The sequence below is a fragment of the Cinclus cinclus genome, chromosome 19 (assembly GCF_963662255.1).
Source record: "Cinclus cinclus chromosome 19, bCinCin1.1, whole genome shotgun sequence".
Lineage (NCBI taxonomy): Eukaryota > Metazoa > Chordata > Aves > Passeriformes > Cinclidae > Cinclus > Cinclus cinclus.
Window position 1 is genome coordinate 9,505,565 of NC_085064.1, and position 70,258 is coordinate 9,575,822.

The following is a 70,258-nucleotide window of genomic DNA, read 5'->3' on the forward strand; positions in this document are numbered from 1 at the left end:
TGTCAACAAGGGACTGCAGAGAGAGAGAGCTGGGAAAGGCAGCAGCCAGCCTGTCACACCTGGGTGGGCCCAGATCAGTGACCACACCTGGCTGTGGTCACAGGCAGCTGCTCAGCCCCAGCTCCAGTTGATTTGTACACAAGTGTGCATCTGGATCACATCTGTATACAGTGCACACCTGTGTGACAACCTGAGAATGATGCACACCTGTATTGTTGTCTGTACATATGTGCACACCTGTATTATAGCCCATATAGAACTGTACACCTGTATCAGTCTGTGTACAGTGCAGTATATTACAGTCTGTGTACAAATGTACTCGTGTGCTATAACCTGTGTATGATGCCCACCTGTATGACAGTCTCTGTACAACAGTACACCTGTATTAGTCTGTGTACAGTGCACACCTGAATTACAGCCTCTGAACACCTGCACACCTGTGCCACAGCCCATGTACAACTGCACACCTGTATGACAGTCCATACACGAGTGTACACCTGTATTACAGTCTGTGTACCAGGCACACCTGTATGACAGTCCATACACGAGTGTACACCTGTATTACAGTCTGTGTACCAGGCACACCTGTATGACAGTCCATACACGAGTGTACACCTGTATTACAGTCTGTGTACCAGGCACACCTGTATGACAGTCCATACACGAGTGTACACCTGTATTACAGTCTGTGTACCAGGCACACCTGTATGACAGTCCATACACGAGTGTACACCTGTATTACAGTCTGTGTACCAGGCACACCTGTGTCATTACCTCGTGGCTCTCTCTGCGCTCAGCAGCCAGCCCAGCTGCTCTCCAGTGCTCACCTGCGGGCACAGACTGGTGACAGGTTTATGTTCTCTGCACAGCCGGGGCAGGAGCTGCAGCCCCGTGTGCCCCCGCCCGGCTGGGCACGGTCACAGCCGGGAGCTGCCAGCCCTCGGCAGAGCCCGCTGTCCGGGGGATGTGGGGCCGGTGCCCGTGTCCCCCCGAGCCCGACGGGCTCACAGGGGCTCTGCGGGCACCGCCACCCCGGGGCCAGCCCGGCCGGATCCCCGCGAGTGCCAGGCTGGACACTGGGGCTTGGAGCAGCCTGGGATAGCGGGAGGAGTCCCTGCCACGGCAGGGGTGGCACTGGATCTTCAGGTCCCTCCCAACCCAAACCGTTCCACGACTGACTGTACGTGCCCGGCGCGGCACGGCAGCCCCGGCCGCGCTCGGGAGCGGCCATGCGGGTCGGCGCGGCTGCGGGGAGGCACAGAAGGGCTGTTCCGCTCCCGGAGGGGCGCAGCGGCGGCGCCGGGAGCACAAACTCCCGAGCCGGGCTCCCCCGGGATGCGCGGCCCCGGGTCCCCGTGGGGCTCCTCCCGCCCGCGGGCCCGGGACCCTGCATGGCGCCCGCCCGCCGCCGCCCCGGACCCTGCATGGCTCATAGCACCGGCCCGCCCGCCGCTGCCGCCGCCGCCGCGCCCGGCCGGGCCCCGGACTCTGGATGAAGCCGCGCCAGCGCCGCCCTGCCGCATGGGGCGGCCCCGGAACATGGATGGCGGCCCCGCCGCTCCCCCCTCCCGCCTCCGCCACACGCACTCGCTCCCATTGGGGGGAGCCCCGGAATCTGTATGGCACATACCACTGACTCACCGTGGAGGGGTGTAACTTATACAGAGTCCCGGGCCCCCCTACACACAATGGCAGCAGCTCCCACATTCTTCCCCTCAGAGGAGTTGGACTGAACCATGGGGCGGCGGGGGCACGGCCCCCCTCCAGGCCTCCGACAGAACCCGCCTGGCCCTGGGCGATACCACTCCACGCTCCCCCATCTTCCTTCCCCCCGCCCGGGTAGATGGACGCCGCCGCTCTCACTCACCTCGGCATCCACTGTGGCCATGGCCGGAGCCCCGGAGCGCAGCCCCGCCCCCCCGGCGGCTCCTCGCGCCTTGGCTCCGCCCCTTGCCCCTCATTCTTCTCAATGGAGACGCTCGACCGTGCACGGCGCACGCGCGCGGCAGCATGGCGGCCCCCTGGGACTCGCTGTCCGTACGGCATCATGGCAGCGCCCATAGGGAGGCGCCGTACAGCCGGAGCGGGAATGGGGATGCGGTGACACGGGGACAGGGCTGGGATGGAGACGGACCCCGCGCTCCCCGCACCGGCACCCACAAACAGCGGCTCTTCACTGATCCTACCAAGACCCCCGGGTGCCCAGCACACCCCGAGACCGCGGGAGGAAGAGCAGCCGCCGTTCCCAGCTGAGAAATAACCAGCTTCCCAAAGTCTCAGCAGCCCCCAGCAGCACAACTTGCCCACAACCCTACATAAAATCCCTGCAAAAACAATCACAGAAAGAGTCAAAAAGTCCCTCTTTCCTGCCAAAAGGTGAACCATTGAAAATCACCTCCTTTTTTGGCTTCTCCCATATTTGGGTCATTTCAGCCCAGTTCGTGCAAGTTTTTTTGGTGTCCGTGTCACCTACAGACAGGGAAGGAGCAGAGGGAGTAGTTCACCCTGGGGTCACTTCCCGCGTCTTCACTCCCTTTCCCACACCTAGAGCACCCACAACAGCTTCAACCCTCCCAAATCCCCCAGGGCCCCTCCTAATGCCCGGGCCCTAAAGCCATGATTGTAAAACAATTATCCCATTTACAGCTCTCCAGTAAAGCAGAAAATAGCACAAGCGGGGAGACAAACACCTGCAAGGGCTCCTTGGCCCCACAGTGCATCAGAAGTCAACCTGGGGAAGTCACACCTGCCCCAGGGAGACACAGGGATGGGCAGGTATTGCTACAGCAGCCTTCTAGACAGGGCAATTCGTGTTCCTTGGAGGGAAACGGGAACCTTCGAGTGCTCTGAAGTCAATTTTCACATTTATCATTTGCCCTCCGGAGGGACAGTCTCCATCCCTTGGCCTTAGGCCGCTCTCCTGCAGCCCCAGCTGACACCTCACCCCTCTGAGTGGGCAAATGGACAATTCTCTTCCAGCTCCTCCCGAGGGGCAGCTCCGGGCTCTGCTCTGGGCCAGGGACAGGAGCCAGGGAACGGCTGGAGCTGGGCCAGGGCAGGCTCAGGTTGAAGATGAGGGAAAGGTTCTTCCCTGAGCCAGAGGGTGCTGGGCACTGCCCAGGCTCCCCAGGGAATGGTCCCGGCCCCGAGGCTGCCAGAGCTCCAGGAGCGTTTGGACAGCGCTGCCAGGGATGGACGGGGGGGATTGTTGGAGCTGCACTGGGTGATCCTGGTGGGAGCCTTCCCCTGAGGGTTCCCATTTTGCTCTGCAGGGAATCTCTCACCCTGCAGCGCTCCAGGCCGGGAGGCAGCGGCCATGGGGAGCCCTGGTCAGGTGCTGGGGCACAGCCGAGCTTATCCCGGTCCTATCCCACCCCTTCAGCCCCTGGACACTCCTGGCACAGCTGTGCCAGCCCCGGGGCTGTCGCTGTCTCGATGCCCTGACTGACCCTGGGGCGTTGTGCTGCCCCCGCTGCCCGCACACACCGCGATGACCCGGGCTGTGACAGCACAGCTCTACCGGAGCATCCCCAGCGGGGCCCTCCGGAGCTGTGTGTCCCTCCCTGTCAGTCTGTCCCTCCCTGCCTGTCTCCCTGTCACCCCGGTCAGTCTGTCCCTCCCTGTCAGTCTGTCCCTCCCTGCCTGTCTCCCTGTCACCCCGGTCAGCCTGTCCCTCCCTGTCAGTCTGTCCCTCCCTGCCTGTCTCCCTGTCACCCCGGTCAGTCTGTCCCTCCCTGTCAGTCTGTCCCTCCCTGCCTGTCTCCCTGCCACCCCGGTCAGTCTGTCCCTCCCTGTCAGTCTGTCCCTCCCTGCCTGTCTCCCTGTCACCCCGGTCAGCCTGTCCCTCCCTGTCAGTCTGTCCCTCCCTGCCTGTCTCCCTGTCACCCCGGTCAGTCTGTCCCTCCCTGTCAGTCTGTCCCTCCCTGCCTGTCTCCCTGTCGCCCCGGGCCGGGCCGGTCCCCACCGGGACACCCGGACCGTGCAGACCCCGCGGGTGCGGGGGAGCGGAGACATCGGGGGCGTGTGAGGGACTTCGAGAGGCTCCCAAAGCCGCTCAGAGCCTCGGGCGAGCCCCCGGGACACCGCGAGCAGCTCCGGGCCCGCTCCGGGCGCTGCCGGCCCGGCAGGGGAAGGAGGCGGCGGCCCCGACAGCGGCGGCAGCGCCCGCCCGGCAGCGCCGCGGTCAAAATAAGAGTCCCCGGGCCTGGGGACCCGGCCCCGCCCGCTCCATCCCCTCCGAGCAGCCTCTCCCTCAGTTTGACAGCAGCAGCTAATCAATTAATTAATATACCGACCCACCCAGAGAGTCTCCTGCGCACCGGCAGGGCCGTGGCAGCGTCCCCGCGGCCCCTCCGGTGCCTCCCGCTCGGTGGGGACACAGAGGGGCCCCGGGGGTCCCAGCGCTCCCGGAGGATGAGCTGAGGCTCGGAGGAGGATGGTGGCGGGATGGGGGTCCTTCCGCTGGTATCCCTTCCCGATGTGATGACTGCCACCTCTGGAAACCTCTGCTCCAGCAAGGGCCGGTGTCAGCCTGGACATCGCCAAATCCCGCACTGGGGATGCCCAGCATCGCTCACCCCGCACTGGGGATGCCCCACTTGGGATGTTGGGAATTCCCTGCCTTCATCCCTGCTCCAACAAACGAGACCCGGCACGCCGGGGTGGCACCAGGACAGGGATGAGGGCGGTGGGTGAGGCGGGACGCGCTCGGGTTCGGGCTCTGGTGGCTCCTCTCCGGCATTTGCTGCAGCTCTGTCTTTCCCAGATGGAAGCAGGGACGCAGCGGGCAGTGGACAAACCTCCCCAAGCCATCAGGGCGGGGAGAAGCTCCCGAAAGAAGCCGGAATAACCAGGAACACACAGAACTTTTGCGGCCCATCACCACCGGCCACGGCTTTTGTCCACCTCAAACCCATCCTGAGCGAAGGGCAGCGGGGCGAGGACGGGCTGTGCTGTGCCAGAACTCCCTGTTTTCCTGGAGCAGCCGCTGGGAGCCGGGGCAGGGGCTCGGGGCTTGGCCCGGGGCAGGGCTCGGAGCTCGGCCGGGCAGCCGGAGCCGCCCCGCAGCCGCGCCGAGCTCCAGCCGGGCGGACATCGCCCTCTCCCGCCCGAGCCGGGCGAGCGGAGCCGCTGCTCCACATCCTGGGATTCCTGACCGCAGGAAGAGCTCAACCCCAGAGCCCCGGCGCTTCCTCCGGCCGCAGCCGCGTCCTTGCAGTGGCACCTGCCCACGGAGCTGTGGCGGGGGGGATTTTAGGCTGGAGATGAGGGAAAGGTTCTTCCCTGAGCCAGAGGGTGCTGGGCACTGCCCAGGCTCCCCAGGGAATGGTCCCGGCCCCGAGGCTGCCAGAGCTCCAGGAGCGTTTGGACAGCGCTGCCAGGGATGGACAGGGGGGGATTGTTAGGGGGTCTGGGCAGGGTTGGGATGGATGATCTTTATGGCTCCGTTCCACCTCAGGATATTCCATGATTCTGTGATTCACCATGGGAGTAAGCAACAGTTCCTTCAGCCCACCAGGTCTTCCCACCCCAGCCATTCCCCTGCCGAGCTGGAGGAGCTGTGGCTTTGCTTTACTCTCCTCTCTAAATGAACTTCCAAGCTCCAGCGGGGTGCCTCCACTGACAGTCCTGAACCACTTCTCACCATTAGGTCTTAGCGTCCAGACAGCTGAGGTATCATCTATGATCATCACATACCCAGAGCAAAAAACCCATGGTCTTAAAAAAGATCATATTTATTTACATTTTTCCAGTTCTTTACATTTGGGGGGTTAAAACCCAGGACAAAAATACTCCCCAGAAGCCGTGGTAAACATGGAAAACTGCGAGTTTACATTTCAAAACCCAGTTATAAATTGCACAGAAGTCTTAGGTTGTACAGAGCCATCACAAATTGTTGTATAAAACCCCAAAATCTGTAAAGAGAACCACAGGAATAAAGAATTACAGCCACAAGTAGTGGAACAAGAAAGGGCACAAGCTTCAAGAGTTTTACCCCACCAATATCTCTTGGGGAGGAGGGATGGGACATTCCTGTTGCAGACAGTTGGAAATATCTTAAAACATAGACTAAAACCCAAATGGGGCCTAGAACACCCTGTATCTCCTGTCTCATGCTGGCTCAACAGGAAAACATCCTAGTAGAAAATACTTATTTTTACAAAACTTCTGGAAGTTCAGTGGAAAGCTAAAACAGAATCATTGTCCAAAAGAAAGAAGAGCCTTTGCATCCCCTGACTCCCCTTTCTCCATCTCCTGCAGGCAGTGGGACAGCAGATGCCAAAGCAGAGTTTAGTCTAGGACACAAACACTGAAAAAGCCAAAGATACAGAGGTGGAACATGTGGAGAGCAGGACAAGAACAAAACCATGAAGGACATAAAAGCAGAAAGGAAGAAAAAAACAACAAAAAAATCTGGCATTTTTGGCATTTTCCATTGAACACTGAGTTTGGAAACAATTAACTCACAAGCTTCTCTCATGCCCCACTGCTCCTCCTCCCCATTTCAAACAAACTCAAAAACAATTGCTTCAAAAATCTAAGCCAGGAATTTGAATCAAACCCTGCATGCTGAAGTTCTTTACCCAGAGCTGCAATTGGAAAAATGGGCTTTTTTCCTCTTTATTTCAGTGTTCAGCAAGAGGAAGGAGGGATGACCAAGGACCTAATGGAGCTCCTCAAGACTTGAAGAGGTAGAAGCCAAAGAGGCTATGGACAGAGGACAGAGGGATTGATCTTCTCTGGAGAGGATGAGTAGATAAACTCAAATCCAAACTCAAATACTGGGTTTTCCCCAGTGTACCCCAAGGACCTGCTTAGAGTCCCCTCCCTGCAGGGGAGTTCAAAGAGAGCTGCTCTAACCCCTCCATCCTGCAGTACTGGCCCATTTCAAAGGGCTCCATAAAACATCAGCAAGGCTCTTTGTGTCAGGCTTCACTTCCCTGTGCAGCCTGGGGCAGGCAGAGCAGGGCAGGAGGGTTGGAAAACACTGATTGTCACTTGTTATGTCAATTCTCTCACACAAGGAGGCTGCTCAGAGACAACCCTGTGGTGATGGCTTGCTGCACCCTGGCCAGAGTCGCCTCGCAGGGTTGAGAGGGGCCCCTGCACAGCATCCAAAAGGATGAAGACCACGTTGAGGTGTAGCTCCAGCTCCTTCCTGCACCCTCCACAACAGCCGGTGGTGATGGACACTCCTCACCAGCCAAGTGTTCCCATTTGCTCCTTGCTTTGCAAAGGGGATTCTGTGTACAGCAAGAGGTCCCAAGGACCAGTTTGTAGCAAATGTAATTTGGGAGAGCAAGCTGAGGCGTACGAGAGCACTGCAGAAACTCAGGGCGCAGCACAGGCTGGGTGAGGGCTCCCTCCTCCACAACCTCCACCATGGGTGGGACATTCCCAAAACAAAGGTGGAACAAGGACAGATGGAGTCTGGAAAAACAGCCCAGTGGCTCTGGCCACAGCAACCAAAGAGCAATCCCATTTTCCAGCCAAGGAACATGGGCTGGACACACCATCAGCAGCTCAGCCCCAGGGATGGAGAAGGAGCTGGGAGACAGTCCTGGTCCCAGCCCTGTCTGCCTCTCCTAGAGCCTGGCTGGGTCAGGAGCCTTCAGCCCAACCCAGCAGTTCCAGAAGCACTGGCACCTCACAGGGATTTTTCCAGAAGTGTGGAAGGGATTTGGGTTCAAGGATATGTACAGCCAACAGCAGAGAAGGTCATGGGAGCTGCAGAGTGAGCCAGGCAAGACAGGTGCAGCCAGGTGGGAAGAGGAAGGTTCAAAAGGTTTGAACCATTGTGGATGAAGAATGCTGCTCATGACAGGCCAGACCACCTGGCAAAGGAGAGTCTGGATCATGGAAGCTGGGCAGAAGGATAAGCTGAGAAGAGAATGAAGAAGGATCTTTGTGTCCAAGACACAGATCACACCCCAGGCTAGCTGCAGTGACAACATTTAGGAAACACCTGCATGCTTCAGACATGGGGATCACCAAAGTGGGAGAGTGAGGAAGAGCCTTCTTCCACTTTTAATAAGTTTATTCCAAATGGCTCTTTGCCAGACCTTGCCTCTGCCATCTCCATCCTCCTAAAGGCAGAGTCTGCTCTCCCCTTCTTCCCCACCTGCCCACCCCTGCCAGCAGTGAGCACTGCCCAGGACTCCTGGACCACTTGGATAAATCCTGGCTTCAGGACACAGGGCCTGGGAAGCAGCAGTGCAGCGGCTGCTCTCTCCAGAGCCAAGCCCATGTGCTGCCAAATTCCCTCCAGCCATGTGGAATTATGAGCCTGGCACTGTGGTCAGGCCACACCGTGTTTGTTTTCCCCGAGCTGCCTTGGCAGAGTTCACCACCCTTCCTGGTGAGAGCAAAAAAACCTCACTTCATTTTGTAAGAAATCAGCAAGGTGCATTCCTGAATTTGGCATTAACAGGCACATGGATCAGCATCAGAAATGGATGAAAAAGCACAGCATTTCTCATAGAATAATTTATTAAATACAGCATTAAAATTTGTATTTCTGATTTCAATCATTAAAAACAACTTCATCTCATATATATATATATATATATATACTTATATATACTCAGGGACAATGACAATCACTCTTATCAGCATCAGTGCATGTTGTGCCAGCACTGCTCAGAACGGCACCTTCGCTACGCTACCCTTAAAGCAGTTCAATGCTTAAAAAAATAATAAAAAGCATTTGCAAAGAAAGAGTGCAAAGCAGGGCCTGTCCCAGCTGCCTGAGGGTTGTGCAGAGGTGGCTGAGCAAGGAGGCAGCAGCTGGAAATGCTCCTAATGGTCTGTCAGGTATTGCCTGCCCAACCTGGGGCCACGTGGGGACCAGCTCTGAGGTGCCAAAGGTCTGGAGGCCACAACTCCAGCCTGGCTGGGCACCTGTGGCTCTGAGGGATGCGGCTTGTGGTTTCCTCAGCTTGGGCAGTCAATGCTAAACAAGCAAAACAAGGTGTGTGAGGGGAAAAAAGCACAAAAGAAAAATTGCAAGAAAACTGTTTCCCTGACCGCCAGGTGCAGCAGAGACTGTGGACGAGCACAGCAGCTCCCACATGGTTTGTATCCATTGTCACATTCTGCTCAGGCTCAGGGGACACACAACAAACCAGTGGCACAGCAGGCCCTGGCCCAGCACCCTTGAGGGCTGCCTGGGCAGGGACTGCCACTCCCAGGGAGAGCCCCACAGAGGGTGGGCCCAGAGGGAAGGGATCCCACGGGCAGGGCCCCTGGGCAGACTCAGAGGTAGCATCAGACAGACTTTTGTGATTGATGGTCACGCAACTCCAGCCTGGGAGGAGAGGGCACCCTGCAGGGGCAGGAGATGGGACATGGAGTGTGGTCCCCCCACTGGCAGAGTGACCAGTGCTGTTATCCTGTGTGCCAAGGCCCAGCAGTGAGCAAGGGTGGGCTGTGGGGAAAAGCCACCCCTGCTGGAAAAGGGCACCGCACAGGATCTTCCCCAGAGCTCACCAGGGCTTATCAGCAAGTGTCCCCACAAGCCCCACCCTGTGCCCATGGCCACTCACACTGCCAGTCACTCCCCCCACAGCTCAGGTACAGCGAGGGCTTGTGCTTTTGGCTTTTTAAAAGTCCTTCCAAACCTGCTTACTCCAAGAAACCTCCTGCTACCCTCAGGACCTCTGAGGACAAGGAGGAAGGGCTGTCAAAACCATTTGTGGAAAGCACACAGCCCCTAAAAGAGGAGAAAAAGTCCACACAGCCCAGCCTTCCCCTAGAGTGGAGGCGTGCCAAGACAGGAGTGTTTCAGATAAGGCATCACAGGTGCTTTGATAGTAAAGCAGTTAGTGTTGACTACAGTACTGAAAAGGCTGCTGCCCAGGGCATCCCAGGGGCACATCCAGCTCTCCAGCACTTGGTGCAGCAGCAGGAGACAGCTCAGTTTCCCAGACCTCTCCTACAGGCATGCAGGCTGCTCTGGCTGCCCTTTTTGGTTTTTTACCCCCTCCCCAGAAAGAGAGTTAAAAAGCCCACACTGGGATGTGGCAGTTCCCCTGCTCCCCCAAAGCAGCCTGAGAGACAAGAGATGCCTTGTGCTGTACCAGACTTTGCCACAGGAGAGTGCCCCGTGGTGCCAGGGTGGGCAGCGCCAGCGGGCTCGGAGCAGGGGAGGGCTAATTGCCATTGCTGATGCTGGAGTTGGCACTGCTGCAGCTCTGCTCATAGGATGGAGGCGCCTCTGTGGGGGAAAGGAAGAATGAGAGAGGTTATGGTGGGCGTTTGGGAGGTTCTCTTCACCCCAGTCTGTGTAACTCAGTGCAGACTGAATCAACCCACCAACACACACTGTCTGCCAGGGCCCCACAGCCTGCCCAGGAGGTACATGGCATTTGTAGGATTTGAACCAGCCAGTCCCGTCCCTGCCCTGATGCCCATGGACATTTACATCACCACCTCACAATCCTGTTCTGTTCCTCCTTTCTTTCCCAAGCATCTTCCTGTCCTCCAGCACCTCCAGATCACCCATGTTCTGTGTGCCCCAATCCAGGGCTGCAGTAACACATGGAGTATTCTGTTACCCCAGTGCAAAGAGAGGGATTAATTTGGGTAGGACTGTGCTAAAACACACTGCTGGCCCTGCCCTAACCCTGACCCAGCACAGCTCCAGGAATCCAGGACAGACTGCTGGCCCTGCCACCCCAGCACAGCTCCAGGAATCCAGCACGCTGGGATTTCCCCGAGCTGTTCCACCCCGGACGCTTTCTCAGCTCCCACCCCCACAGCTTCAGACCAGCTGCAGGCCCACTCCAAATCAGACAGAAGATTTCAGTGACATCATTTTCCTGGCTTTGCTCCACCAGCCTCACCACAAGCCAAGAAGTTTTTCTATCAGTGGGAAGCTGAAAGCTTATATAACAACAGGGAGATCCTCTCACGATGAGCCCAGGGCAGGCATGGGTGTGGATGTGGGAAGGACAGCTGGCTTTTAAAGCTGGAAGAGGGTACTCCTCCAGAGGTTAAAGCAGCAGAGAGAGAGATGTCACAATCCCCTCTGACAGCAGCCTGCAGCAGACTGACTGAATCCCCAGATTCCCAACAGTTCACAGCTAGCAGAGACTGCTGGTAGGAGCCGTTTCTCCCCAGCTGCAGATCCCAGGAGCGCTGCTCACCGTAGGGGTATCCCCACGTGCTGTACTCTGGGGGCAGGATGAGTGAGCTGGCTGTGGGGACAGGCACCACATTCCCCTCAGCGTAGTAGGGGACAGTGGCTCCCGTGGACAGGCAGAGTGTGGGGTGGTTTGGGGAGCCTGTCTGCTCCGAGTCCGCACGGATCTCCTGGAAGCTCAGTCCTGGGGCGTAGCTAAAGGGCTGCTGCTGAGAATGGCTTTTGGTGGGGATGGAGACATTGTCCATGGGGTGATAGCCACTGGCAGCCTCCTCTTCCTCTGGGGGGGCACTGGGGACCACCACAGATGGGATGTGCTGGATGGAGCGGGATGGGCTCAGTGGGACCCTGTTCACAGCAATGTTTCCAATGTAGATGGGGAGAGTGACAGAAACCTCTGGAGACTTGAGGGAAACCTGGAACAGAAGGGAAACAGTAGCATCCTCATTATACACGGCAATGGGAAGTTCACCTCGTGTCTGGAGCACCCACATCACACTGCTCAGCCTGGGAGGGGGCAAGAGCTGCAGCCCGGCCCAGGGATACTCCAGATAAACTCACCTGGATGTAGTAGTCAATGTGGATGAGGCTGCAGCCCTGCAGAATGGATTGGGGCAGTGCTGGAACCAGGATCTGCTCCTTCCATTCTGCATGTTTCCAGGCTTTCACCCCTGAGCCTTCCACCTCAGCAATGGTCCTCAGGTCGTAAATCCAGCGCTTGGATTTATAGGCCACTTTCTGCACAGACAGGAGGAAACACAGCTTGCAAAGAGGCTGCAGGTGGTCTTCTGTCTCCCACAAATGTAAGCCAGGACACAAACCCACCCAACTGCTTTGTCAAATAGGCACAAGCACAAACCTAATGGGCATGTTCCAGAGCAAGAATACCTGTTGTTGTGTAACAGACTGAGCAGGTATAAGCAAGACAAGTTCTAGGTCCTCTTTCCCCAGGAAGGTAGAGAGGAACAGAGTTGGAGATTTGGCTTTCTCACTGCCCCGGTTTCACGGAGGCCTCGATAGGGTGGAGCAGCAGCACAAGCCAGAGAATGGCCCCACTGGACACCCACCTGGAGCAGAGTGGACACCCACCTGGAGCAGAGTGGACACCCACCTGGAGCAGAGTGGACACCCACCTGGAGCAGACTGGCCACCACAGCGCCGGTGTCCCGGCCAGACTTGTTCTCTATGTCTGTGCGGAGCTGGATGGCCTGGCCCACGATGTAGCCCTTCAGATCAGATGTGGCTGTCAGGATGATGTTGCCACTTTTCACGAGCTTGTAGTTGAACTTCTTGGTGATGGACATGGTGTTGGGCTGCTGCAGGACAGCAGAGACAGAGATGTTGGCTCAAGGGAGTCAGAGAGCCTCCAGGAAAACACTCAAGAGATTCAAAACAATAAAGCAGAAATATTTGCATCCAAGAGGATGCAAAGAACCAACAAGATGGCAATGCCACAGACAGCAGGTCTCACTTCTGCAGCCCCCACAGTTCTACTGTTCTATTAATTGCTTTCCCCTCCAAAGCAAGTTCCCCAAACCCAAGTGTCTCTAAGCACCTGAAGCTGATGGCTAACGTGTCTCTCTGCATGCTGAAAATCCAGATAAATCTTCCAAAGCAACACACACAAAAGTCAGAAATCACCTGGAGCAGGTAGTGACAGCAAGGCAGGAGAGATTAGGAGTCCTTGTCCTGCTCTTGCATAGTCACAGCACACAGTCAGCATTGTCCAGCCACTCAGTGACTCCTCAGACAGCAGGATAAGGACAAGTGCTGAAGTGTTGGCATTTCCCAGCCATGCCCCTCCCTGTTCTTACCTCGATGTCAGGGATGTCATTCAAGTTGAGAGGACAGAGAACGTAGAAGATCTTGTTGCATTTGTAGTCCTTGGAGAAGCGAGGCGTGTCTATCACGGCTTTCACCTGATGCAGGACCTTGCCAAAAGGGCCTTCAAATGATGTAGGAGCAGAAGCTGGATTTGAGAGAGAAAGAAGAGATCATAAGGCTGAGTCAGGCCAGTTTTTGAGCTGGAAGTATAAGCAAAAGCCAAGGCTTACGGGAAGGGCCTTCAGCCACTTTTCTGCATCTTACCTGGCAGCAGGAACTGGAAGGGAAAGTTGTGCTCTCCAGCTGTCAGGACCCCTGTGGAAACAAGAGTGAAGTACATGGGACAGGCTGAGAGGCTGTTACCTTGGAGTGTGTGATCTGGGAGAGAGAGGCCACCAGGGAATCACACACCATCTGTTGTGCTGCCTACAGCCACTGGACAGCTCCAGATCCGATGGGCATTGCTTGAGCCAACAGGAGCACTTGCTGCCACCCACCCCTCCTTGGGACAGGAGAGGTTCTGCATTAAGATATCCTGTAAATAAGGTCATTTGGGACAGGCTCTAAGGGATCCCAGTGCCACAGCAAGTGGCTATCCCAGGCTATCAACACAGGGCACGGAGCAGGGCTGTGTGGGTTTATTTTTCCTCAAGTCCCACCCCTGTCAGGCAGTCAGGGGGAATGTGAGAGATCACAGGCACTGTCTGAGGGTGGTAGGGAGTTCTGGTGGGCATCAAGCCATTCCACCCTCAGCCACATACCAAGCCCTTCACAGACTGCACAGGGCTCAGGAGCTGGAACCAGAGGTTCACCCACCCCTGGACCCAAGAAGGGACCTGCAATACCTCAGCCTAGCTTCTGAGACAACAGGAGCTCAGAAAAATATTGCCACAACATTAAAACCTCGGCACTAATTTTCTTCAGCCACTGCTCTGCAAGAGCCTCGAGGGCAGAGCCAAGATCCAGTGCATGGCTGAAAACAGAGATTCCAGCTCCCCAATTCCATCCACCCTCCAGCACTCCCAGATTCCCTCCAGGGCAGCGTGGCAGCTGAACTGAACGCACAGTGTGATCCAGCAGCTCCTAAAGCTGCCTTCAATAAGAAAACCACTGAGGTTTATCCATATTTGTTAAATCCATGTATACACGAGAGGTTTTGTTTTGGAAGAGGCAGAGCTGAGAGGAGACCTGGATGCCCAGTAAATCGAGCTGTGTTTGTTCTGCTTTGTAGGATCATTGCTGGAGGTACCAAAAGCCCAGATCTGGCTGGTGCTTTTGTTGTTGCAAGACAGGAGGAGGCAGCTTGCCCGTTAGCAACACTGGCTCTGCAGAGCTGACAGAAATCAAGTCCTGTCGTCAGGGGATTAAGTGGATTACATGGATGGGGGAGGTGGAGAAGAGTAAACCTCCCCCCTACCACTGACACAGCAGCCCAGGCAGGACTTGGGGCAACATTCATGCCATGAAAAGCTAGATCCCTGGCTCTCTGCTTGCTCAGCCACCCCATGGGGACAAGGACACCCGCCTGCAGTGCACAACAGCAGGATAAATAATCCAACACACACCTTATCAAGGATCCCTGCAAAGGGAGAATATCTTCCTGCAACTGGGAGAACATCAGAGATGTCTACTTATACACTTTGGCCTCACGGAGAGGAGCAAGATTTGCTCACTACCATCACCTCCCTGCTGATTCCCCTCCCGTCCCCCAAACAAACCCGAATTATGTAGGCTAAAATGCAGCACCCAGCGCTGTCACCAGGTGGAGGCACCAAGCCAAGTGCTGCCCTCGCTGGCAGGCCTGAAGCTCCAGAGCTGGGCAGGCTCGGAGGTAGGTGTGGGACAGCCTCTCCCTCTTGGGCAGCCTGGCTCAGTAAAGGTGCAGGTGAGGAGCAGCAGGTGCCTTCGCTGGTTGGGTCCAGGATAAAGCCTGGTTAACACGAACGACTCGATGAACCCAGTCCTTGTTTGCTGCCCCCAGAGTTTATGTCTTTTAATGGGCACCATTCAACATTGATCTTATACCCATTATCCCTACTTTCAGAAAGCAAATGGATAACAGGAATAAATTGACCATCCTGTGCAGTTTCTGCATTGCAGTACAGGGACCCTCTCCACCTGACAAGGAGTGGGAGCAAATCCTGTTCCTGCCCTGCAGAAGGGAAGAAGGTGGGAGGTCCAGAGGGTAGTGATCACTGGGTTTCCACCAAGAGAATCCCCAGCTCTGTGAGCTGCAGAGCCCCACAAGAAGGTGCAGGCAGTAGTTCCGAGTCTCCTGCTAGGAGCATGAAACTTCACAGCCTTTCCAGGACCCTTAGGACAAACCCACAGACTCCACCAAGTAAAAGTCCCTATTCTACATTATAGGCAACACCATCCAACAAATAATTTCTGTCCAAGTCCTGCCCAACTCAGGTGCACCAACAGAAAATCGGGCTAGAAGTGAACCTGGGAGCACTTCCACAGTTTCTAACTCACACAGCAGCACTGAGCAAGGCCATGAACTCTCCCAGGAACGCGTGCGGGCAGCATCACCCACAGAGGATGTGGCTGTCATTGCCACTGTGTGACTTGCTGGCACTAAGGCAGTTTCTGCACAGTAGTCCAAGCTCTGAGCAGGTAACCACAGGGGAACTGCCCACAGGTCAGCCTAGACCAGCCTGATGGTCCTGACCTGAACAGTCTGCAACTCCCTCCTGCAGATCGAGCTGCCCATGAGGGCTGGAAAAGGCTCTTCCTGCTCTTTGCAGCCAGAGAAGAGCTCCCAGACCAGCCACCCCAGACTGAAGCTGTGACCTGTCATAGTTCACACAGACCAAGGGCATCACAGCGGCGCCTGGCTCATGGCACAGAGCCCTGACCCCAGTCTTGAGCTGGGCAGGGAGCCAGGGAAGCCCAGTGAGCCTTGTTCTTCACTTCATGGTGCAGGGAGATGCTACAGGTGACTAAGAACAACTCTTGTTTTCAGACCTGCTCTTTCCAGCCCACTCTCTCTTTCCCCCCAAGAGAGAGAAGCATCTTAGGGCATCCATGGTATCCCAGAGCGAGCATTCCAAGGCACCTACTGGTGCAGAAAGGAGTTCAGTGCCAGGGCTATTTCACAGATAAGGGTTAACAAAATTAAGATGAAAAGCCAATGGTCCTGACTGAGACAGGAGACTCCTGTGAAAGCACAGGCATGATCGAGAGTGCCTGGCAGACTGACAAGGTGCAGAGCCCACAGGTGAGCTCGGGTCCTGCCTGTCTCCCACGGCACCAGGAGGAAAGGTGGGTATTTAGCAGTAACCTGGACTCCTTCTTGCTTCTCCCAGCAGAGGCTCCTCCATGCGGACACAGCAAAGACTCCATCTGCAACTTGGAATTACAAAACCTTTTCTGTCTTCTGCCTGTTGTCTGCTGGAAAGCTGGAAAATCCTAAGCCAAGCACCTTTACAGTGGAAAGGGAGGTGGAAACTGCTTCTAAACTCTCCAGCTGGCAATTTTGCTCCAAAAGGCTGAGCTTCAATTTCCAAATGCTGACTAATCTTGCTATAATAGGGAAAATCTGCAATTTCCCTTGTCCCAGCCTCCTTATGAGCATGGGCAGGGCATAGACTGACCTGGAGCCAACACCCAGGTCAGTCAGGTTTCTGCCATGGAAAACAGGAGCACACACCCACTTCAGCTCCCTGCAAGGGACACTAGCAGTGTCAGTCCAGCACAGCCACTGTGCTGGTGACACAGGGCAATGTATGTCTCACCAGGCTTTGCTGAGCCTTGAACAGATCCCCAGATCACAGCAGGGGAGATGCTGCATCAGGCAGTGTCCAGAGCCATCCCACAGTTGCATCCGCTGTGCAATTCCAGCATCCCAGCAGCAAAGGGAACACACAGCCCATAGGAAGCCACTCACTGCCCCTGTCCCTCCAGCCCAGAGAGCTTCAAGTGACAATCCAGGACATTTAATGTGCTAATTTCATTTCCAAGTGGATTTTGCAACAGAGACCATTGTTAGCAGCAGGCAGAGGTGAGCTGGCTTCCAGCCATGGTGGGGGCCCATGCCCATCCCAACACCTGGGAAGAGCAGCCCTTTCCATGCTCCTCCAGAACCAGAGGCTTTGCCAAAGCACTCCCCAGCCTGGGCAGGGCACAGCAGGGCAGCAGGAGTTCAGCACTGCTCCAGGGGGGCATTGAGACCCCTCAAAAAAGGGCTCCTGGGCAGCTTACAGACCACTGTGAGGGGACAGGGCTGTGCCAGCCACCGCAACCACACTGAGCTAGCACGTCCCCATTCCCAGAAACCAGAACAAAGGCCACAGTGTCCTCAGCTGCAAAAAAGCTTTTCCTGAAGTTTTTATGCAGCTAAAAATACCTTGAGAAAGTCATCAGGCAGCAGGCTTAGCAGGGTTCTGCTGTGGGGCCATACCTGCAGCAGCCTTTCCCCTGATAGGAGTCAAGCCAGCAGAGACTGGCCACCCCCACACAGCCTTGGGAAACTTCCTCCCAAAAAATTCCTGGTGGGAAAGAAGCTGCTACCCCAGACAGCCTGGAAAAAGCTCAAGTCCAGACAGCAGGAGCAGCCACAACACTAATAGTGCAGAAGAACCTTGGAGATATCCCTGGCTCCAGTAGAGATATGTCTGGTCTTTCTCATTCATGGCTCAGCTGCTCCCCTCTGTTCCACACTGGGGTTGTTCACTTGTACCTGAATATTTCAGTCACAGAAAAGAAACTACTTGATCCAGAGTGCTGATGCCAAGTCTTCTGTATATCCCCTGATGACATGGAGTTGCCATCCAGAGAGACCTTGCCAGGCTGAAGGGGCTGGGCCTGTGAGAACCTTGGGAAGTTTGACAAGGCCAAGTGCAAGGTCCTGCCCCTGGGTCAGAGCAATCCCAAGCAGAAACACAGACTGGGAAGAGAAAGGATGGAGAAAAGCCCTGAGAAAGGCTTGGGAATGTTGGTGGGTGAGAAGCTCAGTATGCTGGCCCCAGAAAACCCCCCATGCCCTGGGCAGCAGGGAAGGGGAGGATTCAGCCCCTCTGCCCCTGTGCTCAGGTGAGACCACACCTGCAGAGCTTCCCCAGCCCTGGGCCCAGCACAGGAAGGAGCTGGAGCTGCTGGAGAGTCCAGAGGAGGCCACAGCAATGCTCCAAGGGCTGGAGCCCCTCTGCTCTGGAGCCAGGCTGGGAGAGCTAGGGGTGCTCACCTGGAGAAGAGACAGCTCCAGGGAGGGCTCAGAGTCCCTGCCAGGGCCTAAAGGGGCTCCAGGAGAGCTGGAGAAGGACTGGGGACAAGGGATGGAGGGACAGGACACAGGAAATGGCTTTCCACTGCCAGAGGGCAGGGATGGATGGGATATTGGGCAGGAATTGTCCCCTGGGAGGGTGGGCAGGCCCTGGCACAGGGTGCCCAGAGCAGCTGTGGCTGCCCTGGATCCCTGGAAGTGTCCAAGGCCAGGCTGGACATTGGGGCTTGGAGCAACCTGGGATAGTGAGAGGGGTCCCTGCCCTTGTTCTAAACAAGGTGATCTTTAAGGTCCCTTACCAGCCAACAAAGGCTTCCCTGCACTCACTACAAACCAGCACACTGCTGCACCACTGCATGGGAAAACTGCCCCCTGGGGTACCCACTGGGGGTGAAATGACTACATGTCTGTATTTACACTGTTAAGCAAAAGATCCAAGTCGAGTTTACTCCACCACAGCTGCTGAACGTGCCTGGGCTCTGGTCCGAGCAGTGCAGCCTCTCTGGCTGGTGCTGCCAGGCCGCTGCCCAGGCAGAGCTGGCAGCCAGAGAAGTCACCAGCCCTTCAAAGCCATCATCCCTCCAGACCAGGAAGCTCCCTGCCCACACCCTGCCCTACCTGCAGCTGGGCAAGGGCTGGGAAATGTCCTCCAGCAGCCTCTGCTCAGCACAAGAGCAGGGCTGGGCCGGGGATCAGGAGGAACCAACCCCACAGGGACACAGCCCTACCTGCTGTGTTCCACTCACCTTCCCAGGGCTGTCTGGCAGCTTCCCGTGCAAACAGTCTTGTCTGACAGCACTAGTAGAGCCAGACCTGCCCGGGCTGCACGTTCCAACCAGTGCCACTGCGGGGACACTTGCCAAATCTTTCTCCCAGGCTGGCTGCCCCTGCCCCAGCGTCTCTGTCTAGAAATCACAGGCGGTCACATCCATCTCTCCACAAGGGTCACAGACACCATGACAAAACCAGGACCCTCAGGATAGCAGAAGGGAGTTGGGAGGTGCCTTGGTCACACAGCAGACTCAGCTGAGGCTTATTCCTCTCCTGTGAAGGCTCACACTGTAGTGTGCTGGGACAGCCAGCCCAGATGTGTGACACAGAGAGGCCAGGAACAACGGCATGTGGCACAGCACACACCTCTGCCTCACCAGGCTTCACCCACAGCTACACACAGCTAAAGAGGTGAATAATTCTGTGTGTCACTCCTTCCAGCCCCCAAAAAGAAGGAGGGTATCAGCTCTGTAGCCACCACTAGGAGCCTGGAAAGTGTCCCCACACCCCAGGCACAGGAGACAGGGAGTGGTTGAAACAGGGGTCCCAACACAACCCCCGTCCCTCCTCACCAGTCCCGGCCAGGCTCTGCTCCCTTCTGGATGCTAGAATGGGAACAGGCTGCACCTTTGGAGCACACAGAATTTTTGGTTCTTCTAGTAGAGGAGCAGCAGGCCAGACCATATGGCAATTTCTCCATGGCTACTTAACGAGTGATGCATTAACTGTGTTGGCCAATTCAAGTAGTACAGAAAGGTACGTAGTGCCTGCTGGTGCCTGTGCCATCACTTGTAGCAATACATCTCTGGTCCTGCTGCCTAAAATCAGCCCTGGGGAAGGCAAGCTCCTCCAAAGGTGCTGAGTTAGACTGATCCTGGTGTTGCTGATGCATAGCTTGAGTAGACTACTCTCAAGGCTCTCCAGGAAGAGAGCACGAAAGCAGGTGGTTTGTGTTTTCCACTTGGGGGTGGAGAAATGAGCAGTCCTAGCTCTGCATTGTGGCACAGGACCCCAAATCCCCAGCTACAGGCAGAGATGTCACTCTCACTGCAGTCCCAGCAGCCAGCACCCTGCTCACCCCTGTCCTGCCCTCTCTCCTCATCCACGTTTGCAGCCAGAAAATGGAATATTAGATATAAGCAAGGGGCCAGATCTCCTTAGTTCTCAGGAGACTCTACCAGAGCTGTCAGAAGGGAAGCATTAAGTCTGTGCCAGGGCACTTGAGGTGACACTGAGCTATTAGAGCTTTAGCACAGGACTCAACTCAGCCTCTGGTGAAGTTAATACAGGGGATTCCAAACTGCAGCAAAGGAGGGGAAATGCACACATTTGCTCGTGCCATCAGCAGCACAGGTGCCACGGAGGGAGCAGCCAAGAGCCAGAAGACCTTGCAACATTCCAGCAAGCACAAGGCAAAGCTGCCAGGAAAGCCTCGGTGTTCAGCTCCAAGGAGAGCTCTCCTGCTTTGTGTAGCAGCGATGGAGCACAGCCCCAGCAGGCTCCACGCTCCCTGTCAAGGCAGCAACTTGCTCTCTCCAGCTCTGCAAACACACAAACACACAGCAGGAACAACCTCCAGCACTCCACATGGGTAACGCTGTTGAGATAAACCTTTCTGTAACACAGGAGGTGCAGCAGAGCGCCCAGCACTGAGACAAGGGCTCCACTGCTCATAAACCTCTGTGTCAGCAGTTTCCAGAGACATTCTCAATGAATTAGCAGGATCTGTCTGTATGGCAATGCTGCAAAAAAACCCGGAAGATTAACTGGTCTACTGAGGCAAGAAATTGGGAAGTGCTGAGAAAGCGGCTTTGACCCAAGGCAACTGCAAATCCCTCAGTGTGCTTTTCCTGGGCTGAACGTGCAGCTACTGCTCCTGAGCCCAGCAGCACAGTGTAGCCAGGAGCTGTCACCAGCACATACTTAGTGGCTCACCACTGTCCATGGACACCCTGCTGCTCTCACCTGGGCAGGTGCTGCCCAGGAGCAACACCTGCTGCTCTGAGACCTCCTGCACACACAGAACAAGCTGCACAAGGCTTACAGTTCTGCTTAGTCAGGTCACCAAGACTTTTAAATTCAGCTGGGAGCCAGGATTGTTACCCTGTGCCAACTGCTGGCCATGAAGGCGTTGTGCCAGGCCGGCAGAGCAGCACCCCAGGGAAGAGGTGACACACAGCTGCCCCTTTTTAGCACTTTGTGCAAGAAATCTGCCAGCAGAGGAAGCATGTGGATCTGCCAGGAAATCACTGCAGTGCCTTCAAGCTAACTTAACAAGCTGCCAAAAGAAAGGTCAGCTGGAAATTACAGACAGCTCCCTGCACCAGTTCAACTCAGGTACAGGGAGGGAATGAAAAAAAACAGAAGTCTACCTTTGCATGCACAACTCTTCCACAGGGCAAGAGCTGTGTGTGCAGCTGGAGATGCAGGGAAAGGACAGCCCCATGGGGGTACAGAACATGATGGACCTGCTCCCCTCCAGCTGAACAAGGGCAGAGCCACAGCAGGGAGGGGGAGAGGAGCAGGAGGCTCTGCAGAGCTGAATCACTCCATTATATTGGATCAAGAGAAGCAGCTCTGTGTCCCAGAGCAGCGGGTACAAGTGGTGCCATTCTGTGTTCACTGCCACTTGATCCCCTGCACTGCTGACACCCACAGAAACCCAGCAGCCCCCACCCCTCTTGCATTTCTTTGCAAAAGGAAAAACCAACACCAGCGAGCAATCAAAGTCCAAGTGGGAAAAGTAAATACCCTCTTAGCCTTCCCTCCAGGAGGCAAGTAGTGACCCCCCTGAGAGGCCTCGGTGGGCTGAGTGACCTCTGCAGCACAGCAGCCTCTCCAGCAAACAGCACAGCCAGAGGCTCTGGAGCAGCTGGCACACTCCACACTTCCCAGCAGCTTTTGTGTAAAGAGGCCGAGTTCATTAAACTGCTGGCCTGTGCGTGATTGCCAAGGCTACAGCACAATCCTCTGCTCCTCAGGGCTGCCTGCTGCCTCCAGCTCCTGCCCAGCTCTACCAGAGGCTTTCCCAGAGCCCTGCCTGAGTGGGGGGACAAGCCCTGAGGGGAGCAGGCTCCTCCACAGCAGCACTCATCACCAACCTGCTCCAGTGGCACAGCCGGTTCCTCCACACCCTGTTCCAAGGTGGGCAGAGCAAGGAAAGTGCCTTAAGTAAGTGCCAAAGTGGGCATCTGGGTTATTTCAGGGCCTGCTTCCTTTTTCATGCAGCGTACAGCCTTAAGAAAAAAAAAATCTCCAAGTAGTGTGCAATACTGATGCCACAGAGGAGAGCTGCCCCCTCACATTAATTCAATGCAAAGGTGTGTGGGAGAAGTGTGGAGTCACTCTTAGAGGCTTAAAGAGCAATCTGAGCCTCGACACTTTTGCAAACCTCTCCCCTTCCCCCCACATGTCCTCAAAAAGCATAGATTGGTGTTTTTTGAAGTTACTGCTCAGGATGTGGGAAGGCACAGAGAGAGGCATGCTGATTTTCAGGCTGAACCTGCCTCCCTGCACCACCTCCACAGGTGCCAGCACAGTGGTGACACCACTGGAGCTGAGCCACTCACCAGGGATGGGCAAGAGCCCCATTTTCTGTGTGGCCTTAAGGACACCTGGGATCCTTTCTCAATCCAAGCCAGTGCCATCAGACTGGATGAGCCCCCTTCAAGAGAGCTGGGGATGGTGTCAGAGGTCAGCCTGGCTGCCAGTTATCCTCCACTAAGGATATGCTGCTCCTCCTTACCTTTTTGATTTTTTTCAATGCTCTTGTTTAAACAGAAGAGGTTACAGCATTGCTGTAGTGCGGGGAAGGCAGGAACAGAAGTCCTCTGAGGCAGAAGCAAATTCCTCCCCTTCCTCAGCTCATTTTCAGGCAGTGAAATCCCCTGTGTGGATAAGGCCTCCGGGGCCATGGCAAGAAGGCAGCTCCTCCACCTGACACCAAGCCCCCCACAGCCCTGCCCTCCCTTTTGCTGTTTGCTTTTTGGTGGGAGAAGGTGAGGTGGGCACACCCTCACCTGGAATAACCAGCACAGATTCACCCTGGGGGGGGTTTTGCATGGTTTTTATTCATCTGCAGGACCATACCAGATGCCACCACAGTAACCTTTGCTTGTGGTGCTCTGTCATGGGTGGTTGCTGGTGCTGGCCAGGGAAGGAGCTGTGTGCTGGCAGTGTGGGCCAGCAGCTGGGCTGGCCTCATGCTGTTTTAGGAGTCCTTGCTTCAAAATGCTTCCAGCTCCCCTAACTGACCCTCACCCTGGGTTCCTGCCATCACCATCAGTGACCTCACCACCCCATGCCACAAGAGCCAGCAGTCCAGCCTGCCTTAGTTTCCCCTCCCAGCCAGGTCAGCCCTGCAGAAAGGCACCCAGGGAACACCCACATGGGACACTGTCTGGCTGGAGCTCCTTCATGCTCTCTTCAGGAAAGGCCAGGACAGCTGAGAGCTATTCCTGGAAAGCCTAAAAACACCATGGCTGAGTCAGCGCCGAGGCTCTGCCTGCACAAGGCCATTGCAGGGCTCCTCCAGCACAGCCCTGCCACAGCCTCACTGCAGGGCTGAGCTGTGCCAGGACTCTGTGCTGCCAGCAGCTCCTCAGAGGACACAGACAGACAGACAGGCACAGAGGCAGGGATGTGGAGGAGCAGCCCAGCTCCCTCTGCTCTGCAGCCCAGACACGCATCAATGTCACAGGGAGGGCTGTGACAGCAGACAGCTCTCTCTGTCCCTGTGCTGCAGGCTGGAGCGGTGCCAGCCCCCAGAGCTTTTGTTCCACATCCCTGCAAGCCAGCACAGCAAATGCAAGGGTCAGCTTCAAAGCCATCTCTGCTGTTGGACTCGAGTCCAGAGGCAGCACTGACACTGTCCCTTCCATCTCCATCCCACTGCTCCCCTCTCCATCCTCCTAGGGGCCCAGTTGTCCTGTCTAATGCAGACATGGGACAAACCTGCAAGTTCAGGGCAATAATTCCATATCCCCTTTGGCTGCAATCCCACACACACAGGGAGTGCCCATTCTCTCCCCCTCTGCTTCCCTGCAGCTGGGAATCAGACTGAGAGCTCCCAGCAGCTGGGTCCACACAACTTTGAGGACACAAAAAGCTGAAGAGCAGAGATCAGTGACTGTACCAGCACGCTGTTCCAGACCAACTGCTGATACCTGGGCTGGGTATTCCTCATAATCTCACTGAAGGTCTGCAAGGCAGGACAGGAACAACACCACAGCACACCTCAGTTTCTGATCACACAACTCCACTGGGACAGATTTTCCCTTCAATTCCCTACACCTAAGGTAAGTCATGCACTGCTGCTCCTTGCCTCACCTGCCTGCAGCTGTGGCAGCTCTGAGAGACATTAGCTGGCCCATTCAGTCCCACTCACAGCTCAGGCTCATGGCCCTGTGACCAGCTCCAGAGTAGAGCCAGCAGCCCAGGAACAGCCTTGCTGCCAGCCCCAGGAACTCTCTCAAGGCTGGCAGAGCCTGTGATACCAGTGGGTGACAGCAGCACTGCACTGGGAGGTATGCAGGAGTCTGGGGCCCAGAAAACCAACATCCACAGCTGGGCTGTCTGTGTTCAGCACATCCAGAATCGGGCAGGAATGTTTCCCATTGCCCTCCCAGGCGGTTTATCTCTGACTGCAGCCCCCAGGCCCTGAGCCAAGAGCCAGGCAGTCAACGGTCTCCCTTGGCAAGGACCTGAGAGCAAGCAGCACTCTCACCAAGCTGCTGTGAGGATGAGCTCAGTCACCCTTCGATGCTGAAAGCTCTGCTTGGAAAGTTGCTGAGCTAGCAGAAACTGCCATTTCAGTTTTACCCATTTCCTGTTATTAGATAAAACAGTATCAGAGGGGTGAGCTCCTGCTACCCTGGGCTTTTGCCATGTTCCTCTTACATCCAGTGCCTTCAGCAGGTGAATACTGGCACATCTTGATTTCAACAGGAGCCAGGGCACAGCATGAATTATTTGTGGTAACGCTGACCTATTTAACAGCAGAAAGACAGCATTCATTCAGGCCCAGATCCCCCAGAGGCTGCTGGTGTCACTTTACCCACAGGACAATGCAACCCCATGGCTATCTCTGTCCACCTCACTGGGAGCAGGGGTAACTGTCACAACTGATCCTGCCATGCTCCTAGCACTTCTCCTGGAGCAGAAGTGACACCTCCACATCCATTTCAGAGCAAACCACTGGCTTTGCTGCGCAGCTTTGATCAGTGTTTTGTGATCACCATAAACATACACAGGAAGCAGGGTGAATCCACAGAGCCTTGAAACAGGGAGCAGTCCCTGTGACAGGTCTGCTTCAGGTAGGCCAGGACCAGAGGCAATAATTGCAGGATGGCTGCCAAGTTCTGCTCAGGATCCTTCCCTGCACAGCTCCTGCTAAGCTCTTGTAGTCTCTACAAGACTGTATGGCTCCCATCTTCTGTGCCCAGGCCAAGGCAGCCTGTGAGGGGTATTTCACATTGAGGGGATGCTGAAGTCTTGGTGATACATTTCTATAAAGCTTCTCCAAACCACAGATCTGCACCAGGCCTTTGTGGACTGTACCTTTGTCTGCCAGGGACAGCGTGCTGTTGAAGTACTGCTCCTCCACAGTCCATGCTGTGTCATTGATCTTGTTGGACACCCCACAGGATCCAATGCAGCTCACCTTGATGGCTGTGGAGAGACAGGACACATGTCAGCACTGGGAGAAAGCAAAACCTCAGGTTCAGACTTGCTTCAGGTACTGTACTGTGCAGGAGAAACACAAGGGGTGTGAAAACAGAGCAGAGGAATCAGGTCATGCTTTCATTCCAAAAGTATGTTTTCCAGCACTCCTAGCACAACTGAGCACTCCCTGCTACCCCAGCACTATTCCCAGATATTATCAGCTTTGAAATCCTCAAGGTGGTTTCCTTGCACTGTGGAAGCCCTTACCAGCAGTGATGGCAGCTCCCTGACAGGTAAACCTCTCTCCCAAATTAAGCAGCATTCCCTCCCAAATATGCACCAGCCTTGGCACTCTGCCTTAGAGCAGACGCCTTGGGTGTCACTGTCCAGACAGGGATGAGCAGCCAAGGACTCTGCTGCCTCCCACTCCACAGGGAGACAGGCATCCCCACCAAGCCACCAAGTGTCCCACCGTCCCTGGGAAGACAGACACGTTTGGCACAAGCTCATTAAACAGCTGAACAAGGAGTTCAAACAGCCTTGTCTGAAGCTACAGTAAAGAGCTGGACCTCCCCAATGCAGGCTGGACAAGCTATCTGCTGCTTCAATTCACAGCCCTGTCACCCTCAGAGGACATTCCCAGCCCCTGGGAGCCTGCCCCCAGCTCCTGGGGTCAGTCTCAGCTTCAATGGCTTGCAGCAAAAGCACTTTGCCCATTAACACTTGTCCTGCATCAGGACCACCAAAATGTCCATATACACACCACTTCCCAGCCAGACACCAGTTCTGAGGGAGTGGCTTCATCCCCTGCTGGAGACACAGGGCTCAGCAAAGCCACAGTGGAAGGTCTGAAAGCATCAGATGCCATCTGACCCTCCCAAAAGCAAGGACAGTAATTTGAGCTATGTATGTACCTTGCCTGGAGAAAGTCACCCCAAGAGCTCAGCCTGCAGCGTGGCTCAGGAGAGCTACATGGCTCTCAGAGGAGCTCCCCACAGACGTTTTCAGCTAGTCTTGGCTAACACTCAGCAGGTTGAAATTAGATTCTGATGTCGACACTGGACCACAGAGACAGACAAACGTGACAGACTGGCCTTGCGGCACAGCAAGAGATGATCTGCATTGCTACCCCCACGCAGGGAGGACACAAGCAGACCTATCGTGGCACAAACAGAGCCTTCAGGGCTGTCCAAACCTGAACATCTCCCACCTAAATCCCATCAGGTTTTGCAACAGCTTAACTGGAGCCCACAGAACTCCCTTGCCCCATTCGCCAGGTGAACAGTTCCGCTAGCAAAGGTGACAGGATCCATCAGACTGCCTGTTTGACCCATCTGCTCCCCCACATTCCAGCTGCATCCACAGGAAAAATCTCCCTGGGAAGTAGATGGCCAGTTTGCCTTGGTTTAAGAGCTCTCCCCCTCCCCTCCACAAGTGTTCTCAGGCCTGTTGATATCAACACCTCCACCCACCTTCCCAAACACTGAGAACTGCAAGATACTGCTGCTTGCAACCACCTCAAACAGCTCTCCAGAGCACCTGCCTGGCCAACTTGACCTTGGTCCCCACGCTGACTCAAGGCAGGGTGAAAAGAACCCCGAATCCAGACCTCTCTGCAGGGGCAACACATTGCTCTTACCCCAGTCACAGCGAGGGGGGTCATGCAGCCAGGTGGAATGAGCTCCTCAGGGCTTAAAGCCTGAAATCCCACAAGGAAGAATAGCCTCCCCCATCATATCTCCTGCCATACCCTCACAGCTGATCATGACCATGAGATGAAGAGCCCCTTGCAGTCCAAGTGTTGCTCGACATTCAAGGACAGAGGATAAGCAGCTCCAGATGCCAACTCTCATTAACCAAACCTCAGTAGAGCAGCGAGGCTGACACATTCCTGGCTTGTGTCTGTGATGTGCTCCAGCATTTTCCAAGGCAGGGAAAGAACAGGATAGCATGGCCTGGGATGGGAACTCCCCCACCACAGCACAGAGCACACCTGAGCAGAAACAGGTGCCCTCCCAAGGTGAACCATCACAGTGAACCCTCCACACACCCCCAGGTGACATCCAATACTCTCTTTTGCCAGACAGCAGAGCCAAAGCCACGGAGGGGCCTCGGCATCAAGAGCAGGAAAGGTTTTAGCAGGGTGGTGCCCTGTGTATCTACACATTGGTGCCATGCTCCCACCGCGGACATACTGCCACATCTCCGGGCTCACAACAAGCCTGTCCCACTCTGAATTAGCCCACGTAACACAGATGGATCCAGTCAAATCAAGCCTAGACTCACTCACTATTCTCACAGGAGATGAGAGCAAGAAAAGCCCAAACAAACCCTGGAGAACATTCACATGCTTCAGAAGCACCAGCCCCTGAGCAGGCTCCCCCTCAGTCTCCCTTCACTACAGGAGTATATAGATCACCACCATCTGTTCAACACCCAGATAAGGGGCTGACAGACTCTGATTCCAGCCCGATGCTGCACTGCAGGGAGGCTCTCCTGTTCCAGGGAGGCAGGTGGGTGGGAATGCTCAGGAACACACGCTGTGGCCCAGCTCCCTTCCCACAGCAGACAGGCTCAGCAAGCAAAGGCAGTGGGTTTGCAGTCTGACACTCAGAGCCAGCCCGTGGCTGGGGCCCTGCTGCCATGGTCAAGCACTAAGGCTAAACTCAGAACCTGCCCAAAAATCCCTCTACAGCTTGCTAAGGAGTTTTCCAGCACAGGAGCTGTCAGCTCCAAGGTTTCCCAATTAACCACTGACATCCCAAACTGGCATTGGTTACAGCCAGCCTGTGCCTAGAGAGGAGGGACAGTCCCTGGAAGGATTGCTCTGGGGCTCCAAGGGATTCCAGTCCTTCACCCCCACCAAGCCCTCTCCAGACATATCCCTTGACCATTACACACCCTGGGGTTGCCATTCCAGTCCCAAACAACAGAAAGCAGCATTTCAAGCTGAAAAGTTTGAAGGAATTTCCCTCTCCCCTTCCCTCTATGCTCCCCAAAGTTCCCAGCGTACCCTCACCAGACACACCAAGTCACCACACTTAGGGCAAGCCTTGGAGCAGTTCAGGGGGCAGAGATTTGTTACAGAGCATCTTCTCCAACCTGCTCCAGACACATGAGCTCCCCCCACCTCATTGGGGAAAAATGGGGTGGACAATAGCTCTGAGCTATTGCCCCACAACTGACAGTGTGGCTGGACACAGGGACCACATATCCCACCTCACAGGCTACTGGAGGAGCCAGATGACCCCCAGGCCCCTGCAGAGTGGGTGATGCTGGGGGCAGCAGGCCCAGGACAGTCAGAGAGCCCCAAAATTTCAACCCCAGAGCAAGGAAGACTGGCAGCTACAGGGCCAAGTTATTTGGGAGGTTTCAGAGGTGCCTGGTTCAACAGATCAAACCATTCACTCCTAACCAGGTTTTGGAGCAGTGAACCATAAAATCAGACTCTCCGTGAGCATCCCATGGGCAGAGAGAGATACTGGAGACTTGCTTGGCTCTCTCTTGTACAGGCTCCTGCCCACAAGCAGGAGGAGGAACAGGGATGTGTAACAGGCACAGCTCAGGCACGTGGCTCTGGGGGCAGCTAGAACCTAAAAATGGCATTGTCAGGACAGACCGGGCAAAACCAGCACCATCACAGCTCCTGCAACGGAGCCACCTGAGCACAGAGCTTGTCAGCCTGCCTGTCAGGAAGCAAAATGCACAGTCTGAGCCTTTCCAAGGAAATCTTGGAACTGCTAAGCTGTAGACAGAGGAAATAAGAATAGTTTCTGCATCAGAATAGGCCAGTTCCAGTTATTAGAAACCCATAAAATGCCTCTGGAATCCAGTGCTACCAGTGTCCCCAGTCACCTCCCTCCTGCTCCTTGTTTACCCAGGCTGATTTGAACAAATACAGGAAAAAAACAAAGTCCAAAAACTGTAAGGGGAGTGGAAGGGGAAGGCGAAGAGAAGAAATGAATGATGAAGCCATGCAGAAGGCAAAAGCCCTTGACCCCTGCAGTCCCTCAGGGACTCAGGGAAGCGGGCAGCTCCGCATCCAGCCAGACACATCTTTAGCAACGTGCTGCAGCACGTGCCAAATGCTGGAAATAAAAGGAGACAGCTCAGCCATATCCATCTCTGCACAAAGTAAAAATAGAGATGCCAGGAGCTGGGCACGTCTGACTTCTTCCAAGGTGATTTAAGGAGAGCGGCCATAGATTTCAAACTGTTTTTTCTCCTGACCCAGTGAGTTGCCCTCCTCAGAGGAGCTGGTGTGGTGCCTCGGGCACGAGGAAAGCACAGCACACGCATCCCCTCCTCTGCCAGGGGCAGGTTGTGTGTGCACATCCCTGCTTCCAAAATCCAGCCACATGCTGAGCAAGGAGAGGCTCAACGGTCACCCTGCACTCAGCCCCAGTCCCAAGTGAATGACTCTGACTTCAAGTCCCACCTATGCCACACACCTGCCACAACAGGTATGGACAGAAGGGGAGGGAAGAGGCTGCTGCATCTTGGTCAGTTTGGGTTTTCTAGGCTGGGCAGAAGCAGCAGAACAAGTTCACAGAATCACTGAATACCCTGGGCTGGAAGGGACCCACCAGGATCACCCAGTGCAGCCCCAGTCCCTGCCCAGACCCCCCAACAATCCCCCCCTGTCCATCCCTGGCAGCGCTGTCCAAACGCTCCTGGAGCTCTGGCAGCCTCGGGGCCGGGACCATTCCCTGGGGAGCCTGGGCAGTGCCCAGCACCCTCTGGCTCAGGGAAGAACCTTTCCCTGATCTCCAGCCTGAGCCTGCCCCTGGCACAACCTGACACAGTTGGGGGTGGTGGCTGTTGCAGTTGGCAGCAGCTTAGGCAGGACAAACAGACTCTCCGGTCATTCCCTTTCCTCTGCAAGGACGGATGAAGAGCTGGCAACCAAGCTCTGACATGGCACTTACAAACAGCCCTGGGATGCTGCCAGGTGAAGCTTACCCGGGTCACCACGTGGCCTCAGCCACGTCTGCTGAACCCAGAGGCTCCAGCCATCCCTGCTGCAGGGAAGGAGGGGCCCAGCCCTGCACACGTGGGGTGAGATGGATGGCAGAGCCACCGTGTGCCTGCAGTGACCCCACACAGCACAAGAGACCAGGCCATGCATTAGTGATGGAATCAGAGGGCACCCAGGGACTGAGATACCCTTTGGAAAACTTGTGCATGCCCGGATGCATCTAACAAGGGAGCAAAGGAGGAGAAGTTGTGAGAGTCAAGCGAGTTTGCATCAGACAAGTCTTCATTTCATGGAAACAAGCCACGGGAAGCCAGAGCCCCCTTCCCTCATCCCTCTCCATCAGAGCCATGGCAGACAGTGATCACCACATTTTAACTGATTCTCTCAAGGTGCCAGGGACTCTCCGGAGCTCCAGGGACTCAGAAGATCCATGAGATGGGAATGAGCGATTTTCCACGCCAGGGGACAGAAGCAGCCTTGGGAGAAGGGGGTGAAGAATCCCCCTGAACCCCAACCCCTCCCCAAAGCATGGTAGTAGGGACCTGTTTTTGACAGAAGGATGGGCTGTCACAGGATGGGCAGCAGGAGGTCACATCAACACAGCTCCACCTTGGAGCGACACCTCTGGGTTCAGCAAAAATCCCAAGTATGGGTACATCCTGAGATCCTCCAGACTTGCATCCATGTGAAGATGAAGGGCTTGAGGTTCCCCACACTGCCAGCAAAGCAGGACCAGAAAGCACCGGGAAAATGGCAAGCCTGGGAGAGAGGAAGACCCACAGGCAGAGCAAGTTACTCTCATTTTGTGGAGACTGGGTAATTCCTAGAAAAGTTCCACGAAAAGCAGACACCAAGAGGGGCAGATGAGGTTTTTCTACTGATGGCCTTTACACAGAAACACACCCATACAGCTTCAGACAGAAAGGGCAGAGCAGGAAGGCTGGAAACTCACGAGATACACAACTCCCTCGTGTGTGAATATATTGAGACACTACTAATTAAACCAACAGCTCCTAATTAAATCTCAGTTGTCCCCATCCTTCTGGCTCCATCCTGTCAGTTCTTGAGACACAAATAGTCTTGAGCATTTCACAAGCCAATGAGGCAAGAGCAGAGCTTACAAGTGCTGGAGGCAGCAGTGAGTTTGGCACAAGGTTAAGGATTGTCTGGAGAGGCTTTTATCTTCTTCTTTCACAAGAGCCCAGCACAGGGGCAGAAAAGAGATCTGGCCTCTAACATGGAAGGAGAGAAGCTGCCTAAAAGAGTCGTCTGTGCTTTCCATCTCAACTCAAATCCAAGCCTGTAGCCAGGCTCCAGGAGAGGAACTGACTTGTCTGGAACTGATGCACAGGGAGCAGCATCTCTCACAGCACCAGCAGCCTCCAGCTCCTGGAGGCTGCTGCTCCCTGTGACCTAGGGGGACATCCCACCTCCCACAGCCTGCCAGCCATCACAAGCTCATTGCCAGCACAGCTCTGTGCTCGGAGGCTCAGACAGGCTCCCAGTGAAGTTCTGAGTGGTTGCTATGTCTGAGGCCTCCCTGTCCTCATGCTGCTGCCCATGGCAATGCTCCTGCCACACATAAGCTCAGCTGCAGCCCCTCTGCAGTGGCACAAACTTTAGCATCATTTAGCCCCCAGGAGAAAAAGCAAGCTCTGTTGCTCAGCCATTCCTTCCCCAGGCTGGCACTTGCCCTCAGCACCTTGCAAGGGGTTGGACCAGCCAAACCCCTCACAGTGATGCAAGGGACAGTCCCTCCCTCCCCGACCTTTCAGTGTGCTGATTTCCAGGGCAGCAGAGCCAGCCCTACAGATCCAAGCTCAGCAAATGCCATCCTAAGAGCCAGCAGTGCCTGTTGCCCTGGCTGTGGCAAAAGGGCTGTACTTGTCCACTGCCAAGCTGAGGCAGAAGGACCCACCTGGATGTCCCACCCAACCTGCAGGAAGTCCAGACCCTCCAAAAGCAGCCCCACACTGTAGGAAGGCTGAAGCAGCTCCACAAGACAGCCTGGAAAAACTCCACCTGTAGCAACCCCAGGAGAGTGACAGCTTTGCCACTGGGGCAAAGTGACCCACAGTCATTATTCTGGCTATGCATGAATTATTTTAGCCAGAGGAGGGGCAGGTAGTATGGACACATAAGGATGTCCTCATTCCAGCAATGCAGAAGCCTCCAAAGGGAGGCTGGGCAGGTGAGTACCTGCAGAAAATCAGGAGAACAAATCTTGTCTAAGTCCTTTCCCAGGCAGATCAATCCTTCCCCCAGTTGCAAGTAATTTTTTTCAATCAGGCTGAGAACAACAGGGAAACCTACATTTTCCAGCTCCTCCCCAAAACCAAGGGTCAGCATAAATCCTGAGACAAGAAAGCCAACTCTTGGGTTCCTGTTCAAACCAAAGGCTTTTCTCCCTTGTGGAGCTGACAGGTTTATTTATAGCATCACAGTGTTTTATCAGCATGCTGGCTGCCCTCGGAGGAAGGGGGTCATCTCCAACATCTGGAATTAAATCCTCAGCTGTGTACACTTAACAAGCCTGGCTCTGCACATGTCGGGCTGTAGGGGCAAAACTCACCAGTGAACAAGGCCACACAGGCTGCAGGAGGGGGTTGAAGATGTGCCACACAGTCTGTGCCTTAGATCTGCCAGAGGCAGCTCCTTAGTAACAGGCATGAAACACCACAGCTCCTGCACTCAGGGCCTGACTCAGGGGCTTCACCCCATCCAGCCCCTCACCCTGATCCCATCATGCTACTTCTCCTACAACCACCTCACTGCTCCCCAACCATGCTCCAGAAGGGGATGCTGTGGTAATCCTTCCTATAAAACTGCCTCTTGCAGAACCAGGACAAGTTTGGGACATTTTTTTTAAGCTTCAGACTGATGTAGACCCCAGTGCTGAGCCACACAGACTGGGAAGAGATGTGGAGAAGTAGGCTTGCTCTGCTCGAAAGCCCACAATGGCAGAGGTAGTTGTACCAAGGCAGAGCAGAGTCAGGACATATCCTGGCAGTGTCTCAGACCAGTTTTGGGAGCCCAAATTTTCATCCCATCCTAAACAGATGGCACAGTCCAGCAGAGCTGCTCCACACAGTGCCTGCTGCTACACACAGGGCAGAGGTCAGCAATGCCAATGTCATTCCTTGGGTACTCCTGCAAGGAGAGCAACTGTGCCCCACCCCAGCATGCTGAGGGACCATCCTCTTCCTCCCAGGCCAGGCTGGCAAACACAGGCACCCCTGCATGCTGGGAACAGTCAGATCAAACAGCAGCGAGAAACTACTTGGCAGAGAGAGGCAGATCTCAAAGCTCCCCAGGAGTATCTCCATGCCAGCCACCCACCTGAGCCACACTGCCAGCACTCACAGCCTCCTTCTCTCCCAGCATCCATCCCTCCAAGTATTGGAGGGGAAAAGCAGAGAGGTTGCAGAGGAGCAGAAGGCTGAAGGAGAGATGGAGGCAACACTTCTGTGGAGCTTCAACTGCTCCAGGGCAGGAAGTCAACTTTAATCTCAAGAAATTTCTTTCCTTTCTGCTACTCTGAACTAAAAGTCAGAGTGATAAACTGTGACCTGTTTGGAGACTGCAGTGCCTGCCCTCCTCCTAGAACTGCATTTGAGGCTCACTTCTGTTCATGCCATCCATGAGGAAGAAGCCTCTGTTGCTCTCAGGTGGGATAGACTGGGATGGGACTAAGCTCCAAGCAGGGCCTGCAGCCACCAGCCTGGTATAGGAACAGCTCATATTTAGGATCTCAGCAGGGTCCAGAAAAGTTTTACTCATGATCCCCTGCACAAGACAGATTTATTTTAATAAATTTAATGTAGATTTAATTTACTCCATCCTTCTCAGGGGACCTGGATAGTAAGCTGGATTGTGTGAGCCCTGAATTTAAGTAAGCTATGCTCTTCAAAGCAAAACAAGGCTGTACATACATAAGCAGTCAGGGCATCTTAATCTTCAGCACCTGGCCTCTAGAGCAGCCCTGTGAGAAGGGAATGCAAGTCCCAGATGCCCAACATGCAGCCAGACAAGTGGAACAGAATCAGCAGCTCACCCTGGCTCACAGGAATGCTGATGGATGCCAGGACCTGCCAGCACTCAGCACTTCAGCCAGCCAGGGACCACCGCCACCCTTCCTCAGGCTGAGCAGTGCTAAAACAGAAGTGAGGAATCTCTTTTTTTTATAGCTTGCCCAAAGTCAAATAGGTTTCCACCCAGCACTTAACTCTACTTTAGGCCAGAGGAGTTAAGATATTCTGGTACAATTGACTTGGCTGTCTAAAAAAAGGAAGAACTGAGCAAGAAACTCCACCACAACCTACCACAGAGCACTGCAGATCCCAGAGGGGATGTGCTGGATACTAGTGTAAGAAAACGCCCCTTTAAACTCATTAACAAATTCAACTGTTCTTTCCCAGCAAGTGCAAAGCCTGGCTCCTTTTCCCACCTTGCTGGCAGAACAAGCTTCAAGTCCTGTGGAAAAGGGAGGCTGAGCTCTCTGATGTCCTGGGAACATACCTTTGTCCTGGGAACACCCCTCTGTGTGCGACCACCGTCAGCCCTGCTCCACTCTTCCCACACCCTGGAGCAGGTTTGGCAAGCTCTTTCCCCAGACAGCCCCTCTGCCCCTGCTGCAGGAGCATCGCCCTCCAAAAGCCACTGCAGAAGATAAGCAGCCAACTGATCAGGTTTCCCTACTCACCACAAAGAGGTTGATTCACCAGAGTCTACTCCCTTTTCAGACTCTTTCTAAATAAATGTTTTAAAGACTTCTGGAAATTCATGCTTAACAGGCTTACTGTAATACCAGAGCACCAGGGCTCCTGTGGGGCAGGCTCTGTTGTGGGACTGAGTCATGCTCATTTTCTTCTGAGACTCTCAGATACCTTTTCTAAGAGGTTAGGCTACAAGCCCTGTTGGCTGGTGCTCAGCTTGAGAGACCCTCACTGCCACCCACGTCACAGCCAGACACAGCTTTCCTGGCCTCAGCAACAGACAGCCCTGCAGATGCAAAGTTCAGGAGAGATGACACTTCTCCATCCACTCCTGGGGCTCAAGGGATGCTCCTGGGCACAAATTCTCCAGCCCCCACTCTCCAGACAAGGAGCACATGCAAAGCCAGCCCAGCAGCTGGTGGGACAGGAGGTCTGTCACAGGCTGGACACCCTTGGGGCTGCAAGGATTCAGCAAAGACCACATTGTCACAACCTGGCATCCTGAGTGAGCCCTAGCCTCCACAGCAGGAGAAGGACTAAAGCAGCACACTCAGGGCTGCTCAGCCATCCTGGGGACAGGAGTTTTGGTGTGAGGGGTTGGAGCCCACTTATAGGGAGAGGAGGCAGGAACAAGGACTCAGGCAACCACATGGAACCACATCAGGGTCTGTCCTGCTGCTCTAGGCATTGAACTTGCAACTCAGCACACAGAACTGCTGAGACACCTGCAAATGATTTAGTGCTGCTGCAGTTCCCAAGCACAAGCCTGGAGCCAGCTCCCTTCCTCCTAGAAGGGGAGGTTTCAAGGGCTTTTTCCTGAAGAGCCTTACTTGCAAGCAGTAAAGCAAGTCTGCATTTAGTGCCTCCTCATCCTGGCTGGGTACCAACACAGGCAGGTTCTTGTTGGGAGGCAGGAAGGCACAGCCTGGGATGAGAGATCCCAGCCTCAGCTGCTCCCTGCTAGAAATCCCAGAATGGGATGGGAGATCCCATCTTCACCTGCTCCCTGCTAGAGATCACAGTTTGGGATGGGAGATCTCATCCTCACCTGCTCCCTGCTGAAAATCCCAGCATGGGATGAGATATTCCAGTCTCAGCTGCTCCCTGCTGAAGACTCCTCGTATCACATTGAGCTCTCTCGTGTACTGCTTTCTCACGTCTCAGTTGTCATAAAAATCTCCCAACCCCAGTCATCTTCAGAGAAAACAGCCAGAATCCACTTCGCTAAGCATAAGAGCTGTTCCTATGATTTCCTTTGATGCCATTCAACACAAGCAGCTGGATTCTCTATTTATAGCAAGATCATCAGTTTGGAAAGATGACTTATGTTCTTGTTATCACCAGAACACCAGATACATAACAAATCCTCACTGTGCTGGGAGTGCTACAAGTTGGTAAGACAGTCCTCATGGTCAGGCTGGGCTCCTCAGAGATCCAAGCATACAGAAAGGAACATCTGGGACCTGAGCTGAAGCTCTGGCCCTGACATTCAGACCTCTGCTGAACTTCCCATCAAATAGGCTCCAATTTCCACCCATACAATGAGCATTCCTCCCTAAAGCTGTTGCCTTCCAAGCCAGTTTTATCCCACTCTTATTGCCAGGAATATTTGGAATTCAGGAGGGTGTGTTTGGGAGGGATGAGCAGTGAATTGCTGCAGCATTGTTACCTCTGGTCTGAGCTGCCTGAGCCAGAAGGACAGTCAGAGAGCACAGTGTCGTCAGCAAGAACAAAGGAGTGGAAGTCATAAACATTAGTGCTCCAGAAATGATTCATGCTTCTTGGAAACAGCTTTTGCTACAGATATCTGACTAACTCCAGCTTTTAATGAAGACTAAGGTGCTCAGAGATCGGGGTGTTTTTAAACTAGCTCTCTAAATAATTCCAGGTTGGCACTAGCTTGCCACTCTCACCTTGTCGAGAGGTTCAAAAGCAGCTCAATACTTACCTTAGGACACACTATATCCTCTCCATTGCCATCACCCAGCATCTCAAGATCCCAATACACCTGCAAGAATTTACTCAAGGCATACAATTCAAACTCATGGCACTGGCCACCCCTCTGCACAGAGCAATACCCAGCCATAGGTACCCACATTGCGATAAAAGGCCTCTACCCACAAACTTAGGGACAGCAAAACACCTCACTCCCAGCTGACCTGTGCACCCCACCATCTACTTGTAATTTGCCATCTGAGAGAGTAGGGAATGTAGATTTGCTCTTCAAAAGCCATCACAAGCAAACAGAAGCCTGAACAACTTTGTAGTGCAGATCCATTTCACCTCTGTTTCAGACCCTGAACACAGCCCAGGGACTCTGAGCACATGCAGGCACAACCGTGCACAATGCAAAAAATATGCTGACTGGAAACAGTCTGGTCTTTTGCTCATTTTCTCCTCTCCTAAGCACTTTGCATTTCTCCACAAGACATTTGAAGAGTGACAGATTTTAAGAACATCACAGAGAGGCTATTAACTTCCACAGCAATTTCTGTTGCTAGACTCCAGAGGTCACAGCAGTAGCCTAAAGGCTGTACCTTGGCTATCTCAGCAATCAGCCCTCAAGAAAAGAGGCACCAAACCAAAGCCCAGCCCCTGACATGTTTGCCAGGCCATTTCAGGAGTAGCTGTCCCGAGCAGGAGAAGGAAAATACCTTCCCCAACACCTAGAGCACCTTTCTCTATGCTTTGACACAGGTCAGGTGTACAGCAGCCCTGCAGCACAACCCAACCACCCCACTCCCTTCTTCTCTTGGAAGGGCCTGAGCATCCCCTCTCTGGAGCGCAGAGCATGATCCACATATCCATCCTCCTCTTACTGGCCATGAGAGCCTCTAGCAAAACTTCAACAAGTCAAACGACAGCTCTGTGTCTTCTACACACCTACTTCTTCCCTGGGGATGACTTACAGCACTAAGTATTCTGCAACATGTTCAGAGTGGAGCACGCCCATCCATGCACCACCCTGGCTGTTCCTCCTCTCCCAACACAGCCAGGGATAGGAAGCTGCCTCAAGACGAGAGAGATGGAAACCCACAGGCTTCTTCCTCCTAGCCAGGGAGCCTCCCTGCCGCCTACCTGACTCCAGCCCTGAAAGACAAGCTCCATCTCTGACGGCTCTGCCCTGCTCCAGGGAAGGGATAAGCACTCACACCCGGTTTATCACACTTGGAAGCAAATCAGACAGACAGAACTCCACTCCACTTGTCCTCCCATTTTGTTAAACAAGGGATGGGAGGCCATGGCATGTCTCCTTGCCAAGGAAAGCAGCAAACAGTTTTTCAGCTGAGCACAAGTGGTGTGAGGGCGGGGGGAGCGGCAGAGAATGGTTCACTGCAGCAACTAGAGACACAAATCCATCTCGTGATTAGTTATTGACTCCAGAGGAGTTGGAGCTCTAGCAGCAAGCCAGCCAGGAGAGCAAAAAATCCCTCTTTTGTTCCCCAGCCTCAGACAGACTTGGCCACACAGCTTCCTGCTGTCTCTCTTCACACAATGAGAAAAGAAAGTTAATCCAGCTCCCCTCCAGCAGGAGCCATCCAGCCTGGGGGAGTGATGCTGCAGAGCCATCTGTGAGCATTCCTGTGCAGCAGTGCCAGCCTGGCCTCATCCTGGCACCCACCATTGCTGGTGGATACCAGACAGCTAGAGGAGCTCATGGGACATTGCCAGGATCACCAAGGACAGCGATGGTGCTGCTCCTGCCCTCCAAATCTCCAGGCCTTGCTCAGCTCTGAAGGCACAAAGCTCCCTCCCCACACTGCACCCCAAGGCAGGGACCAGCCATGGGGTCCCTGCTGCCCCAATGGTGAGCAGGTGACCAATGCTGCCAGTACAGGGATTTCCTATCCTCTTTTACAGGCAAACTTCTGACTCAGGAGAGAGCCATACCACTACGCAGGGACTGAATCCACCTTTCCCCCAGCACTTTCCCAAGCCACGGCCTACCTGCAGGAACAATGTTTTCCACTGTACCAGAGGTTGAGTGGTAGGAGAATCGTGGCCAACAGAGTCCTTTGGTGTCACCCCTTCTCCTCAGGAAGGGCACAGGTTACACACATGTCAGAACCACCAAACCCAAACTTCCCCCTACTGCCCTTCCAGGGAACAGAAATTACCTTTTAGTTTGGACACATGACTCAGGATTTCAGAGCCATGCTCTTCATCCCCCTTCACCACCAGCTTTCTCTGTTCTCCATATGAGAAGTGAGAATATTTACTACATTTAAGATCAGAGAAGAAAATTATGATTCATCAGCTTTCTGCTGTGCAGAAACAGGAATTATATATCTGTATTTCTAGAGCATGAACAAACCTGGGTACTTGTGTTTGGAGCTTCGTAGTTCAAGGGAGTGATTTTAAAGTCAAGTCATCCCTGCATAAACCTGGACAGCCAAATAAGAGTGGAGAATAATAGCAAAGTGGTGAAATCTGTTCTGGAAAGCACTTGCTGTTTCTTTACTCTTGGTGACCTGGCAGAGAGGGCTGTTATTTTAACATTACACTTGTTCAGTGAAGCCTCACTGAACGGCAGGCGGGACCAAAATAATCCACATGGCCCCTGGAAGCCACAGAGTTGAGAGGAAAGTGCTCCAGCATCTCCAGGCAGCACAAAGCCTTTGTTCCCACATGCTCCTGCTGGCAACCAGGACTGCCTGCCCTGCTTTGAATGAAGTGGCTTCCCTCCTCCTTCCCCACAAATTAACTCCATCTCCAGCTGTCCCTGCACAAGCTTCCTGTAAGATTAATTATTCTTTGTACACACACGTTTGATGATTTACCCAGCAAACCAGGCACAATGATTAGGAATTCTCCTTTTCCATCAGCACTCTCCCCTGAGGCTCAGAAGTTTTCTGGGCAGGTCCTTCACCCTGGCACAGGCACAGGCAGAAGTGTGGCTCCTCAGTAGGCCACCAAGGAGCAGTCAGTATTTGTGATGCTGCTGCAAGGTCAGCTGAAGTTGATGCACTCCTGAACAACCCTCATTGCCAGTCAGCACTGACGCCAGTCTAAATGGGAACATTTATGATCCCAAAAGGTGTGTCCCCAGCCACGCTGCCCCATGACCCAAGATTTCTCCTGTGTTTAGCAAGGCACAACGAGCTCTGTTTGTTTGCACTGTCACCTTTCAGAAGGTGTAATTTTCAAGAGCCAGAAGTTACTGTGTGAAGAATCACTACAGGCTGGTTCCGGCTGTGACCTCACACACCACAGCACCGAGAAGTCACCACTACCGACTCGCCTGGCTCAGGAAATGGAAAGTACCAAATCATGGTGCTGTGGGCCAGACCTGCCAGGGGTAAGGACTTTCTGTCTTCTCCTGGAAACAGTTTATTAGCCTGGAAAGACACAGTTCGCCACAGAAGCTGTGTAAGAGGTCTATATAAGATGAGTTGATGCCACCCAGCTCTCCCCACAGTCCAGCAGGAAGCCAGAGCATGTCAGGCTCTCTGATCTCTCCAGTGCTGAGCCCACAGAGCCCAACAAGGCTCACAACATCTCTTTCAGCAGGTAGTCACCTGCTGTTAGACCAAAAAGATGTTTCAGCAGCTACATGAGCCTCTTCCTCTGAGAGTGAGACATTTCCTTCATCCAGAAAGAAGGAGAGGGTGCCCAAGAGATCAAGTGCAGAAGGTTTAAGCACCAGAGATCATAAGATACACAGCAGGAGGGAGCACGCACAGCAAAGAGTCACCTTATGCTTGGTAGAAGTTGGTTTCACATCCAAATGTGACTTAACTGGGTGAGCTCTGACTCAAGTAATGGAAAGCTTCTACCCTAGATCACAAAGCCATTGTACAGGAAATTCAGCCTAAAAGAGCTGCTCAGGTGACCTCAGCAGAAGCATCAACCACATGGACCCACCCCAGATTTTGGCTCGATGCTTCTGCCAGCTTTCCTAGTACTCAGCTGACCCAGCTCTTTCCAAAATCCCTGCACTAGCCCCAAACACCACAAATCCCACAGCAAAACCCCTCCTGAGTCCAGGACCTGTATATAACACCACAGGCTGATGCTTCTCAGAATCAAAACAATAGGGAAGCAGAAAGAAGAGATAAAACAAAGAGACACCTTCCTCCTCCCCTACAACACCAGGAAGCAAAGGAGAGCTGGTGTGGAGCAGAATGTGGCAGGTCCTCTCCAAATGGGAGTTGTAGAGGCAGCAGCAAGGTGTAACTTTGGCAGCACAAGAGGCCAGCACACCAAACCCTCAAAGGCCAAACTCTTGCCCCTTCCAAGAAGCACCTTCAGGAAAGGATGGAAGTCAAAGGGATGGGCCGAGGAGGGGAGTCAGCCAGACTTCATTAAGAGCATCTTTGCTGGAAGAAGTGCATCTAGGAGTACTCTCCGAGGAGATAAACGCTGGATCTGTTTCGCTTTGACAGGAGTTAAACAGGCTACAAGTTTACACTTGTCCTGGGTACTTTTCTCCACAAGAAGCTTCCAAAAGCTATTGCAAGCAAATGGAAGAGATGCTTGCTAAAGCAAGGCACAGGTAAGCATAGGCACCATCATCCAGGCTGACAGCTCTTGAAGACGAGACTTCACATTTTACATTACTTGGTCCTTTTTTCCCCCTCCAATAACTTATTACAAAGGCAGCAGCATGCACACACGAGAAGCAAGCAAGACCTCAGGGAAAACAGCAAATCGGTTCACATTTCCACAGCACTGAGCACAAAGCTGACTCGCAAATGCGAATGACTTCTCTAAGGCGGGGGAGGAAGCTCCCAGTTTGGATGATCCAGCAGCTCATTTCACTGCAGTCCAGCCCCATCCCTCTGCCCTGATGGACTGCATCAGCCACGGGCATGGCCCGAGCCTCACGTGGAGCAACAACCACCCCGCAGCCAACACCTCCTGCTCCAGACCAGTGCTGCCCAGCGGGCACTCTCTGCCCTGGCACCCGCAGGACCTCCTACACACCCCGGACATCTCCCACACTAGCAGAGCTACAACTCAAAAGCACGAGTTCATTGGAGATGTTATAACACGGCTGCTCGCTGCGGACAGTGGGTGGGCACGGCTCCTGCCAGGACACAGCATCGCCCATTTCCTCCGTCCTGTCGAGGCAGGGCTGCTGCCCACCGGGACACGGCATCGCCCACCTCCTCCCATCGCCCTGCCCTAACACATTCGGGCTCCGTCCGACCCAAGACACCAGGTTCGGGGGCTGTGCCAGGGCGATGCCGGCAGCCCTGGGAAGCCGCAGGACTCCGGGAAAACAGAACGAGGCAGACGAGCTCCTCCACCACCTCCCGCTGCCACCCTGGGCCCCCGCCAGCTCCGGAGGCTGCTGTGGCACAGCCCAGCGCGGGGTTGTTTTGGGAAGGGGGTTGGGAGGATGCTTGCTTATTTATGGGATGGGAGCAAAAAGTAAGAGGAGGAGGAGGGAATAATCCAGCAGGTTGCTCCCGTCAGTCCCTCCCGGCCGCCGCATGGCAGCGGGGGCAGCAGCGATGGGGCAGCCCCGGAGCCGGGGAAGGGAACCCGGCCGCTCCCCGGCACCATCCCCAGGGCAGCCAGGGCAGCCCGTGAACCCCTCCCCGGGATCTCCGCCCTGCCGTGCGGCCCCGGGCACGGCAGGCCGCGGGCTCACCTCGGTACTGCAGCGAGCCCGAGAGCCGCACGGTGACGGTGCCAGCCAGCGGCTCGCCGGGGCTGTAGACGACGCGGCTGTCGCCCAGGCGGATCTCGAAGAGCTGCACCTTCCCCATGGCCGCGCCGGCCCGGCCGCTCTCCCCCGCTCCGCTCGCCGGCTCCGCTCGTACCTGCGGCCCGGCCCGCGCTGTGCCTGCCCCGGGGGGCGGGACCCGCCCCGCGCCCGCCCCGCCCCGCCCGCGCTGAGGGAGCGGGGCGGGCCTGAGGCGCGGGGCAGCGGCGGGGGCCGGGCCGTGGGTAGGGGGCTGCTGGTGGGCCCTCGAGTGCCGAGAGAAGGGGCCGGTTGTGCGGCCAGGCTGAGGGAAAGGAGCGGAGTGTGGGGCTGGGCTGTGAGGGAAGGGGTAACTGGTGGATTCCACACTGCTATAGGGTCAGGCTATGAAGCGAGGGGAAGCTGATGTACCCCTGACTACTGTAAGGGAAGGAGTTGTTTGTAGGACTGGGCTGTGAAGGAGAGGACAGCTCCAGAGGCTAGGTTGTGCTGAGAGGGAAGGAGCAGGTTGTACGGTCGGGCTGTGAGGGAAGGAGCTGACTGCCCAGCATGGGGCCATCTCGCCTCCTGGTGATCCTTGCTCCGTCTAATCTCATTTCCTCCCTGTAATTCTCCAGGCCCAGCTGCCACCTCTCCCTGCCCCTGTTTCTATAACCGCAGTCACTTTAAGGGCCCACCAAGAGGCAAATACAAGGGACCCGACAGCCACCTGGGACTGGGGCTGAGGAATCAGTGATGACCCCACGCTGGCGGTGGATCAGCGAGTGAAGATCAGGGTGTCCCAGGAAGCCAGGGATGACCTGCACACTTCATACCTTTGCCATGTTCCCCGCCCCTTCATCTCTGCCTGATTGAATAAAAACCATCTGTAAAACCCACACCAAAGGCAGCACCGGGAAAAGGCACCTCCCGGCCGCTGGAGAGCAGGCTGTGTACACAGGCAGAATGAATAAGTGTAAAAGGAGCTGTTTATCTGCAGAGCCTGGACCTGGCTGGACAGACAGCCGTCCTTCCCACGGCCCTGCAGTGACACCAGCCTGGGCAGGTGGGGCTATGGGACCCTCCTGACGGTGGCTGTGGCAACCTGAAACTCCTCACAGGGCACTAAAGGAGTTCGTGTGCTATGGGTTCCTGCTGGGAAGCCTTTCCAGGCTCTCCCTTCTCCGGTGCTTGAGAGCTACCTCTTGTTTCCAGGCTGCGTGTAGTCACAGGCTACAGACATTCAACAGTCTTGTGCCAAGGCTTTCTGCAGCTCATCTGCTCCCGCAGGGCGTACCCTGCGATCTGTCCGCACACCGCTCTCCTTGTGCTGCCCTTAGCTTTTGTTTTCCCAGGCTAGGCACTCCAATTTGCTCCAGCCTTTTTATTTTGTAAGACGAGCCTGAAGCCCCTATTTAGCGCTGCCAGCAAAGCCAAACAAATCAGGAGAAGGGGACAGGTGAAAACATCCTGAGCTACAGCAGATTTTACTGAACCCGCTCTTCCCTTATGGAAAGTGGCCAGAGGCTCATGGTTTGAGGCACAACTGGGGTCACCTTATCCCTGGGGCAGCACTGGTACCCTTGCCCCAGAGGGACACCACACATGTGACAACTGAAGGTGGAAAAACCCTTCACCAAACCTGAGTCCCTCATGCTATGCGGCAACTTCTCCCGACATGGAGATTTATGTGCCTTGTTTGCAGAGAAGTTAATTTTAAGCACGGCAAAGTTGCTCGTCCAAGGTCACGATGTGATTTAAAAGGATTCCTGCACCAGAAGCTGAACAAAAGCACCCAGGCACACAGCTACAGTACTGCAAGGATTTGTGCTAAGATACAGAGTCCCTTGTCATGTCATGGCCAGCAGCACTGATCCATCCCCTGGATCGCAGCTACAGTGTGTACAGCAGTCTGTAAAATGTAACTGGATGGATATAATTGGAGCATGGAGAAGAGAAGGCTTCAGGGAGACCCCCTTACAGCCTTCCAGTAGTGTAAGGAATCTTTAAAATTGGAAGGAAAAGGACTTTTTCTATGGGTAGATAGTGACAAGACAAAGGGTAGTGGTTTTAAACTGACACACAGCAGGGTTAGTTTGGATGTTAGGAATAAAAATATTTACTAAGAGGGTGCTGAGGCCCTGGCACAGGGTGCCCAGAGCAGCTGTGGCTGCCCCTGGATCCCTGGCAGTGTCCAAGGCCAGGCTGGACAGGGCTTGGAGCAGCCTGGGACAGTGGAAGGTGTCCCTGCCCTTGGCAGGGGATGCAATGAGATGATCTCTAAGTTCCCAAACCAGCCTGCGATTCTGTAATTCAACGTATTCAATACCTGCAGTGCCAGGGCACCCATCATTCCCCTGGTGATGCCAGATTCAGGAGGGTTTTACTCATTGCAGTCAAAACATGTATTTACATTCCTGCCTCCCTGTTCACCTACCCGTGCACCAGAGTCATTCTTCTTATCTACTTGTGTGAGGAGTTGTTGGAGTTAAAACTCAGAGTAGTTAAAAAAAAAAAGGAAGCTAAAGATATTTGGTAAACTGCCACAATTTGCTTTCTGATATTTTTGACTACTGTTTTGCTTTTAAAAAATTGCTTTGAAGAGTTTTGTTATTGTGGTGGGAAATCTCACTTCATCTGCAACCTGTGTACTCTCCCTTCCTTATTTTCTCCTTATTTAAAGGAAAATTTAAAGAGAGAAGAAAAACAAATGTCAAGACAAGCTTTAGAATAAAATTTTCCTTTCAGATGTCACCACATTCCCCTAACTCCCCTAAGGAGCATGAAATTTTCTGACAAAGAACATAGTAGTTATTACAAGGAAAAAGAATATCCCACCTCAGCAGCACCTGAACCATGCTTTGCCAGCAGCACAGAGGAGCTTCAAGCACAGGTGCTGGGAGAGCAGCTGAGAGTGGTGTCACAGGTGGGCAAAATGTGCCCACAGAGGGCTCATCTGTGGCTGCAAGTGAGAGACACACAAGACTCCACCATTAAGTCACAGACATTGCTTGTGACTTGAATTTGTTCCCCTCTTGTCTTTCCAGGAGTTTCCAGCTGTGCACGCTGACCCGGAGAAGGCACAGCCCCATCCGACCGTGCCTCAGTTTCCCCTGCGCTGGGGCTGAGCGGAGCCAGGGAGCTGGGACTGCTCAGGAGAGGCAGCGCGGAAATGCCTGGGCATACGTGGGCCGTGACTGAAGCCGGGTTAACGAGGGAGCGCGGCTGGGTGAGGCACAGCACGTTACCCCTGGGGCAGTTTGCACCTCGCGAGCTCATTTCCACCTCCGGCCCTCCGGGGTTCGCGGCTGCAGGGGAGAGGGACGAGCCTGACAGGTGCTGCCCGGCACCGTGGGGACACCCAGCGCCTCTCCTGCCCTCTCGTTACGAGATGAGTCTATCTCTCTACTCCCAAATTCTCTGGCTTTTGCGTTTCCAGCCTCTCCCCTCTCCTTCTGGGGTTGGCGAGGGTGTGACTTGCATGGGCCCACCACACCCCGCAAGGGCAGGCACCGGAGCGGCTGTGATGGAGAGGGAAGTAAAGCAGCAGAGCTTTGTGGAAGCTGGCCTTTAGGTTTCTTAAGTTCCCCTTCAACTAAAATACACAGATGTGAACTGCCGTGGAGGGCTCCCTGTGCTACCTACACCACTGACGGCCGTTCTGTATTCCTGTGTACATAAAATCCATTACCCTCATATATTTATATTACACTTAGGTTTATTGCCTTTCTAAATAATTTCCCTGCTTCACTCAGTGCCTCACCGCTTCTCAGCTGATTTGCTGGCAGGTAAATTATGTCATCTGATACCAACAACAACAACAATTATTTGTTTCAGGCTGGCACCTTCCAGCAGTTCAGGCAGAGGTGGTACCATTCAGCCACACCATTTCTCTCCTTGGAGGGGGCCACAGCCAAAGTCCCCAGTCCTCCTGTGGTTTCATCTGTGAGGCAGCTCCCAGGCAGCTTCCCGAAGGGTGGTGTTGGAACTGGATGTCCCACCAGTGGTATACAAATCTCTGGGTATACAAATTTCTGTAGTAGAATTATAGACTGGTTTGGGTTGGGAGGGACCTTAAAGACCATCTCATTCCTCCCCCTGCCATGTGCAGAGACACCTCCCTCTAGACCAGGTTGCTCCAAGCCCCCTTCAACCTGGCCTTGGACACTTGCAGGGATGGACCAAGCCACAGCTTCTCTGGGCAACTCTGGCACAATATCCAGGGACTCCGCAGCAGCTCCCCACTGCTCCTGGATCTCCATCTGTCTATTGGTCCTACCAAGCCTCCAGACACAAGGGCCACCAGCCCCACCACAGCCCAACCCCTGAGAGGATGAGAGGAGAACACGAAGCGATCAGAAACCACCCACAGTGCAGAGCCAGGAGGTACCACTGCTCAGGGGCTCTGCAGGGAGGCCAGGCAGATGCTTTGGGCTCCATCCCACAGAGGCTTCACCAACCTGTACCCTGAGACCATGCCCCAGGCCTCACTCAAAGAATAAGAAAGAGACTGAAATGTGAGGGGCTCTAACAGCATAACAGGTAACCTTGGCTTACCCTCACATTGAGTGCCTGGTTATGGGGTAACTCGTCTTAGACACCACCAGAGGGACTGCCCTTCACCAGGCAAGAAAAACCCTGCCATGCCCCCGGCAGTTTGTTTCCACTGCTCATCCCCTTTGTGCCAGCATGCACCCCTGCTCTTCACACCAGCTTTGGCAGCTTCAGCCCTTGCTTCTTGTTCTGCTGTTCTCTGATATTAAACAATCATTTGGTGCCACATCCTTTCTCCTTGTGATGGTGTTTACACATCAGAATAAAGACACCTCTCAGTGTCTGTGGTAAACAGCAATCTGAGCTCTTCAAGCCTCTCTCTGTAAAGCGTTTTCTCCAGCCCCCATGTTATTCTGCTGGCTTGTGTCTGTGCAAGCCCACAGACTGGCATTTGTGTGTTGACTGAAACGTGTTGCAGGAGCAGCCTCTCACATACAGACACATGCACAGACAGGAGTCGATGCACTAGTGCTCATTTATGCCCTTGCACACAGACCCTACAGCTCACATCACTGGGTCCAGATGAGCACCCCTGGGTAACACACAGGGTGTTCCTGACCTGGTCTTCTCCCTCATCCATTAACTCTCATCCCTAGTATTCTTAAAGTAACTCCTCCTAATGTTCCCAACCAAACCATGGAGAAAGATGAGGGCAGCGAAAGCAAGTTCCAGCTGAGGCACTGAGGTCCCATGGCCCAGCTGGCACCCATCCCCTTCACGTGAGAGCTGTGGCTTTGACCAGTTAATGCCCAGCCAGCACCTGGCAAGCCTCGCTAGAAAATCCTTAGAGAGAGGCAAGGCATTAATTACTATTATTATAATTCTAATTGCACTGCCTGGATTTCTGCTCTCCTTTGCTGGAAGAGTTCCTGCTGCTCAGCGTGGGCCTGGGGAGAAGGATTGGATGGTTGGATGCTTGTCCTCCCTTCCCTGTGGAGTTCAGCATCTGCAGGGATGATAGTGCATTTGCACAACTTACAGGGTGTGGGACTAGGAGAATTCACTCAACCTCGGTGATCCCAGTGGGACCTTGCCTGAGAAAAAAGTGAAACCACAGGCAGGACTCTCATACTCCAGCATCACTCAGGATTTTGCATTTCTCCCTCACTGAAAAATGATATTTCATAGACTCATGGAATATCCTGAATTGGAAGGGACCCACAAGGACTATCAAAGTCCAACTCCTGGCCCTGCACAGGATCACACCAAGTTCATTGGGGCCACAGAAAGGCAGCAGTTGCTTTTCCACACGTAGGAGCAGGCTGAGGTCAAAGGGTCATGGGGTTTCCTCCAGGGAAACACTATGCTGTGAGAGCAGGGCAGCCCCATCCCCAGTTTTCCACCATCCCAAGAAATGTCCTGGGCAGGCAGAGGGAGATCTTTGATCTCAGCAGTACAAGATCACTGACACCACTTGAAGTGCAAGACGTTTGGATCCTGTATTTGACCTGGTTCTCATGCCTTCCTCTCCTTCACCGTCCAGTTTTCCTACTTCCCTTTTCTCCTGTAACAATAACTCAGCATGGCTGCCCTGGACAGTGATGCACTACAGGCCCAGCCAACAGCTCTTCCCACACTCCTAACGTTTGATCCCATCCCTTCCAGTGAGATTACCACAGACTCAATCAGGGAAGAGATACCTCAACAGCCCCTCACAGTCAAGGTCCATAATCACACCTCCTGCAGCAGTTTCACCTAAATCCACTAAATTATTCCCAGAAATGGCCAAGGAACACTCTCACATGGTTGGCTGTAGGGGAGACAGCCTATGACAGAGAACCAGTGACGACAGTGGTGACATGAGACCAGCAACACTGCCAGCCAGAGGATTGGATCTCTGTGTGGCTGAGCAGCCCCCTTCTAGGATTAATTCGCTCAAGTAGCCCAGATGTCCCAATTCTAGCTGATAAAAAGCTGTGAAAGGGCCCCTGAGTCCATGCCAAGGACAAAAGTCACCAAGAAATCCCTCAACTCTCCATGCGACCCAGGAGAAGGTGCACCAAGGGTCACATCAGTGACACAGCTGGAGACCTCTGGGGTGCAGGGTCCCCACAAACACGCCTCCTCCTCTCCAACACCTGGTAGCTTGTGACAGCTCATAGACAATCCCACTCCCTGTCTCAGCTCACATCTCCTCACCCCACTGCTGACAAAAACACTACTTTAATTTTCCTGCTCGTTACCAGTCACTCCATGTGTCCAGAACAAAATACAGCAATCCCCAGCATGGAGAAACATGTTCCAGCAGCTGCTTCTGCAGGAATGCAGAGAGCAGCCCTCATGTCACGTCCTGGAGCAGGATGTCAGAGCCAAACCATGGCTTGGTGCAGGAGCAGATGTACCCAGAGGAACAAGGCTCAGGGTGACACTGACCCCCCTCCACCTGCTGATGCGAGTGGCTCCAGTGGAGCGAACAACCCAACCAGCACCTGGTGACACAGCCAAGGGTCCCATTCCAAACAAAACCACCCCTTCGTGGTGTAAAGCTACATGCAGAGCCCTTCCCATCACCCAGGGCCTGGGTAAGGGACAGGATGACACCCCAGCAAGTGCTGACAGAAAGACCCAAAAACCACGCTGAGTCAGGCATGCAGAGGAAGGAGTTAATGCCTTAGCCCAAGCTGCTGCTGAAATAGCACTCTGGCTCTGCCCGAGGGCACCATCAGCCACGGCACATTTCTCATTGTGAAGTAATGCTTTCCAAAGGAGTTTGCTGGCTGGCTGCATCAGAGGGGGATGCTGGGGGAAAAAGCTGGGAGAGCAGAAATGTCCTACATCACCTCACCTTGCTGCTCCTATCTCTGTTCATCGCGGCTGCCCAGGGATTGTCCCTCATCAGGTGTTTCCCTTTGCCAAGTCATTATTTGGGTTTCCACGAGCTAATCCACCAGACTCAAAGGTCACGCTCCCAGACCAGCCGGAGCTATCACGCGGCAGGTGAGTCACGCCTGACAAACCTGCCCTGGCCAGAGCAGGAGGCAGCACTAAAACATCCTCCACTGCCAGAACAGGAGCAATGCCTTCCCCATCCACATTCCAGCACAGTGCTGCTTACCTGAAGGTGAGTCCCTGCCCATGCCAGACCCCCCAGCCTCTTCCACCACCAGTTGAGCTGGTGACAAGTACAGCAGCTGAGGAGAGGTCTACAGTGTGTCCTCACCCAGTGACCAGACAGCAATGACACCTATGCAGCCACTTGCTTTGTGGCCCTTGTACTGGTCCAATTGCCGAAAATCAAACCCACTGTCCCCAGAGGATGGAGCAGCTTGGGACAGGTTCTAGCAGCAGCAGCCCCTGGAACACTGCTCCGGCCAGCAACCCCCAACTCTGTGCATCGAGGAAAACTGCTCATCCCACCTTCACAGCTCCATTGAGGGTACAGGGTGGTGACAACTGAAATACAGGTGATTTTGGTGTGGACCTGGGGGAAAAACTGCCCTGAGGAGGCAGCCAGCATTTGTCACCATGGGGACAGTGATGGAAAGAGCTATCAGAACATCCTCAGTACCCTGCCAGCTCCCACAGTGCTGGGAGCAGAGCAAGATAAGCCTCTACACATCCCTGTCCACTCTCCCCACACTGCCTCTCTGGGGAAACCTGACAAGCTACCACCATCCAGTTTTCCCACTGGGACAGTGGGAGCTGAAGTTACTGTTCTGCCCTGGGACCTGCCCTGACACAAAATCCCAGAGGATATGAGTCAAGCAGCACATCAGGGGCAACAGTGAGAGCCTCCAACAACCAGGGGAGCTATGAGGGTGCAGCCTGGCAGAAGGAGGCAGAGAAACACCCAGTAGATGCAGCCAGGAGGGCAGAGCCTTGGAGACCACATACAGGCAACCGGGAAGTTCATCCATTAAATTGAAAGCCAAGAGCAGGTCAGCTTGTTCCAACAGCATGAGTCAGAAAGCAAAGGAGGACAGAGCAGCAGGGAGGGATGTACAAGACCCAAACAGCCTTTCCCTTCCCCAGATTTTGTGGCAGTGAGAAAACACATGCTGAGCACTAAAGAGCTAGTTAATAAACCTTGGGACCTTGGTCTGATGACAAGGAGGGGAAAGAACTTTGCATGCCTGAATTAATACAGCCAGGATAGTTGTTAATAGCATGCTTCAGCTCGCTGAGAACATGTGGGCGAGGTGAAAACATCCCAGGCACAGTGTGGCTCCATCTCCATGGAGCTCACTCCAGGACAAGACAATCACCCCAGCTACATCTCCCTGGACTGATTTTATCCCTCAGGGCTGGAGTTTCCTTATAGATAAGCTGCTGCCAAATCTGCCAAACTTACTTTCCCTGAACTACAATATCACAGCTGTATTTCCCTGTCCCCCTCCCCCCTTTATGCTGGGAGCTGAAAACAGTTTAGAATTAAACCAGTTCTTTTACTAGCAGCTGTTTCCCATCAGCACCCACCACCTTTGCACACTCCTGCCATAGACAAATATCACAATCTCAGCCCTATTACAGCTATTTTAACAGAGTCCTTTTAAAATCTGCCTTGCATTGATGTTTCAGGTGAAAACACCTGCCCTGATGGGAGTAAAGGCCAATAAATGCATTCAATTTGTGTTATTACAGTTACTATGCTAAAGCAGCACCAGAAGAAATAGCTTCATCTATAAATACCAGGAGAAAGAGCTTCATTTATGTTTGGATTATCTCTCCACTGGACACCTGCCCGGCTGCAGTTACAGCCCAGCCTCTCCCTCCTTCTCTTGGGCAGCTCTGCTGATATAATTTTACTGCTGGCCTTCCTTGCTGCAACCCAAGCACCTGCAGAAACTGCAAAGAGCTTAAAGGAAAAAGAGAAGGGCATTATTGCAATTGCATCTCATCATCCTCTGCACATCCCATCACTGGCATTGCTCCTCAGCAGCTGCAGGAGGTAAGGATTGAGGAAGAAATTGAATTCCTCACACCAAACACTTGATTTTCTCCTGCAGGCCTTTGTACAACCGCCTCTCCCACCCATCAGGGCACAGCAAGGGCCAGGTACTCCCAGAGGTCCAGGAAACCAGAAGAGACCCCTCAGCTACAGGGCAGAGTCTCACCAGCAAAGGTCTCTCCCTCTGTTCCCAAGGAACCCATCCAGGGAGGGTAGAAGTGTTCATCCAGGAGTCCAGACCATCAGGAAACTTCCCTACAATAAGGCAGGTCTGAAACCAAGCCAGAAGAATCAACCTGCAGGTCAGGATGAGGCTTGGTGAGGGCAACCAGAGTAAGACACAGCCTGGGGATCTTCTGGCAGCTCTGCAGTCCATGAGTTAAGGTCTGGGTGACTAGCCCAGGAGAGCCCCCCCCCCCCCCACTCTTCAGTAAAACTCCAACAGGTAGTGATAGTTCTGGCAGAGCTTAAATAAACATCTCATAGCCCATGGGCTGGGATCCAGGTGAGGTTGGTTATGGTCATTAATGCCTATTGGTGGCCTGACACCCATGCAGCTCTCAGCCTACAGCTGGTGGGTGCTTGTGTTGGCTTTCCTGGCCCTGTTCCCCCATCAGTAGGACTGAGGGCTTAGGAGGGAGCTGCTGCAGATCATTAAGGACTCCTTTGATGAGGCTGTTCTAGGAACATCTGGGGCAGATAGGTTCTTTGCAGAACTCTCTCATGCCAATGACCAAGTGCTGCTGAGACCTCACAGGGACACTGCCCATCCCAGTGTGACTGAGACAAGTGGGGACAGGGGCTGGTCTGCTCTGCACTGTCACAGTCTCTGCCACTTTGTCTTCCAGGAGCAGGAGGACAGGCCTGGTGGCTCCTCTTACATCCAGGTACAAGCCCCCAGCTTTTAACCCAGACTGCTCACCCTGAGGCCATTTGTGCCATACAAACATCCCCCAGACAGTGAGTGCTGCCCCAGGGCACTGCAGTGCTCAGGATTGCTCACCTTTGCACAATCTAGGTTTAATTATTTTGCAGCACCAGCAGCAGCCAGGCCCTGCCATGGTGACAGGCTTTCCTGGAAAGTCTGATTGCTGCATCTCCCCAGCAGTGAGGGAGCAGCAGCTCGCATGCAGCCTGACCCCTTCCCCAGAGCCCCTGGGACCAAGTGCCAGCTCACTTGTGGAGAGGGATCTAGCAGAAGCAATAAAAGAAAAGCCATTGTGCATTGCCCGGTCACTGCTGCATCTCTGCAAGACCTGGGGTGTCCCTGAGGGCTCCCCAAACAACCCACCTGAGTCTCACCTTTCATCCCACGTTTTTCGGACAAAACCAAGCTGAGAGCAGCTGGCTGCAAACCCAGCACCAGCCTGGTGGCCACCCATCTGCCAGCCTGGGGGCCAGGACAGCCACACAGGGCTGGTAGGGTCTGGTGACAAGGACCCCCCAGCCAAACCTCTCCCTGACTCTGTCTCCGTGGTGTTCAGCCCCCTCCACTCACATTTTAACAGCAACAAATTGGTAATGTGCCGTGTCTCTCTGTGAGCTGAGATCAAAGATGCTCTTACACAAAACCAAAATATCATCAGTGGCCTTTAAAGGCCAGACTAAGCTTCTGAGGGGAAAAAAATACAATTTTCTGTAGATCTAATTTGAAACCATTTTAATGCTCATTAAGATAGAGGGACCCAGGCAGATTGTGTGGGCTGGAAGACAGGGAGGGAGAAAAAAAAGGGATTATTGACATTTTGATTTAGGTCTTTATTCTATGCAGCGCTCCCCACTTTTAGGCAGCAGCTTTAAGTAATGCTATTGTTAGCACTGGAACTGTAATTCCAATGTCCTTTTTATAACTGGCTTGGAAAAAAAATCCTGAAGGCTTTGACTAAATTCAAAGTAATGGAATTCATAGTGGTAAAAGGGACTTGAAAAGGGAGGAACATGCAAACCCCTGTGCTGTTGCTCCCTGTCATGGGGTGGCCATGGTGTTCGCCCACCCTGGGCAGCCTCTGCAGCTCCTTCCTGGCGTGCTTCGTGAAGGAAGGGGATGCCTGGATGAGGAGATGAGGATGTGTCCCATCTTAGTCACCCACTGGAGCCACATCTTGGAGTCTCTTATCCATCTGCTGGGTCACAGCCCTGGGGACAGCCCTTCCTGAGGGGTAACGTGTCCTTCAGCAGCACCCAGCTCTGTTCCTCCAGTCCAGGGCTGGGATGGGGGATGGATACAGCCCCACAGGATTTTTATTTGCCACTATCTGTGAGTGCTTGTGTGGAAATAGAAGATTTGTATCTGCCCCGTGGGTGAGGGTGGTCCTGGGGGCAGGTGGACATGGTCAGAGCCTAAGCCAGGTACTTGATGTTTTGGTTTGCTCTGGTGCTTTTCTCCCTGAAAGTATTGCTGACAGGTCTGGTTGATGCAGGCAAAGGTTCTGTTGCCATCTCCTCCCATCAAACTTGAATTTTCCTTTATAGCAGCACAAAATTATTTGGAGTGCATTAAGCAAATTTATTTTCCTTCACCTCCTAGTGTTTCACTGTACTTCTGTAAGGCTGCAAGAAAGCCAAATCAAATCTGGGAACAGACTGACTGTTATAGTCACTTCTCTTGGCATTATGGCAGCTACTGGATTTCTGGCTATCAAATATCTTTATTAGAGTGAAAAAACGTGAGGCAGGAATCCAGGTTTTATACAGCGCCTTCTACAGCCACCTGAAAGGAGGAGGGAGCCACGGAGGGTCGGGCTCTTCTCCCAGATAACAAGGATGAGGGGAAGCAGCCTCAAGTTGCACCAGGGATGGTTTAGGTTGAGTATTAAGGAAAATTCCCTCACCAAAAGGATTGCCCAGCCCTGCCCAGGACAGCAGGGGAGTCACGGTCCCGGAGGGTTTTAAAAGCCGTGTGGATGCGGGGACATGGGGACCAGGGATATGGGTTAGTGGTGGCCTTGGCCGTGCTGGGGGACAGCGGGACCCGACGATCCAAGCGGGTTTTCCCAGCACAAACCGGGCGCTGCTCCCTACGATCCCTGTCCGCGCCTGCAGAGGGCACCAGCCCCCCAAATGTCCCTGTCACCCCAGGGAGGTGACACCGCCGGGACACGAGGGATGCTCCTGGGAATGCTCTGGATAACACTGACCCATGCACTCAGGACATTCCTTCAGGAAAGCTGTGCATAACAGTGACCCAGCCTCAGCAGCCCCATTCCAGCTGGGATCCCAGCACTGCCTCCACCCGTTGCAGTCCAGCACGAAGCATCAGGTGATGCTGGCTGCATCTCTTCCCAGCATCGTCCAACACTTAGATCAGAATGGGGACACTGTAACTCCTGCCACAGCCTCAAGTCTCAGCCCGATGGCTGACTCCATATCCCCAGCACCTCGCTGAACCCATAAATCAACCTCCAACACTGGCAAACACAGCGAAACTATTGGAAAAGCACCTGTGGGAATGTCATTGTCCTTATTTCCCCTGTGCTGCGAGCCCTGTGGGTGGGAATCTCTTCTACTTTAGGAATAAAAACAAAACCCTGACCTGTGTTTTCCGGCCCAGTTTGACCTCAAAAAGTACCAGTGAGAAGATCTGTGTTTTGGCAGAGGACAGCATGAATGCCTGCAAGCACACAGTGGCTCCTGGCACGAAGGGACATGACTGAAACCCCTGAAGTGGCTTTGGGAGAGCTCCTGGATTGCCCCTGGGCCTCACTACCCCATCCTGGAGAGAATGGTGCTTGGCTGCAGGGGAACCACAGGGTGAGACCCAGAGTGTGCCTGTCCCATGGTGCTGTGTCCAGCTGCAGGTGTTTCCGTGTTGGGCATGTGAACTTGCATGATTCCCAAATTTGACAGTGTCTATACAGCACACTGTGATGAAAGCTGAAGTACTTCAGCCACTGCTACAGCCAGGGAAGCAAACAGGAGTCACCCCACTCCAGATTTAGCTCTTTATTGATTTTCCAGCTGCATCCATCAGTCCTTGTCCCAGTGCTCAAATTACCCATTAGAGACATATCATAGAAATGAGAGGAAAACAAGACAGGCCTGTGGTTTTGATGAAAAACGTTAAACATCCCAAACAGCAACTTCTGGAAAGAATATCCTTCCTTTTTAGGGTGGGGACTGGGTTACATTTATTCTTGAACAGCTCAGAGGCACTGAGGGTTCCTGGATGCTCGTGGGCTGGGGCTTGATATCTCCCAGCTCCCATGGCCTTATTCCCTGAGCCCCTGGGAGCCACTGCAGGAGGGACTCAGAGGCCTCCCTCCAGTCCAGCTTGTCACCTGTGCCAGATTCAAAGATAAACATAAAACCAGTTTGAAAATCCACAGGACTGCACTGGGGTGGACACGATGTCCTCTGTCTACGCTGCTGCTTCCTCTCACCCCACAGTGACTCCTGGTTGGTGACTGCAGCTGGGTCACAACCTGTAAGGTCAGTCCCCGAGGCCTGCCCTGTCCAAGATGTCCCTGGGGTTAGAGAGATGTCCTCTGTGCTTGTATCCATCACCCCACAGCTGTATGGTGGAGGAACACAAGGGTCTGGGACTGGAGCTGCTGTTAACATCCTATCTAAACAGAAATGCCCTTCCTCAGGCTTTTGCTACATTAATTTGATAGGGTGTGGGTAAATGGTTTTAAACTGAAGGAGGGTAGGTTTAGATTAGATATTTGGAAGAAATCCTTCCCTGTGAGGGTGGGGAGGCCCTGGAAAAGGGTGCCCAGAGAAGCTGTGGCTGCCCCTGGATCCCTGGCAGTGCCCAAGGCCAGGTGGAAAAGGGCTTAAAGCAGCCTGGGACAGCAGAAGGTGTCCCTGCCTTTGGCAGGGGATGGAGCTGGATGGACTTTTAGGTCCCTTCCAACCCAAACCCCTCTGTGATTCTATAAATAAATCCATGTCCTCCACCTTGTGAAGAGACTCCAACCCAAGCAGCTGCACTGTGAGTCTGTGGTTCACCAAGGCAGCAGGGGGGATGTCCCCAGGGTCCCCTCCTGCACCCAAAGGTGTCCCCAGAGGGGAGGGCTGTGCTGCTGTGCCCAGGACCAGGCTGGCTGTGCTGACTCAGCAGCACACACCCTGTGTAAATGCCTGCCAGCTGCTGCCCCGGCCGCTGTTTGCTCAGCCCGCACTGCTGTGTTTGCCTTTGGGATCACGATGGAAGGAGATGGCCTTTGGTCCAGAAAATGAGGCAAGGCAGCTCCAGGCACCTGCCTCAAGGATCCTTCAGCATCTCTGCTCCTCCAGCTCCTGCCCAGGCTGCTCAGTAGCTGCAACCCACCGGCACTGCCCAAATTAAAACCTCCACAGAGCTCTAGGAGCTAACAGAAATATACACTTGCCACAGCATAACCCAGCTGCCATGCAGCCAGGAAAATTATTTATTATCATTTCCTTGCAACAGAGATAAGGAAAAAAGGCACCCACCCTCCACAGGTGCAAACAGCAGCAGCTGCAACATCCACGTTGGGATCTATGTACATCACAGTGTAAAGTCCACCGGGGAAAAAAATTCAATCCAAGTTTTTTTTAAAAAGCACCTCACAACCTAAAACCAGGAACCAGAAACAACAAAGTGGTTGAGAAAATAGGTTGGGCCCCTCCCTCTTGCTATAAAATACATATTTCTAAGGCGACGTTTCACAAGACCAGAAGCATGGTTCCTAAAGAGTCTGAGCTTGCAGCCGAAGACACCGCACAGGCACAAATCCCACGTGAGAAGCTACTGCAGGCACGAGAACCTCCACCCACCCTGTGGCCTCAGTGGTCAGCATAGTCCTTGGTCTCCACCCCGGTCTCATTGAGCACCGTCGTCCTCATGATGGCCTCGGTGACCGCGTAGGGGTCGCAGTTGGCCGCCGGCCGCCGGTCCTCGAAGTAGCCATAGCCATCCTGGCCGACCTGGCGCGGGATGCGGATGCTGGCACCTCGGTTGGCCACGCCGGCGGAGAACTCGAAGATGTTGGAAGTCTCGTGGTGGCCGGTGAGGCGCCGGGAGTTGTCCCTGCCACCCCGAGGGTCGTACACGCAGATGTGGTAATCGTGCCGCTTGCTCAGCTTCTCGATGGCAGCTTCGATGTGCCTGTGGGAGAGGAGACGGGGTTCAGCAGGTCTGTTTGGGGGTGTCACCCCCTCCTCCTGTGCAGGGACAGGACGGCCCAGGGAACACCCTCATATCATCAGCTGCTCTTAAAATAATGAGCTGGGACAGCCCCAGGTGCAGCCATACAGGTAGAGAAACACATCCGTATGGCCCAGGACACCCCCAAACTCCCAGGTACATCACAGGGAGCCCCCAAGGGCTCACTTGAGTCCTGAGATTCCCCTTGAGACCCCCCCAGGACTCACTTGAGACCCCCCTCTCTCCGCATCTCCTCAGTGCTGTAGTTGGTGTGACACCCGGCGCCGTTCCAGTTGCCGGTCATCGGTTTGGGATCCAGAGTGGCCACAACCCCAAAGTCCTCGCAGACACGGTGAAGGATGAACCGAGCCATCCAGAGGTGATCCCCCATCTCAATGCCCTCACACGGGCCCACCTGGAATTCCCACTGGAAGGGGCGAGCAGATGCACAGGTAAGGATGGGACAGATGAGTGTGTCCCCAGCCACCACATCCCTGCCAGTCCCAGCCTGGGCTGTGGCTGAATGCTACCCTTGGGATCACAACAAGGATGGGGAGCATTGAGTCAAGCAACAGGACAACTTGGGCATGCAAAAAACAATGGGAATAAACTGTTCATCACTATGTAGAGCAAATCAGACGGGTTTTTACATCAAAACAGAGCTAAATGAGCACCATGTCTGACTGAGGCTGGAGCTGCTGTGAGCAGGACCCCCCAGCCCACACTGCAAACAGGGCACAGGATTACCAAGGAGCCTGTTAGTCCTTCCCAGTGCTGCTCCCTGCCTGGCTGGAGCCAGGGTTGCACCACCCACGGTGACTAAGCACAGGGTGACGTCTTTACAGCTGCTGGCATGGTGGAGCCTGAGCCCAGGATGCCGAAGGCAGCCAAGAAGGACCCTTAAGAATTTGGGGCAAACAACGGGGTTAGTAAAAGTCCTGCCTCGGCTCCACTGCTGATAAGCTGCCACTTATCACCACCACATCAGCAGCAGGGGAGTCAGCAACCCACAGTCGGTCAGTCTGACCACCTGCCTAGTGCAATCAGGGGCTCTCTGCTGCTCACTCCTAGATAAACCCAAATCCTCCCGACTGGTCCCCAAGGCCACGTCCCACCCGAGCTTCCTGGTTCCCAGTTCCAGAGCAGGGCTCAGACCCCATCACTCTACATGTTCCTGCAGCCTGTCCCTGGCTCCCATGGGGCAGCTCCCAGCTCTGCTCCAGCTGAGCTCTGCAAGGAGCCCAGGCTGACTTCGGAGAAAATCAAATGCACATTTCCATTCTAGCAGTGCAGCTGCTCCCACCTAAGCAAAACCAGCGTGAGGATTCGATGTTGCAGAGCTGGGAGTGCTGGGTTATTGCAGCCTCACATAACTCCTATCCATCACTGGGAATGGGCTGCCTGAGGCCATCCACACCTACCTGGGAGGGCATCACCTCGGCATTGGTGCCACAGATCTTCACCCCCGCATAGAGACAAGCCTTGTAGTGGGACTCCACAATATCACGCCCATACACCTTATCTGCTCCAACCCCACAGTAATAAGGGCCTGTAAAGAACAAGGAATCACCACCCAAGGAAAATTTCAGGGAGCAACAACAGCATTGTAGCATAATCCCACACTCTCAGGTACCTTTTGCCATGGGCAGAGGATTTATGGGAATTAAAATTATGTTTCTCTCCACAGGACATCAACCACTCACCCTAGCACTAGGACTAGTAGTGTGAATAGTCTGCAACCTCAGCCTTATCTGGGCAGTTAAATAATACTTGTAACACATCAACTGGGAGGCGGCCTCGAGATAAGGAAAGTTTGGTCTGCCCAGGGGCACCTCCCTCACCCTCTGAGCACATCAAGGGTCTGAGATTGTTGTGACAACAGCTGGCATTGTTCACTGCCAGAAAATCCAATTCACTGGGGTTTGATATCTTCCTCATTCAAGCAGGTCAGGCAAAGATCTTTTCCCCGCCTGGGGAAAAGGAGATGTTGCAAGCAGCCAGTCCACACAAGAATCAGGTTGGGAAACCTCTGGCTCTCTCCCAGTAGGCAGCTAAGGAGCTGGCTCGCTGCTGCAGGAGGGCACAACACTGCCATGCCAAGCCCTTTCCCCAACAGCCAAGGGGAGGAGGTTTTTCCAGCCCGATTCTCCAGCCCTTGCCAAACAAGTCGTGCAGCTGAGCTGTTTGTGCAAGCAGGGTCCGGCAGGAGCGGCGCGGCTCACGTGAGCCACAGGGCACCAGGTGCTCTCGGCAAACAGCCCCTACCTGGGCTCATCCATCCCTGATGGCAAAGCTGCACCCAGGCTGGGGATCGGGGAACTGACACCACCCAGCACCCCACAAGCAGCAGGGCAGGAGCTGAGGGGAGATTTTGGGCTGGGGCAGGGAGGGAGCTCTTACCCTGCGGGCCGGGGAAGCCGTTGTCGGGCCAGCCGTAGGGGTGGCCATTGATGCCCAGCAGTGTGTACTCCTGCTCCATCCCGAACCAGGGGTGGCTGTCCTTCACCAGGTCCATGACTTTCTTGCATGTGTGTCTCAGGTTGGTCTCTGGGAACAGAGAGCTCCAGGTTAGAGCTGTGCTGTGAGCCAGCACCCACCACACTCAGCTCCATCCCACTCTGAGACTAAGGCTTCACCACTGCCAAGTGCTTCCCACAGAAGCCTTACGGAAATCATGAGTGAATCCCCCTTCCTGCTCACCAAATTCCTCCTCGCAGTTACTCCATCACCTCAGCATCAGACCACAGGTCAAGAGGGTTTAATTACGCTGTGCCCCAAACCACTGCTGATGGTCCATGAACATCCTCCTCCTCTTACTCACTGAGGAGCATCGCCCCAGCGCCATCCTACAGGCATTCAGCAGATCTGGGAACAGGGGCTTCCATCACTCCTTCACTCCCATCCTCTTTCTACCAGACTCATTTTAATTATCCTTATCCTTCTGCAGCTCTGTGATTTTGGTTAGCATCCAGACTAGCTGGCCCTGTCTTGGCCTTTTGAGGTGCTCAAGGCAACTGGGGCTTTGCCAGGAAAACACAGATAGCAGAGAACTGTCCGGACATGGGACAACGTGCCAGGCAAGGTAAATGAGAGCTTGGACCAAGATACCAGCAAAAAAAAAAAAAAACACCGCCGTGACAGGGACATGCAAGCTCCAGGCTGTACATTCTGCCTTAACTTGCAATAAAACCCCAAAGCAGCTACAACAGAGAATGGGGCAGTTGCAGATGGGGAGCAAGAGTAAGACAATTTCTTCTCCTGAGCTCACGCAGCCCTTAAAGCCCACGGAAAGCCACCACGGGAAGGGCTGGAGGGTGCACCCCTCTCACCATCAGGGCTCTGGGCTGAGCTCTCTCTGCCCCACGAGCCCCAGGATCAGGGGCTCTCTTTACGAACTCCTCCAGTGGAGGATCTGCTGAGCAGGAATCTCAACAAGACACTTCCCCCGTGTCAGGACACTGCTGGAGGTAGAATCGGCCCCGTCTTTCACCATCCCAGCCCGCAGCCCCCGCTCTCCCGGCAGAGCTGCATCACCCGCAGATGCTCGCTCCCTCCCCCTCACACCCAGCGAGGCACAGCCGTGCTTGAGTGGCAAATATCCGGTTATTCGCCGGCAAATAACCCCTCCGGGAGCCCCTCAGCGCGTCCCTGCAAACAGGCTCCTTTTCCTGTGTCTGGGGTTTTATCAGAGGGACAAGACGGACTGCAGACTCCTGTGACTGCAGAATCGCTGATAACACCGGAGCCGCGCGTTCTGGGGCTGTTTACAAAAGGTCGTTCTGAGTGAGCACACGCCGTCTCAGCATCTTCTCCTTCCTTTTCTGCGGCCTCCCTCCCACCAGCGAGAAGAGCAACCACAACCCCGGCACGTTAAACCCCCCGCACTTCCAGCCCCTGCTCCCCCCGGGGCTGGGCGAGCTCGGGCTCAAGAGCCGGGAGACGCCTTCGGCGAGTGAATGAACTAACTCCACGTCTCGCTGCTCTCCTCGCCCAGTGCCACTAAAACAGGTTCCTGCAAACAACCACCACCAGCAGCGCTTGGATTTCGGAGCCTCGGGCCAAGTGCTCAGTGCTCAGCTGTGCCCCAGGGCCAGTGGTGAGGAGTAAGCGGCCCCTGGAGGACACGACACCCTAAATAATAAAGGGGTGACCCTCGGGAGCTGGGGGTGCTCACCTGCGGGTTTCCTGTTGTACTTCAGCACTTCGCAGAGCACCAGCTTGTTGGGGTCCAGGCAAAAAGGGTCCCTGAACATGCAGACCGGCACCAGGAACATGTCACTGTTGGAGCCCTCTGCCTGTGCCGTGCTGGAGCCATCGAAATTCCACTCGGGGACATCTGCGAGGCAGGAGGGGGATGGAGGTGGGAGTGAGTTTGCGAATAGGTCCACATACTAATTGTGCCAAGTACTGGTGGCTTAGATCCAGGATGGAACACCCAGAGGGCACCGAGTTCCATGGGATGTCAGCCACAAAGATTTTCTTGCACATCCCTGGAGCCCATCGGTGCTCCCTGAGCATCAGTGTGTTCACGCCCCAGCACCATCAGGCACTGGCAGGATCAGTCCCAGCCACTCCACTCCCTCTGCCAAACCCTCACCCAGATGCCAACACGTCTCCGTGCCTGGTTGCCTGGCGGAAAGGGGCGAGGAACTCACCCTCCCCTTCCCACCCAGCACTAATAGCAGAGATTAGCGGATTAAACAAACCGCAGGGACGCAGGTTGGATATTTACCCTGCTGCTTGGTGCAACCCCACTGGACAGCTGCAACAAGTATCCCCAGTACCATGCAACCAGAGAGCCCGGCCCAGCTCCCACCGCCCGAAGCACCTCAGAACTTTTCCCAGGCGATGCTCAGGGCCCAGCAGCACACCACCCATCAACCAGAGGGACGAGCAGCCGCGTTACCTTCGATGCTCTTGGGCTCCTTATCGAGGGTCCTGCTCTTGCAGCGCACGCCCTCGCCGCTGCCGTCGATCCAGACGTAGGTGACCTGAACCCTGCCATCCTGGGGCAGCCTCATGTACTGCTCCCGCACCAGCTTGTTCAGCCTAGAGCTGTGCGACACCGACATGGCGACGGCCCTGCGAGGGCGCACAGGTGAGAGCCACATCACCCCCGGCCCATGTCCCCAAGGGGATTTTACAAACCAACCTCCCAGCCCATAGCAAGCCACCCCAACGCCCCCGCGTCCCCCGGCGGGACTCGAACCCGCGACCCCCGCGCTCACCGGCCCTGCCCCAGCGCTGCCCGCGCCCGCTCCGCTCTCCTTTAAAGGCGCCCGCGGTCGGGGGGCGGCGCGGAGGCGGCTCCGCCCCGGGCCCTGGCCCACACCTCCGGGACACCCACTGAGGACGTTTAGTATTGTTTTCTTTTCTTACAAAATATAACTTATTAAAAGCGACAGCTATTGCGCGGCTAAAGTATCGCCTTACTTTAAAAGTAGTGAGTTATTGGCTAAATAACTTATTGTTTATTTAAAAAACCCCAGGTGTTACTCATTGAAAATTATATTTGCCACCTCCGGTCCCTTCTCTGCGGGCCCATTTGGCCCCTTGCTTGTGTAGGGTTCCCCTCGTACACGTGTGCAGGTGTTTTTCTCCCAGCGCTGCTAAGTCGCTGTCGGGAGGAGAGCTGTGGAGGCTGCTGGGTTGTGCTTCCCCCAGCACCCCAAAAGCCTGGCTTGGACCGTGCCCTGTGGGTGCGTAATGGAATGGATCTGGGTGCCTGGGTGGTCCTGGGGATATCAGTGCCAACGAGACGCCTGGCGACAGGGGCAGCCAGATGGCCGAGGACTCGGGCAGGCAGATGCCTGGCAGCCCTACCACTACCTCAGTCCCCCCATCCTGCCCGGACACCCCAGGAATGACCCCTTCCCACCCGGCTTCAGCCCCATCGTGGCTGGAGGACTGGGTGGGTTTGCCCCCAGGGTTTTCCTTCGAAGGGAGGAAAGGCTGAGGGGCTGCAGGGAGAGCCTCTGGGAAAACACCGCAATCTCCTGCTTCAGCTCTTCCCATCTATAAGCCGCTGAGTTAAAGCACAATTTTTAAGCACCAGAGCGTAGTAGAATCTCTTTAAACCCCCAAACTATCCACGCTCAGTACATGCTCTGCTGGAATTACAGTCAGCTAAAAATCCTCAGTCAAGAGGTGTGAATTTGAGTCGATTATTTCAATATAGCAGCAATTTCCAGCTATTGAACCGAACGCAGATCCAATTAGGTGAATTAAACGCCTCGCTGCCTTCCCAGTTTTCCACAGATCCTGCGTGAGGCTCCCACGTGTCGGAGCAGACAGACCCCAAACTTGCCAATGCACAACCAGCACGGGCACAGCCCGTGCCTCCGGGGTTTATCTCAAATACTCACGGATTTTTTATTTTTTTTTTTCTGGTAGGAGGACAAGATTCCAAACAACCCCCTTCCCCCAGCAAACGGCGGGGTGAGCGCGCCTCGACTCTCCAGCTTCGGGTTTCAAGCAGTTTTTCGATGTTACAAAAGGAGAAAAGACTTAAAGGCACGACTGGGCTCTAAAGCAGCTGGGTTTTTGCTAATTCCCCCAGTTCTTAAGGCAGACTCATGCTTGTGGCTGCCTGACTCACCCCCAGGAATGTTTTTCTGCAAAACAGCAGGGCAGCTAAAAAACCTCTTCACGGTTGATTGCCCCCCACAGGACATCTCCTCCCCGGGCACTGACCCAAGACATCGGCTCTGTTTTTCTTCTGAAGGTGTTTTGGTCGCGCAGGCAGATAAAGAACCGGGAAGAAACCTGAAAGCATTTGGGATTGCACAAGAACCAGGAAATGAGATTGGCAGCGAGAGAAGCAAAACTTAATTAGCAATTTCGGTGCCCGGGCGGTGACATCAGTGGCAGCGGGCTGCGGGCGGGCCAGACGTCACCCACCCCACAACTCGTGGGCGCTGCCCCGAGCAGAGCGCCTGGGAAGGCGGCTGGCACACGGGGATGTGCCCAAGGTCCCTGGAGCAGCGGTGACAGAGCCACGCAGGTCTCCCCCGTGTCCTTGACGCTGCCGCGGTGCCATTCAGGGGCTCCTGCAGCCGGAGCTGGGGTGCAGCTCGAAAGCAGTCACCTCCCTCTGCGGGGTGCTTTAGGGACACATCCACGAATGGGGCTGCAAAGCTCAGCATTTCCTCATTCTTCTTTGGAAACCGTCCCGGGGCAGGAGGAAATGCACCCCTGGGTGTGCAGCCCTTTCCCGGAGGCGTTGCGACACTGAGCCAGCGCCGTGCCGGGGAGGCGCCAGCGGCTTCGCCGGATCCTTGGCTCCCTGCTCCCATCTCCATCTTCATCTCCATCCCCCTAGGGAGCTGGAGCCTGCGGGACCGGCTTCAGGGCTGGAGAAGCAGCGGCTGGTGCTGAGCAGGAAGCAAAGAGATGGATCTGCATCCCTCGGGAAGGATCGCAAACGCCTCCCGAGGAGAGGGGAGCTGCATCCCTCGGAGACAGCAGGACCAGCACCCGTGTGTTCATTGTGATAGGAGGGTTCAGCCAAGACCCTGCACCTTCCTGACTCGGCTGGGTAGGGGAGACGCTCATTTTATTCCTAGTGAAAGCTCTGGCTTCCTTCCTGGATGTGCCCACCTGTGCAGAAACATCCCGGAGCTGGAGTGGGCTCAAACCCAGGGAAAAAGGAAACCAAATCTAGGCTGAGTTAACCTGGATTGGGAAGCAGAGCTCCTCTGTGAGCAGCTGGAATCACTGAGCACTAAAACCCCCAAAAGGGGAAGACAGAACAAATACCAAAAATCTCTCACCTGGTCAGAGCCCACCTGCCCCAGAAGGGCATACATGGTGAGTTTGTGGTGTTTGGGGGCAGCAGGAGCAACAGCAACCTGTGGGTGCACAAGTGTTGAATCACAGAATTCGTAAGGGTAGAAAAGTCCCAGCTGTTACCCCCGCACTGCCAAGGCCACCACTACACCAGGTCCCCAAGTGCCACGGTACCATCCCACCCCAAACACTGCCCCTGAGGCAGCTCGCCAAATATACAAAATAATTTCATACCAAAAAGGATTTTAATAAGCAGGAAAAAGTGTTTCTGCTCTGTAAGGTTGGGCACCTGCTTAGTCAGATTTTCCTGGGATCAAGCCTTACCTCACCACAGCCCAGTTCCAGCCATTTCTATAGCAACAACCCTGTTACACCAGTAACAGCAAGCACAATTCACACCTGGATCCTCGAGGCACTGGAATAACATTTTACCCCAAACAAGCCCACGCTCTGCAATCAGTGGGCTCCTGCCTGCTCCGCTCCATGCCAGGTACAGTAAATATTAACTGAGGCTCCCGACTCAGGGAATCAGTGACTGGCCCAAGGTCGGGCAGGCAGTGGAGGCGAGGGCAGGAAAGGGAGCAGGGGTGTCCTTGGAGAAGTAAAAGGTCACAGGTTAAATCTCCAGAAGACTTTGTGAAGCCTAGAGCTGCAGCAAAGGGGTTTCTCCACATAGAGGACAGAAGGGAGAGAAGCTGATTCTGCTTTGCTGCTACAGCCCGGACCCACCATCACCTCTGGTGCCATCTGGGATGTCATCCCAGTGCCCACAGGGATGCAGGATGAAGCAGGGCTGCTCCCATTCCCAGTGTCTTTTTCTGGGGGGGTGATGGATCAGTCTGGACCCATCCTAGGGAGACCTGGCCAAGCCTAAATACTTCCAGTTATTATCTCTCTGACTTTGAGGCTTTATCAGCCCGAGCATTTTCCAGCCTTGCCAAAACACACCAAAGATATTTTTTGCTTTGATAGGATAGTAATAAACCATTAGGAAACTTTTCATGTTGAAAAACTTCAGTGATACAACAGTTTTACCACATATGGGTTAAACATGGACTGATTTACCTCCTGGGGTGACTTTTTACACCTTCCCCTGGTGCTGGGCAGATCAGGGGGCTGGGCCTTGGCTATCAGATTCCTCCCCACACTTGCCCAAGAAGGTTCGTCCCTGGGCACAAAGCAGGGATTTTTGGCTGAAGAGTTTGGGTTTTACTCTGAATCATCCTCCAGGATTCAGAATGCTGCTCAGAACTGAGGGAGTTTCTCCCTGGTTTTAAACCCCTAAAGCACCTCCGAGAGCCCTGGAGCACGGATTCCCCTGGGAGAGCATTCCCTCTCCCCAGGTTCGCTGGGAACATCCCGGGCTGGTTTCTGTCCTGCCAAACAATTTGGTGGGGAGATTAGAGGGAAGGCAAAGAGCAGGATCGGCAGGAGGAGCCCGGCACAAACACCATAAAGGGATTAGAGGGGCTGGGGCAGAGCAGGTGGGAATTCTCCTGCATGCACTGCGCTGGAAGAGACGGCTTTTTCCAGCTGAGGAAACCGGAGGGATGCTTTGGAGGAAGGTGGGTGGCCCAACAGGGCTGCAGGAACGGGCTGGGAACGTGCAGGGATGCGGCAAGAGGTGCCCAAGGTGGGTCAGACACTGAGGGGTCCAGCAGAGACCACCCAGTGCCCAGGGGGGCTGCGCTGGCATTCCCTGTCCCCTGTACTCACTCACTTTTACACTTTCCCTGCAAAATAGCTGAACTGACAATTTTCTTCTACAATTAAAGCACATTTAGACAATGGCAAATCTCCCTAGATTTGCACCCGAACCGCTTTGCCTTCATTCAAGTAATGATGCCATACCTTTTTCTGTGCACACACATATACATACATATATATATGTATGCACATACGCATCATTGTTTATGTCATACTTGAATATGCCTGGGAAACCCACAGTCCCAACCCAAACAGCACTCAGTGGCCACCAAAGCACCCAGCACCAACCCTGTAAAGCTGAAATCCTTCCACCCACACAGGATTCCCTGCAGGGATTAGGAGCCCTCATCCCCTCCAGGGATTCCCCTGCAGCCTCAGAGGTCTGTGTGAAATGCCAGTGCAAGCCAGGCTCCCTCACAGCACAGAGCTGCATTGGGGTCTGTTTGCAGAAAGCTCTTATAAATAATTTTCACCTAATCAGTGAGGTTGGAAAAGGCTCTGAGCCTCCTTTTCTCCAGGCTGAACAGCATTTTGGAGGTTATTTTCAGCTTCAAGGGGGTGTGTACATTTGTAAGGGTATGGCTGCTCACCACAGACAGCAGAAAGGGCTCAGCAGAGCTGCCCTGAGCATCTCATGCAGCTCCTGAGCAGCCCCACTCCTCCAGCCCACAGACAGAATAAACCCCAGGTGTAAACCCCAAACAGCTTCCCCTGACAGGCTTTCATTTGAATTTAATTTATTTATTACTTTATTTATTACTTTACTGCCCTGTGACAGTCACTTCAGGCTGTAGGAAAAGAAACTGGGGGAAAAGGAGGGGGCACATGACACATGCCCAACCTCAGGAAATCAAAGTGAGAGGGAACAATCTCCAGCCAAACAGCTGATTGCCAGGGCAGGAAAAGCAGCAGCACAGGCAGGAATAGGAGCACAAAACCCCCTGGGTAGGTGATCAGCTAGGCTGGATCTCACCCAAACCTTCCCTGGGATCACTCACAGGCAGGAAGGAAAAGCTGTCTGTGGACACAAACCAGGGCTGCCCCAGCTCACAAGGGAGCAGTGGTGCCAGGGCACCACAAAAGGGACCAATTTCCCTGTGATCTCTGCAGAGAAGGACCCAACAGACTCTGACTCACAGAGGGAACTACTTTCTCATCTCTGCAGAGACAGAAACCATGATCTGGAGCTCCCCACATCGGAAGCAGGAGCCCTTTCCCAAAGGCTCTCACCCAGCTCTTGGCTTCAGGGAGAGGACAAGTGGCAGAATGAGAGGAAAAGTTGCACCAGGGGAGGCTGAGGATGGATATTAAGGAAAAAAAAATAATGTAAAAGTCTGTAAAGCACTGGCACAGGCTGCCCAAGGAGACTGATGGAGTCACCATCTCTGGAAGTGTTCAAAGAAATATGTGAATGTGGCACTTGAGGACATGGTTTAGTGGTGAACAGTTGGTGGTGCTGGTTTGACAGTTGGACTTGATGATCTTAAAGGTCTTTTCCAGCCTTAATGACTCTATAGTTCTACAATCGCTGCCCTGTGACATCCTTCCCCAGACTCCAGCCAGATTCCTGGGATGCAATCCCTGGGAATTTTAACTAGCAGCATTTATTTCAGCAAAGCTAAATATCAAAAAGCTCAAAGTGCATCAAAGCTCCCATAGCAGCAGAGTGCTCAGAGCAGAGTCTAAACAAGGGAACCACCAAAAAGATTAACTCCCTTTTAATGTAAATACAATTATCTGCACCAGCAGTGGATGCAGCCGGGCAGGTCACAGCCTCCTCACCCAGCTGGTTTCCCAGCCTGTATCCTGTTTGGCAACCCCATTTTGCAGCCTTACACAAATGTAAAGCTTTTTCACTTCCCTCCCTGCCCACACTGAGCCCTGGCTGCTGCCAGCAGGACCTTCAAACCAGCACCAGCACTTTGTTTGTCAGAGTCATGAGGGGATTTTTCCGAAGAAAAGAGGAGGAGACTCCTCGCTGGTGGTTTTTGTTTTCTCAGGGCTTACCCAAACCCAGTGCTTTCCTCAGCAATGTCATCTCCTTGCAATCACATGATTTCAGGAGCTGGGACTTTCAAAGGGTAAAAGAAAATTAATTGAGCACTTTGAAGGCAACTTTAGAGCTTGTAGGGTTTGGCCTTTGATACAGAACAAGGCTGCCTTGAAGAGGTGCCATGTCTGAGCCTCTAGTGCATCTGGGGAGGTATTCTGGGGCCAAAAGGTTTGTTTTCTGCTTATTGCAGGCCTCTTCACAA

General features: G+C 54.2%; 2 protein-coding genes across 4 annotated transcripts in view; both read right to left on the reverse strand.

Moving 5' to 3' along the window:
• Positions 1–10,151: 10,151 nt before the first annotated feature.
• On the reverse strand, positions 10,152–43,039 carry ARRDC1 (arrestin domain containing 1). The gene is made up of 8 exons (XM_062505823.1): positions 42,922–43,039; positions 25,524–25,634; positions 13,232–13,282; positions 12,958–13,112; positions 12,277–12,459; positions 11,705–11,881; positions 11,148–11,559; positions 10,152–10,216 (listed from the first exon to the last, which is right to left on the reverse strand). The coding sequence occupies exons 1-8, from the start codon at positions 43,037–43,039 to the stop codon at positions 10,152–10,154; spliced, it is 1,272 nt and encodes a 423-aa protein (XP_062361807.1).
• A 14,690-nt stretch (positions 43,040–57,729) lies between these two features.
• Positions 57,730–70,258, reverse strand: part of LOC134051580 (glutamine synthetase) — a 22,940-nt gene continuing 10,411 nt past the window's right edge. Inside the window, exons 1-7 of one of the 3 annotated variants that reach the window (XM_062505405.1) lie at positions 63,737–63,757; positions 63,415–63,590; positions 62,683–62,844; positions 60,909–61,055; positions 59,930–60,057; positions 58,736–58,935; positions 57,730–58,469 (exon numbers count right to left, since the gene is read on the reverse strand). In XM_062505405.1, the coding sequence (XP_062361389.1) occupies positions 58,148–58,469; positions 58,736–58,935; positions 59,930–60,057; positions 60,909–61,055; positions 62,683–62,844; positions 63,415–63,580 (1,125 nt within the window). In that variant the 5' untranslated portion in view covers positions 63,581–63,590; positions 63,737–63,757 and the 3' untranslated portion in view covers positions 57,730–58,147. Of the gene's footprint in view, positions 58,470–58,735; positions 58,936–59,929; positions 60,058–60,908; positions 61,056–62,682; positions 62,845–63,414; positions 63,655–63,736; positions 63,758–70,258 lie in introns of those variants that run through there. The other 2 variants (XM_062505404.1, XM_062505403.1) reach the window with 2 other exon arrangements.

Excerpts from the sequence above, each read along its gene's own strand:
- ARRDC1 (XM_062505823.1), bottom strand. The coding sequence starts at position 43,039 with ATGGGGAAGGTGCAGCTCTTCGAGATCCGCCTGGGCGACAGCCGCGTC. Across the intron at positions 13,113-13,231 it reads CTTCCAGTTCCTGCTGCCAG|CTTCTGCTCCTACATCATTT; the intron begins GTAAGATGCAGA and ends TCTCAAATCCAG. Across the intron at positions 11,560-11,704 it reads ACATTGACTACTACATCCAG|GTTTCCCTCAAGTCTCCAGA; the intron begins GTGAGTTTATCT and ends CTTCTGTTCCAG.